Source organism: Hylobates moloch, unplaced genomic scaffold (assembly GCF_009828535.3).
Source record: "Hylobates moloch isolate HMO894 unplaced genomic scaffold, HMol_V3 SCAFFOLD_4, whole genome shotgun sequence".
Lineage (NCBI taxonomy): Eukaryota > Metazoa > Chordata > Mammalia > Primates > Hylobatidae > Hylobates > Hylobates moloch.
The window spans coordinates 100,147,562-100,219,650 of NW_026652279.1; the positions used below are offsets into that span (position 1 = coordinate 100,147,562).

The 72,089-nt window shown below is 44.0% G+C and overlaps 1 protein-coding gene across 2 annotated transcripts; it reads right to left on the minus strand.

Moving 5' to 3' along the window:
• Positions 1 to 24,325: 24,325 nt before the first annotated feature.
• GJB6 (gap junction protein beta 6) lies at positions 24,326 to 34,620 on the minus strand. 2 transcript variants are annotated; one of them, XM_032150696.2, is made up of 3 exons: positions 34,495 to 34,620; positions 31,887 to 32,056; positions 24,326 to 25,852 (listed from the first exon to the last, which is right to left on the minus strand). In XM_032150696.2, exon 3 carries the CDS (start codon positions 25,835 to 25,837, stop codon positions 25,052 to 25,054), a length of 786 nt encoding a protein of 261 aa, XP_032006587.1. In that variant the 5' UTR covers positions 25,838 to 25,852; positions 31,887 to 32,056; positions 34,495 to 34,620; the 3' UTR covers positions 24,326 to 25,051. The 2 variants fall into 2 exon arrangements, with proteins under 2 accessions (XP_032006587.1, XP_032006586.1); XM_032150695.2 differs by lacking the exon at positions 34,495 to 34,620 and adding an exon at positions 33,169 to 33,279.
• Positions 34,621 to 72,089: the final 37,469 nt, after the last annotated feature.

Genomic DNA, 72,089 nt, shown 5'->3' on the forward strand with positions numbered 1-72,089 from the left:
TGATTTCCTGCACCCATTAACTCGTCATTTAGCATTAGGTGTATCTCCTAATGCTGTCCCTCCCCCCTCCCCCCACCCCACAACAGTCCCCGGAGTGTGATGTTCCCCTTCCTGTGTCCATGAGTTCTCATTGTTCAATTCCCACCTATGAGTGAGAACATGCGGTGTTTGGTTTTTTGTCCTTGCGATAGTTTACTGAGAATGATGTTTTCCAGTTTCATCCATGTCCCTACAAAGGACACGAACTCATCATTTTTTATGGCTGCATAGTATTCCATGGTGTATATGTGCCACATTTTCTTAATCCAGTCTATCGTTGTTGGACATTTGGGTTGGTTCCAACTCTTTGCTATTGTGAATAGTGCCGCAATAAACATACGTGTGCATGTGTCTTTATAGCAGCATGATTTATAGTCCTTTGGGTATATACCCAGTAATGGGATGGCTGGGTCAAATGGTATTTCTAGTTCTAGATCCCTGAGGAATCGCCACACTGACTTCCACAATGGTTGAACTAGTTTACAGTCCCACCAACAGTGTAAAAGTGTTCCTATTTCTCCACATCCTCTCCAGCACCTGTTGTTTCCTGATTTTTTAATGATGGCCATTCTAACTGGTGTGAGATGGTATCTCACTGTGGTTTTGATTTGCATTTCTCTGATGGCCAGTGATGATGAGCATTTCTTCATGTGTTTTTTGGCTGCATAAATGTCTTCTTTTGAGAAGTGTCTGTTCATGTCCTCTGCCCACTTTTTGATGGGGTTGTTTGTTTTTTTCTTGTAAATTTGTTTGAGTTCATTGTAGATTCTGGATATTAGCCCTTTGTCAGATGAGTAGGTTGCAAAAATTTTCTCCCATTCTGTAGGTTGCCTGTTCACTCTGATGATAGTTTCTTTTGCTGTGCAGAAGCTCTTTAGTTTAATGAGATCCCATTTGTCAATTTTGGCTTTTGTTGCCATTGCTTTTGGTGTTTTAGACATGAAGTCCTTGCCCACGCCTATGTCCTGAATGGTATTGCCTAGGTTTTCTTGTAGGATTTTAATGGTTTTAGGTCTAACATTTAAGTCTTTAATCCATCTTGAATTAATTTTTGTATAAGGTGTAAGGAAGGGATCCAGTTGCAGCTTTCTACATATGGCTAGCCAGTTTTCCTAGCACCATTTATTAAATAGGGAATCCTTTCCCCATTTCTTGTTTTTGTCAGGTTTGTCAAAGATCAGATAGTTGTAGCTATGTGGCATCATTTCTGAGGGCTCTGTTCTGTTCCATTGATCTATGTCTCTGTTGTGGTACCAGTACCATGCTGTTTTGGTTACTGTAGCCTTGTAGTATAGTTTAAAGTCAGGTAGCGTGATGCCTCCAGCTTTGTTCTTTTGGCTTAGGATTGACTTGGCGATGCGGGCTCTTTTTTGGTTCCATATGAACTTTAAAGTAGTTTTTTCCAATTCTGTGAAGAAAGTCATTGGTAGCTTGACGGGGATGGCATTGAATCTATAAATTACCTTGGGCAGTATGGCCATTTTCACGATATTGATTCTTCCAACCCATGAGCATGGAATGTTCTTCCATTTGTTTGTATCCTCTTTTATTTCATTGAGCAGTGGTTTGTAGTTCTCCTTGAAGAGGTCCTTCACATCCCTTGTAAGTTGGATTCCTAGGTATTTTATTCTCTTTGAAGCAATTGTGAATGGGAGTTCACTCATGATTTGGCTCTCTGTTTGTCTGTTATTGGTGTACAAGAATGCTTGTGATTTTTGTACATTAATTTTGTATCCTGAGACTTTGCTGAAGTTGCTAATCAGCTTAAGGAGATTTTGGGCTGAGACAATGGGGTTTTCTAGATATACAATCATGTCATCTGCAAACAGGGACAATTTGACTTCCTCTTTTCCTAATTGAATACCCTTTATTTCCTTCTCCTGCCTGATTGCTCTGGCCAGAACTTCCAGCACTATGTTGAATAGGAGCAGTGAGAGAGGACATCCCTGTCTTGTGCCAGTTTTCAGAGGGAATGCTTCCAGTTTTTGCCCATTCAGTATGATATTGGCTGTGGGTTTGTCATAGATAGCTCTTATTATTTTGAGATACGTCCCATCAATACCTAATTTATTGAGAGTTTTTAGCATGAAGGGTTGTTGAATTTTGTCAAAGGCCTTTTCTGCATCTATTGAGATAATCATGTGGTTTTTATCTTTGGTTCTGTTTATATGCTGGATTACATTTATTGATTTGCGTATGTTGAACCAGCCTTGCATCCCAGGGATGAAGCCCACTTGATCATGGTGGATAAGCTTTTTGATGTGCTGCTGGATTCCGTTTGCCAGTATTTTATTGAGGATTTTTGCATCAATGTTCATCAAGGATATTGGTCTGAAATTCTCTTTTTTGGTTATGTCTCTGCCAGGTTTTGGTATCAGGACGATGCTGGCTTCATAAAATGTGTTAGGGAGGATTCCCTCTTTTTCTATTGATTGGAATAGTTTCAGAAGGAATGGTACCAGTTCCTCCTTGTACCTCTGGTAGAATTCAGCTGTGAATCCATCAGGTCCTGGACTCTTTTTGGTTGGTAAGCTATTGATTATTGCCACAATTTCAGAACCTGTTATTGGTCTATTCAGAGATTCAACTTCTTCCTGGTTTAGTCTTGGGAGGGTGTATTTGTCGAGGAATTTATCCATTTCTTCTAGATTTTCTAGTTTATTTGCATAGAGGTGTTTGTAGTATTCTCTGATGGTAGATTGTATTTCTGTGGGATCTGTGGTGATATCCCCTTTTTCGTTTTTTATTGCATCTATTTGATTCTTCTCTCTTTTCTTCTTTATTAGTCTTGCTAGCAGTCCATCAATTTTGTTGATCTTTTCAAAAAACCAGCTCCTGGATTCATTAATTTTTTGAAGGGTTTTTTGTGTCTCTATTTCCTTCAGTTCTGCTCTGATTTTAGTTATTTCTAGCCTTCTGCTAGCTTTTGAATGTGTTTGCTCTTGCTTTTCTAGTTCTTTTAATTGTGATGTTAGGGTGTCAATTTTGGATCTTTCCTGCTTTCTCTTGTGGGCATTTAGTGCTATAAATTTCCCTCTACACACTGCTTTGAATGTGTCCCAGAGATTCTGGTATGTTGTGTCTTTGTTCTCGTTGGTTTCAAAGAACATCTTTATTTCTGCCTTCATTTCATTATGCACCCAATAGTCATTCAGGAGCAGGTTGTTCAGTTTCCATGTAGTTGAGCGGTTTTGAGTGAGTTTCTGAATCCAGAGTTCTAGTTTGATTGCACTGTGGTCTGAGAGACAGTTTGTTATAATTTCTGTTCTTTTACATTTGCTGAGGAGAGCTTTACTTCCAACTATGTGGTCAATTTTGGAATAGGTGTGGTGTGGTGCTGAAAAAAGTGTATATTCTGTTGACTTGGGGTGGAGAGTTCTGTAGATGTCTATTAGGTCCACTTTATGTAGAGCTGAGTTCAATTCCTGGATATCCTTGTTAACTTTGTCTCGTTGATCTGTCTAATGCTGACAGTGGGGTGTTAAAATCTCCCATTATTATTGTGTGGGAGTTTAAGTCCCTTTGTAGGTCACTGAGGACTTGCTTTATGAATCTGGGTGCTCCTGTGTTGGGTGCATATATATTTAGGATAGTTAGCTCTTCTTGTTGAATTGATCCCTTTGCCATTATGTAATGGCCTTCTTTGTCTCTTTTGATCTTTGTTGGTTTAAAGTCTATTTTATCAGAGACTAGGATTGCAACCCCTGCCTTTTTTTGTTTTCCAGTTGCTTGATAGATCTTCCTCCATCCCTTTATTTTGAGTCTATGTGTGTCTCTGCACGTGAGATGGGTTTCCTGAATACAGCACACTGATGGGTCCTGACTCCTTATCCAGTTTGCCAGTCTGTGTCTTTTGATTGGAGCATTTAGCCCATTTACATTTAACGTTAATATTGTTATGTGTGAATCTGATCCTGTCATTATGATGTTAGTTGGTTATTTTGCTTGTTAGTTGCTATAGTTTCTTCCTAGCCTCGATGGTCTTTACAATTTGGCATGTTTTTGCAGTGGCTGGTACCGGTGGTTCCTTTCCATGTTTAGTGCTTCCTTCAGGAGCTCTTTTAGGGCAGGCCTGGTGGTGACAAAATCACTCAGCGTTTGCTTGTCTGTAAAGTATTTTATTTCTCCTTCACTTATGAAGCTTAGTTTGGCGGGATAGGAAATTCTGGGTTGAAAATTCTTTTCTTTAAGAATGTTGAATATCGGCCCCCACTCTCTTCTGGCTTATAGAGTTTCTGCTGAGAGATCAGCTGTTAGTCTGATGGGCTTCCCTTTGTGGGTAACCCGACCTTTCTCTCTGGCTGCCCTTAACATTTTTTCCTTCATTTCAACTTTGGTGAATCTGACAATTATGTGTCTTGGAGTTGCCCTTCTCGAGGAGTATCTTTGTGGCGTTCTCTGTATTTCCTGAATCTGAATGCTGGCCTGCCTTGCTAGATTGGGGAAGTTCTCCTGGATAATATCTTGCAGAGTGTTTTCCAACTTGGTTCCATTCTCCCCATCATTTTCAGGTACACCGATCAGATGTAGGTTTGGTCTTTTCACATAGTCCCAAATTTCTTGGAGGCTTTGTTCATTTCTTTTTATTCTTTTTTCTCTAAACTTCCCTTCTCTCTTCATTTCATTCATTTCATCTTCCATCAGCGATACCCTTTCTTCCAGTTGATCGCATCTGCTACTGAGGCTTCTGCAATCTTCGCATAGTTCTCGAAACTTGGCTTTCAGCTCCATCAGCTCCTTTAAGCCCTTCTCTCCATTGGTTATTCTAGTTATCCATTCTTCTAATTTTTTTTCAAAGTTTTTAACTTCTTTGCTATTGTTTTGAATTTCCTCTCATAGCTCAGAGTAGTTTGATCGTCTGAAGCCTTCTTCTCTCAACTCATCAAAGTCATCCTCCATCCAGCTTTGTTCCGTTGCTGGTGAGGAACTGCGTTCCTTTGGAGGAGGAGAGGTGCTCTGTTTTTTAGAGTTTCCAGTTTTTTTGCTCTGTTTTTTCCCCATCTTTGTGGTTTTATCTACTTTTTGTGTTTGATGATGGTGATGTACAGATGGGTTTTTGGTGTGGATGTCCTTTCTGTTTGTTAGTTTTCCTTCTACCAGACAGGACCCTCAGCTGCAGGTCTGTTGGAGTTTACTAGAGGTCCACTCCAGACCCTGTTTGGCTGGGTGTCAGCAGCGGTGGCTGCAGAACAGCGGATTTTCGTGAGACCACAAATTCAGCTGTTTGATAGTTCCTCTGAAAGTTTTGTCTCAGAGGAGTACCCGGTTGAATGAGGTGTCAGTCTGTCCCTACTGGGGGGGGTGCCTCCCAGTTAGGCTGCTCAGGGGTGAGGGACCCACTTTAGGAGGCAGTCTGTCCGTTCTCAGATCTCCAGCTGCGTGCTGGGAGAACCACTACTCTCTTCAAAGCTGTCAGTCAGACAGGGACATTTAAGTCTGTGGAGGTTCTTGCTGAGTTTTTGTTTGTCTGTGCCCTGCCCCCAGAGGTGGAGCCTACAGAGGCAGGCAGGCCTCCTTGAGCTGTGGTGGGCTCCACCCAGTTCGAGCTTCCTGGCTGCTTTGTTTACCTAAGCAAGCCTGGGCAATGGCGGGCGCCCCTCCCCCAGCCTCGCTGCCGCCTTGCAGCTTGATCTCAGACTGCTGTGCTAGCAATAGCGAGACTCCGTGGGCATAGGACCCTCCGAGCCAGGTGCGGGACACAATCTCCTAGTGTGCCGTTTTCCAGGCCCGTTGGAAAAGCGCAGTATTAGGATGGGACTGACCCGATATTCCAGGTGCCGTCTGTTTCCCCTTTCTTTGACTAGGAAAGGGAACTCCCTGACCCCTTGCACTTCCCGAGTGAGGCAATGCCTCGCCCTGCTTCGGCTCGCGCACAGTGCGCTTCACCGACTGTCCTGCACCCACTGTTAGGCACTCCCTAGTGAGATGAAACCGGTACCTCAAGCAGAAATGCAGAAATCACCCGTCTTCTGTGTCGCTGGGGCTGGGAGCTGGAGACCGGAGCTGTTCCTATTCGGCCATCTTGGCTCCACCCCCCAGAAGTGAAAAACTCTTAAAGACTATATGTATGTCTTTAATTTAAAGAGATTTGGAAACCAAGTTAGAAGATTCATTTAGGTGACTTCGACTTCCTGCAACATGTCAGTAGGACCTGTCCAAGAAGTTTCTCTTCCCACATTAAATATAATAATTCTCAATAAAATATCACATAAAAACCTTGACAAATAACTAAGTGAAAGAAATAATAGGTCTCGAAGTGCCAGAAATAAAGATAGAACTCAAGGTTGGCACTGTTGAGTAGAGAGTGGCTCTGTGATGACCAACAGGAGAATGAGTCTGAATGCAGCACATAGAGGCCCAGGCTGATGCTAACTTCTTCCCAGCAGGATTTATTTTTGCTTCTGGAAGGCAGTTGGGGTAGGGAAAGTACTATTAATCCATCCAAAGATTAAGCGAATTCAAAGCTTGGCTTTAGTCTTGGTGAGTGTCGGCCGATTTCCAGGTGAGTCCTTCTCCCAGCTATCCCTTTCAAGGTCTGAACTGAAAGCCTGGGGTATCTATTTAGGGTTTTTTTTTCTTGTTTATTCCTTGTTTCACAAATCGGCAACTGTCTCATCCCTCTGCTTTTTCTTTCTCTCTGGGATCTTCAAGCCCTTGCTACTTTGGCAGCCTTCTGATGCTTTCAAACAGATGCTTTGTCTGTATTGCTCAACTTCTCTTTTTCTCAGCAGTAGCATTTGTTTTGGATAAACTAACTCACCATTATTTCAAGCAGAAACAACCTGCTCGATTACTTAAAATTATATAGTAGATAATGTTAAAAATTCTTATTTTACTTACTAAATGTTTTAAAATTTCCCGTATAAATTATATTTTTATTATTTCAGATGACCTATTATGTGAAACTTATTTAGGAAACACTTTTAAGTTTTTATTCACTCATGGGTATAAGTTTTCATTTATTGAGTTGTGAGCTTTAATAGAATTACTATTTTGATAAAATGTATGTATGTTCAGCTTTTAATAATAGGACTTTTGAGCATCGTTTTTATCCAGTGGTTATGTTACTAGCAACAATAAGCCACTACTTTTTTTGAAACAATAAAACTGCTTTTTATTTCTGAAATACAAATTATTACTGATTCTCACACAATGTCAAAAATGTTGTAGGCTATTCTCCTTTCGTTTAGACTATCAAGAGATACTCTAGGCTATAATTCACTGTTTATTTTTTCTCCTACAGATTCTGAAGATTGCTGTTTTTGATATTCAAAAGGAACATTAAAAATTATCCAAAGTCTGTTTCCTATTTCTGAGGTTTTATTTTTAATATTTTATTATAGGTTTCTGAATTTATAACTATAAAATACTGCTCCCTTACTACTCACAGAAGAATGACAACTTATTAATCATTAGTCAAAAGTAGCAATTACATAATTTGAGGATAACGTTAGCCTGGTGATTCTCCAAAGTGTGCGGGGCTGCCCAACATTGCATGTAGCAGCCAAGCTGTCCTGTGAGATGGGGGCTGAGCTGGCAGGGACACCTGCGAGGGCGTCTCAGGTGTCTCGGGCTCTCCCTGGAGGCCCATTTGTCAATGGGCTCTATGATATCTTAGGACAATTAGCTGGATCTATGAGTTTATGATAGCATTCACCACACATGATTAATTCAGTTTACTTCTTTCTTATTGTAGTCTCTATCATACTATTTCCAACTAGGATGGAAGCAATTTGATAATTCCACAAGTAGCATGGCTATACCTGCAGCTAAAAAAACCTATTTACTGATGAAATACTTCAATACAAAGAAAGTTTCTTTTAAGGGTAAATTAATTCTCATTTATAATTTTTGAAATAAGTAATATATAATCAGCAAAAATTAAGAAACTACAGAATTAGGGCCGGGCGTGATGGCTCACGCCTGTAATCCCAGCACTTTGGGAGGCCGAGTCAGGCAGATCACCTGAGGTCAGGAGTTCAGGCCCAGCCTGGCCAACATGGCAAAACCCCATGTTTCTACTAAAAATACAAAAAACTAGCTGGGCATGGTGGCACACACCTGTATTCCCAGCTACTCAGGAGGCTGAGGCATGAGTATTGTTTGAACCTAGGAGGTGAAGGTTGCAGTGAGCAGATATGGCGCTGCAGCCTGGGCAACAGAGCGAGACTCCGTCTCAAAAAAGAAGAAGAAGGAAAAAAGAAACTACAGAATTAGGTAGAATAAAAACTAAAAGAATAAAAAGTAAAAGTCGTCCCTGTTCCCTCCCCATGAACAGTTTGGTGTATGATTGTTCATTCTTTCTTCTGTATACACACATACACACACGGAGGTTTGTGGCCACAGCCCATGTTGTTCAGCTCTGTCAGTGCACAGAGATCTACCTTGTTCTGTTCCACAGCTCCACTATAATTTATTTAATCTTTTCCCTACTAACTGTGAGAAAATTCTGATGATGGAAACAGGGCAGACAAGACTTCACTGAGGGGCATGAATGGAAGGACATTAGTGATGTTGCCTGGAGACAGCCTGACTAGTGCACCCCACAGTGAAACTCTCAAAGTTTTTGAACAATACAAAAAACCAAAACTCACTGTTCTCACAATGTTCATGTTTTCCCCTCTGCCTTCCCTTCCCTTCCTTTCATAAATTCTGTCTTTGCCCCCCTCCCCCATTTACAACAGTTTAACATCTATTCTTTACATAAATAAGTAAATGGTTTCCAGATACTAACTAATGCTTCTGGGTTATTCTTTAATAATGGATATATGTGTCATTTCCATTTTTATACTATTATACATAATTTTGCAAAATCATCCTTATATATTTTTTTGCACTTGAGTATTTCTGCAGGGTAAATTCCTAAAAGTGGGATTACTGCATCAAAAAGGATCTCTGTTTACAATTTTGGTAAGGCCTGTGGGAACGAATTTCTGGTGCTAGATGAGGAGACAGATGGCAGCCAGGTGGGGCAAACCCACCTACACTAGGCAGGAGGCCTTTGGGGTCCTCCCTGTCATACCCAGGTCACAGGTGGCTTCCCGCCTTGCCCTGTGCGCTCTCCTGAGTCTGTGTGTTTGAGGGAGAACCTAAGAGAGCACTTGGGAAGAGCCCCCGAGGGCAGCCGGGGCTTGCCGCCTCACCCTTTCCATTTCACATCCCAGAATCAGTAAGGCAGGAATTTGAGGCTGCTGCTTTCCTTAGCAACTCAGTGACCTTAGGCAGAACAGTTCAGCCTTCTGAGTGTCCTTCCTCTTCTGTAAGAAGAGTGTAAACTGTCCTCCATGCAGAAGGTGTACTGTGCCTGGCACAGCACTGGGGCATTAGGCTCTCCAAATTAAAGGCTCACTCTGCGGTATGGAGGCAGCCACAGCTGGAAGAAGGAACATTTGGGGCCAGAAGTCCCCCTACCTCCGTGCTCAGAGAGAAGATGGGAATAATGACCCTTGCTGCAATGATCGCTCTCTGGCCAGCTCGCCTCGCATCCACATCCAAACCTGGGCGGTACAGAGCGCATCAGGACATCGGGTTCTGTCAGTGTAATGGGCTTGGCTCCTGACCTTCTGTCTGTATCAGAGAAGATAAGGGAGAACATTTGAAAGAAAGGAGAAAGAAGATAGCCACTGGAGAACAGAGCAAAGGAGCCAGCAGAAAAAGACGAGAGGGCTGTAGCCCCGCAGGAAGCAGAAACCGATAGGCTAAGTAGGATATAGACGAAACAAAGTAGATCCCGAGAGGCATTTCCCGAAGGCTTTCATGTGGTTCTCGTGAGGAGAAGCCGACTGCAGGGTGTTTGAAAGAAGGACCTATCGTTCTTTCGATCTCTAATGGCTGGATATCTAAGGGCCCATCCGATGCCTAGAGATGGAGGCTGGAGAAGTCCTCGCTGGGGAGATGCGCAGGACAGGCAGGGAGGGCAGCAGCTGGTGACACGGTGGCCCTCCCAGGGCGGGGACTGCCTGACCCCTCCACCCCCATCCCCGCGTGGAACAGGTTGCTGAAAAACAAACTCGTGTTTTGAGTCCACGGGCCCGAAAAGGGTCTATCTATAGTGATTACACACCAATGGCTGAATGCAGCACACATTTCACAGCCGCAGGTCCAGGGTGGAACTGTGTCAGAGAGGCACAGCTATTTCCATGGGCCACTCGAAATGGCATGCGTCTGGGAGCGTTTCCGAAGACCAGCATGAGATGAAGATGACCTGAGGGACTTATCAAAATGAAGATTCTGGAGCCCATCGCGGGCTGACTGAATTCGACCTTCTGAAGGTGGGTGCTGGGATGGACATTTTAAGCAACCCCACCGGGTAATTCTTAGGCACACTGAAATGGGACCATTTTGCTGCTCCGTGCAACCTGGAATAAGCCTGGCTGATTAAAAATCAACCCCTGGCTGGGCGTGGTGGCTCATGCCTGTAATCCCAGCATTTTGGGAGTCCAAGGCAGGTGGATCACCGGAGGTCAGGAGTTCGAGACCAGCCTGGCCAAGATGGTGAAACCCCGTCTCTACTAAAAATATAAAAAATAATTAGCCGGGCGTGGTGCTGGGCGCCTGCAATCCCAGCTACTCTGGAGGCTGAGGCTGGAGAATCACTTGAACCCAGGAGGTGGAAGTTGTGATGAGCCAAGGTTGCGCCATTGCACTCCAGCCTAGGGAACAAGAGTGAAATTCTGTCTCAAAAAATAAAATAAAATACAATAAATAAATAAAAATAAAATAAAAATAAAAAATAAATCAACTCCTAAGTTTGTTAAAAATACAGATTTCTGGCCGGGCGCGGTGGCTCACGCCTGTAATCCCAGCACTTTGGGAGGCCGAGGCGGGCGGATCACGAGGTCAGGAGATCGAGACCATCCTGGCTAACACAGTGAAACCCTGTCTCTACTAAAAATACAAAAAATTAGCCGGGCGAGGTGGCGGGCGCCTGTAGTCCCAGCTACTCAGGAGGCTGAGGCAGGAGAATGGCGTGAACCCGGGAGGCAGAGCTGGCAGTGAGCCGAGATTGTCCCACTGCACTCCAGCCTGGGTGACAGAGTGAGACTCCGTCTAAAAAAAATAAAATAAATAAAAAATAAAAATACAAATTTCTGGGTTGTGGGACCGGAAGTTCTGATGCAGTAAATTTGGGAAGCCATGGGCTATAGTCTGTAATTATTTGGTTCTTATGATCTTATAGCTGGACTTAGCACTTGTTATGGATTGAATGTTTGTATTCCCCCTGAAATTCCTGTGTTGAAATCCTAACCCCCAGTTAGGAGGTGGGGTCTTGCGGAGGTGATTAAGGGGAGTAGAATTAGTGCCCTTATGAAAGAGATCCCAGAGAGCCCCCTTGCCCCTTCAGCCACAGGAGGGCATGGTGAGAAGGCCGTGTCTGTGAACTAGGAGGCAGCCCTCACCAGACATCAAATCTGATGATGTCTGATTTTGGACTTTCAGCCACCAGAATGGTGAAAAATAAATTTCTGTGGTTTATAAGCCACCCAGTCTATGGTATTCTCTTATAGCGGCCTGAACTGGTTAGGACAGCACTACTTTGACGAACGTACTTCTGGGGAAACTTAAGATCTTGATCCCATTGACATTAGCTCTAACTGAAGGGTGTCTGTCTTCAGCACGTAGAAATGTGGTGTATGGGGAGGAAACACAAAGTGTTAAATCTCAAATCCCACACCTCTTTTAAGGAGGTTAGAGTCTGTGGCACACTTTCAGCCAAGAGCCTCTCTCTGATATTAATTCTGAACTTAAATAGTAATTTTTGACAAGTGTCAGGCATACCCCTTCATGAGCAGAGTCTAGAAGACCACTCACAGGTCTCTCTTTGGGCTGAAGTTCAGCCAGAAACAGTCAATTCCCCTCTGGATTTATGCCTTCTCTTTAGTGAACATTGAAGAGTTGAAAAGATACTGTCTACCATTCGGAAGAGACTGTTTCATGTTGTATTAATATATTTCAAATAGAAAACTAATGTCTAAGTTAATAAGAGATGAATAAAAGTAAATGGTATACAAAGAAATAATTATTTACAGCTTACTGCTAACCACAATTTAAAATACCACATTAATCCTGAATCTATAAACTTAAAAATTAAGTTAGGAAAAAGCTAGAAATCAATCATACCTAGAAATAATTTAGGTTGACAAGCACCTTCACATTTCTGAGGCTGATTAATGATAGAGTCTCTGCTGTCTGTAATATTATCTTTAAAGAGATTCTTGGCTGTAGTTTCACAGTTAATTTAATTCCTCATCTTGGTGAGATTTTCCCACTGCACTCTGCCATCTGAATGGTTTCAAGGCCTTCTGTTACTTCACCAACTTTTTCCCTATTAAAATGGCCTGAAAAGGCCTTGGCCAGCCTGCTCTGTTCTTCCATCAGCATTCACCTAAGTACTCCTCATGGGTGGGAGAAACCATGGCAACAGCAGTTCTGGCGCGTAGGGAGGTTATTCACAGGGCTTCAGAAAGCTACCGGCAGGTCCCTCACGGTAAGGAAGCCAATGAGCCTTCTTCCCTTCCCAACAGCCATGCCACAAAGTCAGGAGAAAAAGGACTGGTATTTCAGATGCCGATTAGTTCAACATCCACTTATTGGTGCTCAGTATGTGAAGGATCATGTTGAGGCAGGAGCAAAGGGAATGAGATCAGCTCTTCTCTGTTCAGGAGCCCCTGCCCTAGTAGAGAAGCAAAGAGAACTTAGCAAAGCAGAAACACCCTCAGAGCACCCTGGGGAGGAGGGTCAAGAGGGATGATGCTGCCTGGGGGGAGGCAGGAGAATCCTCAAGAAGAAGACTTTGAGCTGGTCTAGAAGGACAGGGTGGAGGAGGGGACAGGCAGGCAGGCCATTCCAGGTAGAAGAGAGCTTGTGCAATGCCCAGAGGTGGGGATAAGAAAATGACCCTTGAGAAACAGCAAGTGCCCTCGGGAAGGTTGAAAATAGAGAGCATGGAGACTCTCCATCACTCTCTCACAGACTGAGAGATTAACTGGAAAACTAAGGCTGGAGTGTGGTTGGAGGGGTTGGGAAGCCAGTGACCCAAAACACAGATGGGTGTCAACAAAAACAAAACAAACTCAAAGACAGGCCAGGAAAAGCCTTCTGTCTCCAGTCTAAGGGTCAGTAAAGGGGAAGCCTAGCAAGACGTAACAATTTTAGGCCAGGCGCACTGGCTCACGCCTGTAATCCCAGCACTTTGGGAGGCCAAGGCGGGCAGATCACTAGGTCAGGAGATCAAGACCATCCTGGCCAACATGGTGAAACCCCATCTCTACTAAAATACAAAAAATTAGCCAGACGTGGTGGCGCGCACCTGTAATCCCAACTTTTCAGGAGGCTGAGGCAGGAGAATTGCTTGAACCCAGGAGGCAGAGGTTGCAGTGAGCCTCGATTGTGCCATTGCACTCCAGCCTGGCGACAGAGCAAGACTGAATCTCAAAAAAAAAAAAAAAAATTTTAGACAATAACCAGTCTACTTTAGCCAATATCGCAGAAAAAACTGTGTCTCTGCTACCACTCACCATGCCAGCAAAGGCCAAACAGGTTGCCCAGGCTTCTGCCCTAGCAAGGCCGTAATAGGGTGCCTCAACATCCCCACTGGGACAGTGTCAGAAAAAGCAAAGTAGGGAGCTTGGACTTTTGTTCCAGCAGGTAACAAGACCCTCCTGCCACATGATATTAGTGGCAGCCGTGTTGGGAATCTGGACCCCATCCCACCTAGCAGTAATGAGGCACCACTGCCCCTCCTGCAGGTGGAGTCAAAGAAGGTCTAGTGGAGAGTCAGGATTTTCATCATTGCCTGCTAGAAATGAGGCCACCCCCACCATGGTGTTGGTGGAGATTACACTGAGAGCTGGAACTGCCAACCCTGCCCCACAAGGAGCCTCTCCTCACCTTGGGTGTCAATGGAGGTCAAATGGAAAACCTGGACTTCTACCTCCACCTGACAGCGTGAGGTGGCACCCATTCCCTTCTGGAGGGGTGACAGAGAAAGCCAGTTAAAACAGAGATTTTAAAGGAGATCCAGAGTCTTATGACATAACACCCAGAGTGTCCAGGTTTTTGTTGTTGTTGTTGTTGTTTTGTTTTTTTTTTTGAGGCAGAGTTTCTCTGTTGTTGCCCAGGCTGGAGTGCAGTGGTACAATCTCGACTCACTGCAGCCTCCGCCTCCTGGGTTCAAGCAATTCTCCCACCTCAGCCTATCGAGTCGTTGGGATTACAGGTGCCCATGACCACAGCCCGCTGATTTTTTGTATTTTCTTAGTAGAGATGGGGTTTCACCACGTTGGCCAGGCTGGTCTCAAACTCCTGACTTCAGGCAATCCACCTGCCTCAGCCTCCCAAAGTTCTGGGATTATAGGTGTGAGACACCATGCCTGGCCAGACTGTCCAGGTTTCAACTGAAAATCCCTTGTCATACCAAGAACCAAGACCTCAACCTGAATAAACAAAACAATACCAAGATGGCAGGGATGTTAGAATAATCTGACAAAGATCTTAAGGCAGTCATGATAAAAAGGCTTCAACGAACAAATACAAACATGTTTGAAACAGAAATAGAAAATGTCAGTGAAGAAATAGATGATATAGAGAAGAACCAAATGGAAATTCTAGAACCATAAAATACAATAACTAAAATAAAAATACAAAAACTAAAAATAGAAAGAATTAGTGGACCAAAACAACAGAAACTACTCAATCTAAACAACGGAGAGAATAGAGACTGAAAAAAAAATGAGCAGAATTCTGGGGACCTGAGTTACTATAACAAAAGCCTTGACATTTGAGCCATCAGAATCCCAGAAGTTGAAGAGAAAGAGGGCAGGACTAAAAAAAGTACTTGAAAAAATAATGGCTGAAAACTTTCCAAATTTTGTAAGAGATCTATATCCACAAATTCAAGAAGTGAAACCTAAACAAAATAAACCCAAAGAAATCATGCCGAGACACACCATAATTAAATTTCGGAAAACTGAAGACAAAGGAACAATCTTAAAAGTAGCTAGAGAAAAACATTACCTATAGGGAAAAACCATTCGAATTTCTCGTTAGAAATTATGGAGGCCAGGCTGGGTGTGGTGGCTGATGCCTGTAATCCCAGCACTTTGGGAGACTGAGGCAGGCAGTTCACTTGAGGCCAGGAGTTTGAGATCAGCCTGGCCAACAGGCGAAATCAGGGCTTTACTAAAAATACAAAAAAAAAAAAAAAAAAAAAAATTAGCCAGTAGTGGTGTCGTGCGCCTGTAATCCAAGCTACTCAGAAAGCTGAGGTGGGAGGATCGCTTGAGCCCAAGAGGCGGGGGGTTGCAGTGAGCTGAGATTGCACCACTGCAAGAAATCATGGAGGCTGTGGCACAATATTTTTCAGGTCGACTCAAAATTCTATTCCAGGCAAAAATATCCTTCATGAGTGAGGAGGTAATAAAAATTTTCTCAAATAAAAGAAAGCAAAAAATATATCACCAAGAGACCAATCATAAAAGAATAGCCAACAGAAGTTCTATATTCAGAAAGGAAATGATAAAAGAAGAAATCTTAGAACATCAGAAAGAACATGGTAAGCAACAATATGGGTAAATACAATAGATTTTCCTTCTTCTCTTGTGTTTTCTAAATAATACTTAGCAGTTGAAAGAAACATTATAACACTGACTGATGTGGTTCTAAATATATGTAGAGGAATCATCTAAGACAATTATAAATGGAGAAGGGTTAAGGGACATAATGGGAAGTAAGGTTTCTCTATGTCACTCAAACTGGTAAAGTGACAACATTAGGAGGCTGTGATAAATTGTGTAAATACAATATAATACCTAGGGCAACCACTAAAAATGCTACAGAAAGATACACACAAAAATAATACATACATAAAAATAGAACTCTAAAAAACATTTAAGCAAACTACAGAAAGGGATGAGGGAAAGAAAACAGAAATCAAAAACAGACATAACAAACAGAAAACAAAAAATAAAATGGCAGATCTAAGCCTTTAAACATCAACAATTACATTAACTATAATTGGTCTAAATACATCCATTAAAAGACAGATTGACAAAATGGACTAAAACACATTACTGAACTATGTGCTGTCTATAAGAAACTCAATTCAAATTTAATGATATAGGCAGGTCAAAAGCAAAAGGATGGAAAAAGATATATCATGTAGACTTCAGAGCAAAGAAAATTATGAGCCAGAGAGAGACGTCATATAATGCTAAAAGTGTCAATTCACTAAGAAGACATAGCAATCCTGAATGTGTATGCACCAAATAACAAAGCTGAAAAATAAGTAATGCAAAAACTGATGAAACTGAAAGGAGAAATAGACATATCCACAAATATAGATGAATACTTGAACACCCCCTCTCAACAACTGATAGAAAAACTAGCAGAAAACCAGCAAGGACATAAAAGAATTCAACGACACCATCAACCAACAGGCTCTAGTTGGGATTAACCAAGCACTTCACCCAACGACACTGAAATATACATTCTTTTCTAGTCCAACAAATGTGTACCAAGATAGACCACATTTTATTTAAAAATATCACACCTGTTTTAATCAGGTGTGATAAGAAATGCAGGCATGGAAATGACTGTCATGAAGGAAGAGGTTTTTACTCACAGTGCTCTAGAAATAGGGGGCAAACACACCATGCAGAGCCATACGGAAAAGGACCAGAGTCAGTCAGGAGGCAGAGGGAGTCAGGGGGAAATGTGGGCAAGAGCCACTAATGTGGTTTCTCTGGGAAAGGCAAGACAGAGTAAGCAGGCTTAGCAGACTTGGGATTGGCTAGTGTGAAAATGTCAGGGGGCTCTGAGGCATAGGGGCTATCCCCATTGGTCTGATACCTGGCCCTGGACTGATCAGGGCCGGTAGACAGTGGCCTAGAATGTGAAATCTCTGTGAGTGACTGATGAAGGAGGTGGTTAGGGTCTAGGAATGGATTGGTTGCTTTGCATATGATTGGTGCTCTCACAGGGAGTTATTTGCCATCTCTAGGAATCAGCTGGCTCTGGGAGGGACAGTCTCCCCAAGGTTAGTAAGGCCACGAACATTATTCTGCTACCAAAACATAAGAATAAAAAGACATGCTTAATACATAAGCCATAAAACAAACCTTAATACATTTCAAAGAATAAAATAATAGTGTGTTCTCTGGCCATAATAAAATCAAACTAGAAATAAATAGCAGAAAGATAATAGGAAAATTTCCAAACACTTGGAAACTAAAACACACTTCTAAATACATTGTACCAAATGAAATTTAAAAATGAAACATATCAAAACTTATTAGCATAGCTAAAGGAGTGCTGTTAGGGAAATGTGTATCACTGAATGCATACTGTAGGAAAGAAGAAAAGACTGAGATCTAAGTTCCTACTCAAAGAACCTAGAAAAAGAAGAGCAAAATAAATCAAAAGCAAGACGGAAGAAAATAATAAAGATAAGAGCAGAAATCAATTATCCTGAAGACAGAAAAAGAAAAGAGGATACTAATGAAACAAAGAGTTTAAAATTTACAAACCTCTAGGAAGGCTGACAAAGGAAAAAAAAGAGAGAAGACATAAATTACCAATATCAGGAATGAAACAGGATATATCGCTACAGACCCTGTGGACATCAAAGCAATAATAAGGGAATCTTGTGAGCAACTCTACACATACACTTTGCAACTTAGATGAAAGAGACCATTTCCTCAAAACCCACAAACTACCATAGTTCAACCAATATAACATAGATGATGTGAGCTGCGTAACTATTAAGGAAGTTTAATTTATAATTAAAAATCTCGCAGAAAAGAATTGTTCAAGGCTCAGATAGTTTCGTTGGAGAATTCTACCAAATGTTTGAAGAAAGATTACCAACAATTCTACATTTTTTCCAGAAAATAAAAAAAGAGGGAACACTTCCCAGTACATTTTGTGACTCCAGTGTCATACTGACCCTAAAAGCAGATGAGTACAGCACACAAAAAACAAAACTACAGACTAATATCCTCCGTTAATATAGAGGCAAAAATTCTTAATAGAATAGTAACAAATGGAGTTTGGTACTATATAAAGAGAATTACACACCACAACAAAGTGAGTTTCATTCCAGGGATACAAGGCTGGTTTAATGCTAAAACAATAGTCAATATAATCTACCGTATTAACAGGCTAAAGAAGAAAAATCATATGATTAATCAATTAATGGAAAAACTTTTTTTTTGGCCAAAATTCAAAACACATTCATGATTTTAACAACTCTCAGAAGAATGAGAATAGAGATGAACTTCCTGAATGTGATAAAGAGCATCTACAGAAAAACCTGTAGTTAAGATTATACTTAATGGTGAAAGATTGAGTTCTTAATGATCCCCTTAAAATCAGGAACAAGGGAAGGATTTTTGCCTTTATCACTCCTATTCAGTGTAGTGCCGGAATGTCTAGCCAGTGCAATTTGACAAGAAAAGAAATTAAAAGACATATGGACAGAAAAGGAAGAAATAAAATCCTTCATATCTACAGATGATATGATTGTCTGCATATGATTGTCTACTTAGAATACTAAGAAATCCACAAAAATCTAGAACTAATAAATGAATTCAGTAAGATTGGAGGACTCAAACAAATAAGCAAACAAAACCCAAATGTATTTCCATAAACTAGCAATGAACATGGGAACACTGAAATTAAAATATAATACTATATTCAATCAATCAAAGAAAATGAAATATTTAAAATCTAAATCTAACAGAACATTTACATGACTTGTATGCTGAAAACCACACAACACCAATGAAAGAAATTAAAGAGGATATAAATAAATAGATAAACTGTGTTTGAGCATAGGATGATCAAACATAGTAAAGATGTAAATTCTCCCAAAATTGATATACAGGTTTAATGCCATTTCTGTCAAAATCCCAGCAAAAGTTTTTGTATACAGAGATGAGATTATTCTAAAATAATCCTTATAATGGATCCATTCATATAATAGAAAGGCAAAGGAACTAGAATATCTAAAACAATTTGACAAAAAAGAATAAAGTGAGAGGAATTACTCTTGCAGATTTCAAGATTTATTATGTATCTACAATAATTAAGACTGTTTGATATTCACAGAAGGATAGACCCAGTGGTCAAAGGATCAGAACAGAGAACCCAGAACTAGACCCATACAAACATGCCCAACTGGTTTTTGATGAAGATGCAAAAGAAACTTAAATGGAGAAGAGATTGCTTTCTTATCAAATGGTGCCAGAGCCACTGGACATCGATATGCAAAAAAATGAACCCCAACTTAAGTCTCAGATCCTATCTAAAATTTAACTCAAAATGGGTCACAGACTTAAATATACAGCGTAAAGCTATAAAACTTTTAGAAAAACATAGGAGAAAGTCTTCAGGATCAAGGGCTAGGCAAAGAGTTCTGAAAAACACTATCCATAAAAGAGAAAATTGATAAATTGTGCTTCATTAAAGTGAAAAACTTTTGTTCTTCAAAGACCTTGTTAAGAAGATGAAAATAAAAGCTACAGAGATGTGTTTAATTTGTTTTAAAGCCACGAAGTGAAAAAATATTTGCAAACCACTTATCTGTCCAAACCAGTGCCTAGAATACATAAAGAACTATCAAAGGTCAACAGTAGGAAGACAAACAATCCATTTAGAACATGGACTAAAGACAGGAAGAGGATACAGAGATGGCAAATAAGCACATGAAAAGACGTTCAACTTCAGCTAATGCAACTAGAGAAATGCGAGCTGAGCACACCAGTCAGAATGTATAAAATAAAAAATAGTGACAGTACCAAATGCTGGTGAGGATGACGAAAAACTAGATTGCTCTTCCATTGCCGGTGGGATTGTAAAATGGGGCATCTACTCTGGAGAACATTTTGGCAGTTTCCTTAAAAGCAAACAATGCAGCTACCATATGGCCTAGCAATTGGATGTCTGGGCATTTATCACAGAAAATGAAAACTTTCATTCACCGAATAATCTTTACAGGAACATTCATATTATTCATATAAGTAAAAAACCAGAAACAGTCAACATGTAACCAGTCTCAAAAGGTTACATACTGCTTGATTCCTTGTATATAACATTCTTTAAATGACACATTATAGAAATAATGAGCAGATGAGTGTTTGCCAGGACTTAAGAAGGAGATGGTAGGTGGGACGGGAAGGAGTTGGGTGTGGGTATAAAAGGCAGCATGAGGGGTCCTTATGGTGATGGAAATGTTTTGTATCTTGACAGTATCGATGTCAGTTTCCTGGTTGGGATCTTACACTACAGTTTTGCAAAAATTACCACCAGGGAAACTGCAAACAGCACATGGGATCTCTGCATTGTTTCTTATACCTGCATGTAAATCTACAGTTATCTCCAAATAATAATTTTAATTAAAAAAAAAAGAATGAAACACTTACAGGACAGTCAGCAAACACTGGCTGTAGTTTTTAGTGTGATGGTGACATTGAGCTTTTTTGAAAGATTAGTCTGTATTCTTAAAAGATCCATACTGAAATATTTCGGATGACGTTCTGTCTGGTATTTTCTTCAGAATAATCCAGAGCGAAGGAGAAGCAGGTGAGGTCCACCAGGAGAGTGAATAGCTGCAAGCAGGGCATTGTGGAGCTGGGTAGTGGGTATGTAGGTGTTTTTACATTAGACGCTACATGTGGTTCTAGTGCCTGGGGCAGGGCAACGTGGTGGGGGAGCCATTGGCTTTAGAGATGGTCAGAACGGCTGTGAATCTTGGCTCTGCTACTTATTAGCTGTGTGACCTTGCTCAAGCTACTCAGACTTTCTTCTTTCTTTCCTTTCTTTCTTTCTTTCTCTTTCTTTCTTTCTTTCTTTCTTTCTTTCTTTCTTTCTTTCTTTCTTTCTTCTTTCTTTCTTCTTTCTTTCTTTCTTTCTTTCCTTTCTTTCTTTCTTTCTTCTTTCTTTCTTTCTTTTTCTTTTCTTTTTTTCTTTTCCTTTCTTTTTCTTTCTTTTTTTTTTTTTGAGACTGAGTCTCACTCTGTCGCCCAGGCTGCAGTGCAATAGCGTGATCTCGGCTCACTGCAACCTCTGCCTCTCGGGTTCCAGCAATTCTTGTGCCTCAGCCTCCCGAGTAGCTGGGATTACAGGCGTCCGCTACCACACCCAGCTAATTTTTGTATTTTTAGTAGAGACGGGGTTTCACCATGTTGGCCAGGCTGGTCTCAAACACTTGACCTCAGTGATCTGCCCGCCTCGGCCTCCCAAAGTGCTGGGATTACAGGCATGAGACACCGCACCCGGCCTCTATTCAACCTTTCTGACCTCAGTGTCTTTGTCTGTAAAATGAGGCTAATATCTCATAGGGTAATTGTGCAGATAAACAAGATTGCTGAGGAAGAGTGCAGGGTGAGTAATAAAAGGTTCTTGGGGTAACTTCACCCGAGGATGGAGAGAGGAAGAGAAGCCAGTGCAGGAGATAGGTGGGCAGGTGGAGGTGGGGCAGGAGAACCATGGTTAGGTTGGGCAGTATGTGGGAATCCAGTAAAATATTAGTTTTATTTAATTTTTAATTTTTTTGTGATAAGGTCTCGCTGTATCATCCAGGCTGGAGTGCAGGGGCGTGATCATAGATTACTATAGCCTCAATCTCCCGGTCTCAAGCGATCCTCCCACCTCAGCTTCCTGAGTAGCTGGGATTGCAAGTTTTTTTTTTTTTGTAGAGACTGGGACTTGCTGTATGAAAGAATCCAAGCTGGTCTCAAACTCCTGGCCTTAAACGATCCTCCTGCCTTGGCCTCATGAAATGTTGGGATTAAGGCGCAAACTACCCTGCCCATCCAGTAAAAGATTTTTAAAAGAATTGTTGGAAGGAGACACCTGAGAAGAAGCCATCAGATGTGGCATTCAGAAAGTCATTGGTGCTGATAATGGCTTCAGTTCAGTGGTGAAGGTGGGCCCAGATTCATTGCTATGGAATAGGTGGGGAAAGAGGAAGTAAGTGCCTGCCATTCTCAGAATCTTGATGGCAGGGTATGGAGAGACCAGGCTGTAGCTCAAGAGGGAAGGAGCTTTTAGAGAGGTTAAAGAGTAGAAAGAAACTAAAGATGAAGAGATTGAAAGTGAAAGAGAGAGGAGGGTTGTTTCCATATCCTGTCCATTGTGAATCATGCTGCAATGAGCACAGGTGTGCAAGTATTTCTTTGAGATCCCGGTTTTAACTCTTTTGGGCATATACCCAAAAGTGCAATTCTGGATCATTTGGCCATTTTACTTTTAATATTTTAAGGAGCCTCTATCCTGCTTTCCATAATGCTACACCCTTCTACATTCCTAACAGTGCACGAGAGCTGCATTTTCCCCACATCTTCACCAACACTCATCCTTTGTTTCTGTTTTGTTTTGTTTTTCGATAATAGCCATGCTAACAGGTGTAAGGTGATATCTTATGGTAATTTTGACAGATAAATGAAGACAGAAAGTATGGTATATCCATACAATGGAATATTATTCAGCCTTAAAAAAGAAGAAAATCCTGCCATCTGCGGCAACATGGATGAACCCAGAGGACATTATGTTAAGTGAAATAAGCCAGGCACAGAAAGGTAAATATTCCTGATGGTACTGATGTGAGCATCTAAAACAGTCAAACTCTGAGTAGCAAAGAATCCAATGGCAGTTTCCAGGGATGGGGAGGGGTGTGGATTTAAGGAAATGGGGAATTATTATTCAATGGATATAAAGTTTCAGTTATGCTGGAAGAATATGTTCCAGAGATCTTCTGCACAGCATCCTGCCCATAGTGAACAATATGTATTGCACACTCCAAAATACGTTAAGAGGATAGTTCTCATGTTAAATGTTCTTACTGCAAAAAACAATGCAACACAGGGGCCTTTTGCAGGTGATGGGTATGTTTATTACCCCGATTGTGGTGCTGGGTATTCCGGGTGTTTCCATAGGTCCAAACCCATCAAATTGGGCACTTTAAATATGTGCAGTTCTGTGTATATCCATTTTACCTCAGTTTCTTGTTTAAAAAAGGAGAGAGAGAACGGAGGGGCCAACTGCAGCAGTCCTGGGGGAGAGGTGGGGAGAAGATGCCTCCTCCATTCATACTGGGATTATTGCCAAGGCTGTGTTATTTGCCCCTGATCTTCCCCACTTCCTGTGTGCTTCATGGGATACCTGTACAACCAGCGATTTAAAAAGAAAGGAACAGGGCTGGACACGGTGGCTCACGCTTTTAATCTCAGCACTTTGGGAGGCCGAGGAGGGCAGATCACTTGAGGCCAGGAATTGGAGGCCAGCCTGGCCAACACGGTGAAAGCTCATCTCTACTAAAAATATAAAAATTAGCTGGGCATGGTGGCACACGCCTGTAATCCCAGCTATGTGGGAGGCTGAGGCATGAGAATCGTTTGAACCCGGGAGGCAGAGGTTGCAGTGAGCCAAGATTGTGCCACTACACTCCAGCCTGGGCTACAGAGTGAGGCTCCGTCTCAAAAAATAAAAATAAAAATAAATAAATAAAATAAAAAGAAAGGAACATCCCAGGAAAAGCAGGGATTATGAATGCCAACTTGATTGGTTTAGTGTGATGATGAAATTGTGATTTTGCTTTAAAAGCTTAGTCCTTGGTGTTTATAGATTGGTACTAAAATATTTATGGCTGAAATATTTTGAGGTTTGCTTTAGACTAAAGAAAATGAGAAGAGTATTTTTGTTTCTCTGGAGCAAGTTTTTGAAGGAGGTCCTGGAGGAATCAGCGTGCCACACCAAGCCCACATCTGTGTTCACCATTCACTGGATGTCCCCATGGGTGGTGGATCATGCTATGTCCCTTTATGCCGGGAGTGAGTTCATGGGTGTGCCATTGCTCCCAGCAGTGATCAGTCTGCACCTGCCTCACCCACACCCATACTAATGGCATCTGTGTCCAATCTGGAAATCCTTGGGGGGAAAGAGGTTTCCCACCTCTGGGTGCTAAACTGTGGGTGCTTTTCTCAGTCACATGGGATGAAGGCTTAAGACTTCCCTAACCTCCTCTCTTTCTGGGATGAACCGACCCTGAGGACATCATCCTAGTGTTGTACAAGTGGCCCCCTCCAAGCTGAGTGCTCTGTAGGCTGCTAAACTTAGCCTCTGCCCATTTGCAGGGAGGATGCAAGTATCCCTGTTGAAGTTCCAGGCCCCTCCACCCACAGTAGTAACTGGTGGCCTTCCCAGCAAAAGCACCCAGCCCGCTCATCATACCACGAGGGTTGGGCGCAAGCTGCCCAGATGCAACAGAAACCACAAGGCATGTGAAGGCTTAAGCAATGGGGACGAGCTTTATTGAGGCAATCACATTCACATTTCAGTTGTTTGCAATGATTGGCAAACAGATGAGTTAAAAAAGCCTTCTGCTTCCATACTGTTCCATCTACATTCAGAAAGCAGTAAAAATATATTGTGCAATGAACACTTTCCACCTCTAGCGTATCATGACAGTTCAAAAATTTGCCAACAGACAATGCAAAACAATATTTACAAGATAGACCCTTTGTAAGTTCCAAATTTAGATACTTGTGGTGTAATTCTAAAACTAACATCGCATGTTTTTCCAGGTAAGGAAGACCAGTCATTATAAAAATACTTTATATAAATTCAAAGTCAGAGCTAAAAACATCCAAGCCTATAAAAATATCTTTTCCTAATAAAAGTATCAATTTTTAGATACATGTTCTTTATCAACAACAGTTATATAAATTTTCAGAAAGTACCCACTTTGTCAGAGAGTCCACTTAAAAGGAACCTGTCAAAGTGACTGCAATGCTCCCCTGTCAAGCAGTCTCTTGTTTTCAGAGATGGACCACATATTTGATTACGTTGTGTATGAATGGAGCAAGTATCCTACAAAAAGTTAACTCAAGTGCCTATTTATTATGAAAGTCATTTACAAACTCTTCAGGCTACAGAAGGAACTTTCAGGTTGGTATTGCCTTCTGGAGAAGACAGAAGTCTCCTTATGACGAAGCTACATTTTACCTTGAAATGTTTAGCTTGGGAAACCTGTGATTGCATTTTGACCACTATCTGAAATCAGCTCATTCATTTCATTCTGCTTACTCTCCTTTAGGGCGTGATTGGGGTGATTTCTTTGTGTCTGTGCTCTCTTTGATCTCCTAAAACACACTTTCAGCAGCAGGTAGCACAACTCTGCCACGTTAAGCAGCATGCAGATCACAGACGCAGAAATCATAAAAATGGTAAACACGGTCTTCTCTGTTGGCCTAGAAATAAAGCAGTCAACAAGGTTGGGGCAGGGGTCAATCCCACATTTCAACACCCAGGGCAGGTGGTACCCATTGTAAAGGAAGTAAAACACATACATAAAGGCTGCTTCAAAGATGATTCGGAAAAAGATGCTGCTGGTGTACGTCCACCACAGCGATCCCTCTATCCGAACCTTCTGCGTTTTAATGTCCTCTATGTCTTTGAATTCATTCCTCTTCTCTCCTCGCCTGAACTTGCGAGTGGTTTCATGCCTGTAGTAGGCCACATGCATGGCCACCAGCAGCGCTGGGGTGGAGACGAAGATCAGCTGGAGGGCCCACAGCCGGATGTGGGACACTGGGAAAAAGTGGTCGTAGCACACATTTTTGCATCCCGGTTGCAGTGTGTTGCAGACGAAGTCCTCCTGCTCGTCACCCCACACTTCCTGGGCAGCCACCACGAGGATCATGACTCGGAAAATAAAGATGACTGTGATCCACACCTTCCCGATGCTGGTGGAGTGTTTGTTGACACCCCCGATGAAAGTGTGCAGGGTCCCCCAATCCATTGTGCTGGTTTATCCCTAAACAGACAAAAGCGGGCAAAGGTTTATTAGTGGAAGAGGCCTTGGGAAAGTGACACAGTGATATTACAGACTGAAGCCAACTTTATTTTAAGGTAGGCTGTGATATTTTACAACTTCAACTCCCTGCCCTGCTAGCCCGAGGTTTTCTGAAAAGGAATGCTCACCCTGAAAGCATTCTCATGTTTGGCCGGGCTCGGTGGCCCACGCCTGGAATCCCAGCACTTTGGGAGGCCAAGGCAGGCAGATCATGAGGTCAGGAGATCGAGATCATCCTGGCTAACAAGGTGAAACCCCATCTCTACTAAAAATACGAAAGATAATTAGCCAGGCGTGGTGGTGGGCACCTGTAGTCCCAGCTACTTGGGAGGCTGAGGCAGGAGAATGGCATGAACCAGGGAGGTGGAGCTTGCAGTGAGCCGAGATGGCGCCACTGCACTCCGGCCTGGGCGACAGAGCGAGACTCTGTCTCAAAAAAAATAAATAAATAAAAATAAAATAAAATCATATTTTTGGTCAGAAACAACTTTTTGGAAGAGGGGTTAGGATCATCTTGATTCAACTAAATTCAGATCGTATATTAGATTGTTGTTTGCATTAATCCAGGAACACAGGTAAACTAATTCATTTCCAAGCTCCCTTTTAATCACTGTCTGATCTGTTATACCAGATTGGCTTTCTCCAAGGGCTCACCGAGCTTCCGCAGTAGATTTATTCATTAAATAGCTTATTCAGGGGAAAAAAACCTTTCATTGGAATGACATATTCTAGTTCACCCAAAAGACTAAGAAGGGAAAAAACAAAATACTTATTAGCTTACTTTATACAATATATTTATACTTAATTCTAGCTTGAATAACATCATCTGCCATACTCATGTGTTCTTAGGAAATCTAATATTGTCAACTACTGAGAAAGCCTCTTCTAAAAGAGACTCACAATCTTCTATAAAGATTGCTCCATTGTTCTCCAACATATCTTCAGTATAGCCAAGCCCACGTTGGCTTTGCCTCCCCAGTGGGTCCTGTTCACGCCAGGGGCAGCCGAGGAGGGGATCTGCTGCCCCTGCCACCCAGTGCCTCCTTCTCTGTTAATGCACTGATGCTATATCCCGAGAGAAAAAGGACTTCTTTACAGCTATGGACACTTCTGCTAGAATTCAAACAGCTGCCTTCTTAGCCTACACTGCCACAGAAGACTACAGAATTGGTCAGCATTCTCCTTTGAAAAATAAAAGGAGGTATCATGGACCCTTTGAAAATTTTCAGAAAGTAAAAGACCTCTCCCCAGAGTAATTCACTCAGGCATTTTTTCACAGGCTGTCAGGGCATGAGGGAGTCACCAAAGTCCTTCTGTTCACCTGTCTTAGACTTTCTTATCCCTGAATGGGCAAGGGACACCTGTCAGCCTCCCCCTCTCGGGCCAGCCCCCTGGAGCTCACGCTCTGGCCCACATACCTGCCCCTCTGCATTACGCTGGCTGCTCTTGGAAGCAGTTGGGTAAATGGAGGCAGCCTCTCCCCACCCAGGAGTGCCTTGGCCTCAGAGTGGGGTGCTACTGTGTGCCCCAAGGCAGCATCTTTTGTAGACTTCGAAAGTCAGCAGACCTGTTGGAAAAGTCTGACTCCTAGTTCAGTTGGCTTTCTGAGAAATTGGTTTTTTTGCCCTTGGTTGGGTATTAATATTAAGCAACAATTCTCCATTCCCCCCTCCCCAGCCCCCAGCAACCACCATTCTACTTTCTGTGTCTATGATTTTGACTGCTCTACAGACCTCATAGAAGTAGAAATCCACAGCACTTGTCTTTTTGGGACTGGCTTATTTCACTCAGCATAATGTCCTCGAGGTTCATCCATGTTGCAGCGTGTGACGGGATTTCCTTATTTTGGAGGCCGAATACTATTCCACCGTATGGATGCTCCCCATTTTGTTTACCCATTCATCCATCAATGGACACCGGGTTGCTTCCACCCTTTGGTTGTTGTAACACTACTATGAGTGAGGGTGCACTATTATTTTTTCAAGACCCTGCTTTCAAGTCTCTTAGGTATCTAGATGTGGGATTGCTGGATCTCATGGTTATTCTATTTTTAATTCTTTAAGCATTTCCACAGGAGAGCAGAATATTATTATTCAGAATGAAAAGAGGGGCCCAATTCCTGGAGAAAGGCAAATATCTTGATTTTTAAAATAAGAGAAAATGTATATGTGTGAACTGGGGGGCTTTCTGTTGAGCCCCCAGCAACATTCTAAAACAGCATCACTAAACTTCTTGTTAAGAGTGGTAGCAACTATGGCAATGGCAATGGCACCGAGTCTTGGAATCCCAGTGGTCTTTGTTGCCGCCTCTCCTATCTTTGGGAGGTTGTATTTTCATGGTTCCTTCAATAACTGCAGCCCAGCATTTTACTTCAGGAATATCAGTATTCCTTAGGAGGAATATCCTTATCAGCGGGACATCAGCGCCACAGCACAAGGTTGTGAGAAAGAGACTCAGGCTCAGGCTGTGTGAAGGCAACAGAGTGCTGGGCTCCCCGGGCAGCCCACATTGGAAGGGTGGGCTCTTTCCATGTTTCAGGAAAGACCTGGCCCTCGGGGGCGCATCAACAGGTGTGTGGACAGATGGAAGAGGCTGGAGGTTACCTCACAGCCGAGGGAACAGAACCAACACGAGCTTGAGGAAGATGCTGACGCACAGGGCGGCGACCCTGGAATGTGAAGCAGAGGATTCAATGCCTGCGCGGATCTAGGACTAAGAACTGGATCTGGCACACAGCATTAACAGAAAGCCAGGTTTTTGCTTTCAAGCCAGGTTTTTCTTAAAAAAAAAAAAAAAAAGAAAAGAAAATTGAAATGGGCTACGCTTCAAACCGTGTTTTCTCATCCCTTAAAGCATTTCATCAGAGGCTGTGTGAGTGTCTGCTGGGGTAATGCACAGGGGGCTCCTCTAGGAGCCCTGGTCCCAGCGTTGCATAATTAAAGTGTATGTACTAATGCCTCCCTTTCATATACAACATATTTCACAGCCTAAAGAGATGGCCAATGTCCACAGTAAATGCAGCTCCATTTAAAAAGCTCATGTTAAATGATATGATTTGTAAAATTAATTTTATTCTCAGATGAAAGGCATAATACATTTTCCTAATTGTTGATGTTCTATCTCAAAAGCATTTCAAAATGTGACCAGTGAGGAGCAAGAAATTTGTATGTCTTGATGTTTAAACATATTTTACAGCAGCTGTTCACCTATGGGGTCAGTCCTGTTTATTTATAAAATGAAGATATTCTCTTATTAACCAAGAAACACCTCCCATTGAAATTTGGTCAACAAAATGCCCAATCAGCAAGAGTTTGATTTATCAAAAAATGGTTCACATTTTCTTCAACACTTCAAAGTCCATAGAACTCAGCGGGTGAGACAGCTGAGTTCTCTTGGTTCTGTAGCCCGTAGGCTGCCTGAACAATGGCACCCCATGGTCCCCTGTGGTCCAACCTTCTAGGAAGCAAACAGATCAGGGAGCCAGAGGGCGACATGGCCTGGATGATTCTGAGAGGCTAAAGTCACAGAAAAGGTCAAGAGGTCACAATTCCCCCCCAAGAACAATGGTCCACGCTTTCTAGAAGCAGGGTCCCTGACTTCTGCAGCTTTGGGCTTCTCTTTTTTTTTTTTTTTTTTTTTTTTTTTTTCTAAAAACAGTGACAATTATAATGGCAGTAGCTTTTTACATTTCTTTGGATTTTTCTGGGTCCCCAAGCCACACGCTCTGAGGGTGTTCTATCAACATAGCAAAACTGAACAGAAAATAATCTCTTTCACAATGCGCACTTCACAATGCTGGTACTAAAAATCGGCAATCCAGCTACGCCTTTAAAGGAAGAAAAGTAAAGGAGATGCCGAGCTTGCTGAGAAAAATGAGGTTAAATCCAATACAAGTGTGTCTAACTCCCTGGTCACTCAGGACAGTCTCCTGGTTCAGAGCGTCCTCCTGCAAGAGCCACAAATGCCCTGTTATTCCTAACAGCAGAAGTGATCCAAGGGAGAGGCTGTGTCCTCTCTCCGAACCTGCCCGGTCCTGAGTGGGCTGCCCCTGGGTGCTCAGTGACCCTGAGCTGGTGTTTCCCAACTAAGACAGTGAGACAGTGGCTCTTCCCATTCTTTTCCAGGTTGTGTCACTCCTGAGGGGCTCACCAACCAGCCCTGGGGATCTGCCCTGCGTATCATTCTCTGCAGGCCAACAGCCAGGAAGAGGAGAGTTCCCCTTGCAAGTGTCAAGAGATAGGCCAGGGTGATGGGCCAGCTGCAGGTTACCAAGCCCCCAAATTTCCAGCACATTGCTGCCATTACTGGCCAGGCCTGGCTGCCCCAGGAGACGCTCCCACTCAAGGAGCTGTGGGAGGATGGCGGTAAACGCAGGAGACTCAGGAAGTTTTAAGGAGGACTCAACTCCACTGGCTGCTCCTGTCCTGACTTTGGTGGGTGGACAGACTGCAGAGGGGCCCAGAGGAAGGATGTTGGGGGTTGGGGGTGGCAAAGAAAGTGCCAGCCCCCAGGTTCTCCCTTGTAAAAACACATAACCACAGGGCATAATCTTTCACAAACCCTCCTGGTTGGAGAAGATTTGAAGGCTATTTCAATTTGTGAAGTCGTCACTAATTTCAAATTACTTTCCAAAACCATCGCATCCACTGGGACCCTTTGCAACTGTAGTAAACAAAGTACCTCTTTCCTCTCCTGCTTCTGGAGGGCTGGAGCCAATGGGAGGAGCTTTTTCAATACAAAGTGAAATATTAACTCTTTCTTCAGAAATCAGAGAGGTTCATTTTAACTGATGCCTCTCTGGCTGTCTTTTAAGGAAAGAATAGATAGGCTTAGCTTCTGCAGTCTTTAACTTCTAAGAATGTGATTACATTTAAATTTAAAAAGGTAAACTGTGTTCGGTTTTGTGGTAAATCTAATCATAGTGAAGAACTTGATGCTGTTTTTTTTTTTTTTTTTTTTTGAGATGGAGTCTAGCTCTGTTGCCCAAGCTGGAGTGCCGTGGCGTGATCTCGGCTCGCTGCAAGCTCCGCCTCCCAGGTGCAGGCCATTCTCCCACCTCAGCCTCTCCGAGTATCTGGGACTACAGGCACCTGCCACCAAGCCTGGCTAATTTTTTGTATTTTTAGTAGACATGGCGTTTCATAGTGGTCTCGATCTCCTGACCTCGTGATCCACCCGCCTTGGCCTCCCAAAGTACTGGGATTACAAGCGTGAGCCACCCTGCCCGGCCGATGCTATATTCTTGATACTAAAGCTCCAGTCTGAAATATCTAGCTCTAAAAATAAGTAAACCATGGACTTTCCTTCTGAGGATTCACACAGCATTATGAAGATAGGTTGCTCTTTCCTTTTACAATTCAAATAATTTAGATCTATTGGCATTTGACTGCACTAATGAAATTTCTTGATTGTTTTAAAACTTCTTAGGAAATTAATCACAACTAGCTTATTTAGCTATGCCATTATAATTTCACTAATGACAGAACCAAAACTAAAGCCCCCAAAGTTAGAGTGTAACCCCTCAGCATATTTTTCTAGATAGCTCTGTTCCCCTTTCAATGTCATTTAGAAAAAAAAAAAATTTTTTTTTTTTTTGAGACAGAGTCTTGCCCTGTTGCCCAGGGTGGAGTGCAATGGTGCAATCTCAGCTCACTGCAACATCTGCCTCCCGGGTTCAAGTGATTCTTGTGCTTCAGCCTCCTGAGTAGCTGGGACTACAGGCATATGCCACCACACCTGGTTAATTTTTTTTTTTTTTTTTTAGTAGAGACAGGGTTTTGCCATCTTGGTCAGGCTGGTCTTGAACTCCTGACCTCAGCCTTGGCCTCCCAAAGTGTTGGGATTACAGGCGTGAGCCATCGTGCCCGGCCGTCTAAGGAATAGTTGATAGATCTGAGAACAGGAACATGTGCCTCCCAATTTCGAAGTTAGCTTTGGATAGTCGGGGAGTCTGCATAGATAAAAGGAAAACAATGTCAAAGCAAAACAAGCAAACCTGAGTCCTGTTTCCAACGACTGCCAGTGTTTCAGACTCGAAGAATGAGGGCAAGTTCCCTCTGCGAGCGTGTCAGACCTCCTTCTCCTACCCCACTGGAGTGCCTAGAAGCCAATGGTGCGCAGTGATGATACGAATGTCAATCTTTGCTCGGTCAGTGAGGATGTCGCCTGTTGAGGGAAAAATAGTAGCCGTTGCCATATTCCTTTAACTCCCCCCCGCCCCCCGCAATATGTCCCCTGAATAAACTTTGTGGGTCCTTTTTCTTCATTCCCAGAACTGTTATGAGGTCGGTTCAGAAATTGCCAGCTTCCCGATGCTCTATACTTGGAACACACAAAATAATCAAAGGTGCTGTTTAGTGGGATCCTTTCCCTATCAAAATAACAGTGACGCCCAATCTGAGGCCTCAAGCCCACTCCTTGAGTGAAACAAAAAGGGACAGGGGAGAGTTTGAGACACTGGCTACACCCTGATCCCCAAATCAGTGGTTTAAAAAAAAATCTCAGGCTCTTTCTTTAATCAGGAAGAATAGATTTCTTTTGTCTCTAGAAATCTCGGGTCATCCAAAGGACAACCTGATAGTTGATTTTTAAATTTAGTGACAAAAAGCTTCAGCAACTGTCCTGATAGAGTAACAGCTAGTGATAACAATGGGTCAGGGATTCATTTATTTCAAAATTAACTCAATAAAAGTGAAACATTTCTGTCTGCGGAGTTTAGATGTAAAAATGGACAACTCATGAGATGACGTGTGTTTCTTACAACATTTAAGAATTCAAAGAGTTAAAAATTAATTTCCATTAAGTTAAACTTTCCTTCTCTGGGTCTTGTTAGCAATATATGTTTGTTCATTCAAGCAAACCTGTGTCCTTTCCAAACATTTAAGCTCAACTAGATTTAAATGACCCTGGGAATAAAAATGGAGCAGGCCCTCTGGGGTTCCAGGTCTATGCTCATGCACTAAGCAACCAAAACAGAAATCATAACCTATGGCAGGTGGTTATTAGAAGGTTATGCCCTCACAGACCAAGAAGCTTGGGTCAGAAATTACCTCCCCACAATTTTATCCCATTTAACATTTAAACTAATGTATGCAAACTGCTCACAGCACCTGGAATATTCAAATTGAATTAAAGATGCATGAAGAGGGCGTACAAGTTAGAATTTTTCTTTCGCCATACTGAAATTGTTTAGCCAAATCTTCTGTACTTCTTTTCCTTCCTAACACTCAGAATTCAGAAGAGAAGACATAAGAAAAAAAGCATAAAGTCATCATTACCTGTAGCAGAATTTGTTTAAAAAACAACCAGGGGGCAGGTGAACTGACCAGCGTCTTCCCAGCTTTAGTCACTGCAGTGGCAATGAGGCGCCCTCCACACCCCCAGTTATGCGACAGGCTAAAGCCCTGGTGTTCTCTCTTCAGAACCCCCCTCCCCTCCTTGGCAAGCTTCAAGCAACACCCCCAAAGACGCTGCTGGATCCAAACAACAGACAAAGCTCTCCACAGGAGCAGTTCTGAGCAGCACCCTGCAATTCTAAGGAGACTGCATGGGGGCAGGACATTTTCTTCTAGAACACTGGTTAGATTCTGCTAGAACTGGGACAAGAAAATAGCTGTATGGCATAAAGTCTACTTGAGGGAAAAGAACAACCCGGCACGGTTACAGTCAATCAGACACTAAACAGAGTGCACGCCCACCCAGGGGACACTGAGGTCGCTGGGCCAGTGTTCCCGCCTGGTTGCAGGTCCCTAACCCCTCCGGGAGTGCAGAGCTGCGGGCAGGCCACACTCACCCTGACCCCTCCTGCTCCCCAGGAAGGGAGGCCAGCCCCGTTTGCGAAACACAGGATGCCCGTGACACCGGGGACTGGTCTTCTTCACCGACAGGAAGTGCCTTCTGGTGCCTGCACGTTTTAACTAAGATGTGTCGCCAATTACTTTTAATTACTGTCGTCCACGCTATTGTCATCAGCATTTCACAAGTTTCTCGGAAGCCCATCACGCAGCCCATACCCTGCGGTTCTCCGGGGACTTATGCATCGGCCCAAGTCGAGGGTTTGGCTGAACTGAAACCTGCATCCTAGACCTGGCTTTCTTCTCCCCAAATCCAAGGGGACACGCCGGTGACCCACAAAAGCTTAGAAAATCCAACACGCAGCAAATGAAACGGGGGAAAGGGGCACCGGCCCTCACTCTGGCCTCTTAGACACACGATATGAAACCTTCTAAAACCTGTTGTACAAGTCAAAGGGGACCACGCTGGGGTAAAAGTCAAACCAGTCCATCCTCGTTCCTCTGCGTACAGAGAGAGGGTCCATCGCTGGCGGCGCCCACTGCCATCTGGCCGGGGCCGGGGCGCGCGGACAGGAGGGCGCGGATGGAGGCAGATGGGGGGCCCGGTCGCCCCACGTGCGGCCAGACACCCACCCCGGCGGCGCTCTGCCGGCTCTGATCCGGTGCCTGACAGGAGCGACAGGGGCGAGGTGGGGACCAGCCGCCGACCTCACCTGCTTTGGTTTCTTGGAGGAAATTCCTCCGCTGGGGGGCCGAGGTGGCGCCGCCCGCTCGCCCCCCGCACGACCCCGCCGGTCTGCGCCCGCTTACCTGCTCTGCGGCCGGCGGCCCTGGCGCGGGCTCTGCGCGGGGCGGCGCCCTTCGCTCCGGCTGGGCAGGCAGGTCTGGCTCGGGCGCCGCCGGCTGTCGGGCTCTCGTCGGGCTTCGGGTGAAGGCCCCGGCTCCCACCTGCTGCGCCTTTTAACCGCGCCCCACCCCGCCTCTGCCCTGACGCGGCTCGGGCGGGCTGCGGGAGGCGAGCGCTGTCACTCGACGAGCCCCCCGCCCCCACCTGCCCGGGGCGCACTAGCCGCTGGGCGCGGACCGTCCCCCGGAGGAGCAAGGAGTGCAGCACGGGGGCTGTCCCCCCGGGGGCCAGGGTGCGCAGAGCGGGGACCCTTTTCCAGTGGCGGAGGGCGCAGGGTGGGGGACCCCTAAGAAATGCACAGGGCGCGGGGCCCTCTTTCCGGCCCTTGGAGGGAACGGGGTACCGGGGATGCAGGGGGCAGGGCTCTCGCTCGGGGGCGCAGAGGGCGGGGCCAGCCCCCTCTGCGCGGGTGCGGGTGTGGGGTGCCTGCCCAGGCCCTCGAGGGAACCCTTCTTCCCTAGTGCACCCGTGGCTAGCAGTGTGAGGGGCAGGCTGTGTTTTTGCCAGGACACACCCTCTGTCTTTCTGGGTACCCTAGCCTTCTCCTAGCCCGCGGGGTGCACAGCCCTCTCCTATAGCAGCCTGGAGGTTCTTTGTTAGTTAATGACCACTTAGAGGAGGTACAGGGGTTTTTTTTTATTAATTACCTCCATCCTTTGAAGCCTCCTCCGGGGAAGCGGAGCAGGCCTTCCTCGGGACAGTGCACCAGGAGAGACCACATTGCCTCCTCGCTTTTCAGTCAAGACTAGAAATATCAGGGCCAGTACAGGGAGTGGTGCAAGGGCTGGTGGGGTGGAAACCTTGGAAGCTATTTAGGGACCTGGCTTTACAGGTTCAAACCTGTCATGCATCGGACAAAAAATGTGTGACTTGCTTATTCTACAAAATTGTTTGGTAATTAAACGTCCCCACCTAAACCATATGCCACTTGCTGGGTCATATTCTCCCATGAAACAATTAAGATGTCTGTTAAAGGTCATGGAAGTTGAGCCAAGACTTCATAAAAATCCGCTTTCCAAAGTATTTTATTTGAGGAGAACAAGGTTCTTAAAGAAGTTGCCCAAGTCACGTTTTAAAAACTTTGGGGAGGCCCCTGAAACGGCCTTGAACCTGGAGAGTGGAGAGACGCAGAAATCTCTAGGCCTTTTTAATTTTTTTAATTTAATTTAATTTAACTTAAATTTTTTTTTTTTTTTTAACGAAGTCTGGCTCTGTTGCCCAGGCTGGAGTGCGGTGGTGTGATCTCAGCTCATTGCAACCTCTGCCTCCCGGGTTCAAGTGATTCTCCTGCCTCAGCTTCCTGAGTAGCTGGGATTACAGGCCTGCACCACCACGCCTGGCTAGGTTTTGTATTTTTAGTAGAGCTGCGTTTCACCATGTTGGCCAGGCTGTTCTCGAACTCCTGACCTCAGGTGATCCGCCTGCCTCAGCCTCCCAAAGTGCTGGGATTACAGGCATGAGCCACCACGCCGAGCATCTCTAGGCTTTTTTGTTAGACATCCTCACATTGCCCAGATGTGCCCTGTGTAGTGAATCTTGGGTGCTGTGTCCTGCCCCACACAATTTAACCACTGTGGGACTTCCCAGTCTCCTCTCCATTCCTCTCCCAAACAGATGCTTCAGCCAGGCTCAGCTGTTTGCATAGTAAAATAATTTTTCTAAGCAGATTATAAACTTCTTTGGGGATTATAAACAGTTTAAGCTTTTCTTCTTCTTCTTCTTTTGCATTTCTGCAATACTAAGTACTTTGCTCATAGTATGTGCTGCTCTATGAGTATTTGAATATTGCTTGGCAAAGCTGAACTAGCATAGCAGATAGTCCTGGAAATAGCTTTTGCTTTTTCTAAAGCATGCCCTGTTCTCAATCCTGCACCTGATTCCATGCAGGACTGTGTCTTGAGCATTGACATTCTGGACCAGTGGAAATTGTTCTAGGACTGGTGCAGGATAGAACTTTTAAACCAAAGTTGTCACAGAGAATGTGTTGCATTTGCTCAGGTGTCCAAAAATGAAACCATCTCATCACTGTGTAAAATATCTCTTTTTCTGTTCAGGTTATCTATATTAGTCTGCATGGCCTTAACATTGAACACCGTCCTTCAGTTTTTGCTACTCATCAGATAGTCTTGTTGCAGCAGAAATTAACTGTGGACTGTATAAAACTTGACTTGATGGGATGCTCATTTGAAAACTGAAAATTAGTTGTCTTAGTCCATTTGTGTTGCTATAACAGAATACCATAGATTAGGTAATTGATAAAGAAAAGAAATTTATTTTTCACAGTTCTAGAGGCTGGGAAGTCTGATATCAAGATGCTGGCATCTGGCAAGGGTTTTCTTGCTGTGTCTTCCCATGGCGGAGGTGGAGGGGCAAAAGAATGCGAAGGATAGGGAAAGAAAAGAGAGGTGGGGGTGGAGAGAGAGGAAGGGGAGTCAAACTCATTATTTTTTCAGGAACCCACTCTTAAGATAACTAACCCACTCTAGAGATCACTGCATTAATCCATTCATGAGGGCAAAGCCATCATACCTCATCACCTCTTAAAAGTCCCTCCCATCTTTCAACACTGTTGCATTGGGGATTAAGTTTCCAACACATGGACTTTAGGGGACACATTCAAACCATAGCATTCTGTCTTAGCTCCCTAAATTCATGCCTTTCTCACATGTGAAATGCATTCATTCCATCCCAATAGTCCCCAAAGGCTTAACTCTTCCAGCACCAACAGAAAAGTTCAAATCCAGAGTCCCATCTAAATCAGATGAAGCTGAGACTCCAAGGCAGGCGTGACTCGCCTGAGGCAGACTCCTTTCCAGCTGTGAACCTGTGAAATCAAAACAGGCTATCTACTCCCAAAAGACAATGGTGGGGCAGGCATAGGAGAGACATTTTCATTCCAAAAGGGAGAGAGAGGCAGGAAGAAAGGGGTAACTGGTTCCAGCTACATCTAGAACCCAACATGCGTGTGTTAGGCTGTTTTTGCATTGCCACAAATAAATACCTGAGGCTGGGTAATTTATAAAGAGAAAACAGGCCGGTATGGTGGCTCACGCCTGTAATCCCAGCACTTTGGGAGGTTGAGGCAGGAGGATTGCTTGAGCTCAGGAGTTCAAGACCAGCCTGGGCAACATAGTGAGACCTCATCTCTACTGAAAAAAAAAAAAAAACAAAAAACAAATTAGCTGGGTGTGGTGCTGTGTGCCTGTAGTCCCTGTTACTCAGGAGGCTGAGGCAGGAGGATCACTTGAGCCTGGGTGATGGAGGCTGCAGTGAGCTATGATCTCGCCACTGTGCTCCAGCCTGAGCAATACAGTGAGACCAGTCTCAAAAAAAGAAAAGAAAAGAAATTTAATTCACTCATGGTTCTGCAGACAGTGCAAGAAGCATGGTGCTAGCATCTGCTTCTGGTGAGGGCCTCAGCAAGTTTCCAACCATGGTGGAAGGCCAAGGGAGAGCAAATGTCTCACATGGTGAGAGTGTGAGCAAGAGAAAACGCAAGAAGGTGCCCTATACTTTTAAACAACCAGATCTCGAGGGGACTCATTAGTCACCAAGGGGATGGCACTAAGCCATTCATTAGGGATCCACCCCCATGATTCAAACACCTCCCACTAGGCCTCACCTCTAACATTGGAGATTATATTTCAACATGAGATTTGGAGGGGACGAATATCCAAACTATATCAATGGAATAAAAACATTAAGTCTTAAAGCTGGAGAATAATCTCCTCTGACTCCCTGTCCCGCAATCTGGGCACATTGGCGTGGGGCTTGGACCCCTCAAGACCTCAGGCAGCCCCTCCCCTCTGGCTTTGCTGGGATCAGTCCACCCAGCAGCTCTCAGAGGTTGGAGTCTCATGCCTGCAGCTTTCCCAGGTTGGAGTTGCACACTGGTGACCCTACAGTTCTGGGGGATCAGGGGCTCCCTGGCTCCCATGCCCAACCTCTGTGACAAGTCTCTGCCTGAGCCCCTAGGCTGTCCAAGTCATCCTTTGAAATCTAGGTGGAGGCCACCATGGCCCCACAGCTTGTACATTCTGCATGTCTGCAGAGTCAGCACTACAGGCATGCCACCAAGGTTTGCAGCTTATACCTTCCGGAATGGTGGGTCAAACTGTGGGGTGCTGTGCCAGAATTTGGGGAGCAGAGTCTCAGGGCAATGTAGGGCAGTGTATGCTGAAGTCCCACAGGCACCTTTCTGGGAACCTTGCCCTCAAAGTCTTAGCTTACCTTGAAGATCTCTGGAATGCCTTCAGGGTCATTGTCTAATTGTCTTGGTGAATAGAACCTGGTTTCCTTCTATCCATAATCTCTTTAGCAGTGTCTTGGCCACCCTCAGTAGTCTGTCCTAAACACGTTTTTTATTCTTACATGGCCAGGCTGAGAGTTTTCCAAATCTTTCTGTTCCATTTCCCCTTTATTTATAAGTTCTGTCTTTATTTTACTTTTTGAGATGGAGTCTCTCTCTGTTGCCCAGGCTGGAGTGTGGTGGTGTGATCTCGACTCACTGCAAGCTCCATCTCCTGGGTTCATGCCATTCTCCTGCCTCAGCTTCCTGAGTAGCTGGGACTACAGGCGCCCGCCACCACACCCAGCTCATTTTTTGTATTTTTAGTAGAGACAGGGTTTCACCCTGTTAGCCAGGATGGTCTTGATCTCCTGACCTCGTGATCTGCCCGCCTCGGCCTCCCAAAGTGCTGGGATTACAGGCGTGAGCCACCGACCACACCAGGCGTAAATTCTCTCTTCAAATTGTTTCTCTCTTCTCTCATTATACTGTAAGCAGCCCAAAGAAGCCACACAGCACCTTCAACACTTTGTTGCTTAGCTGCTTCTTCTGCCAGATATCCTAGTTTGTTGCTCTTAAATTCTGCCTTCCATAAAGCCCTTGGGCATAGACACAGTTCAGCTAAGTTATTTGCCACTTTATAACAAGTATGACCTTTACTCCAGTTTCCAAAACTTTGTTTCTCATTTCCATCTGAGACCTCATCAGAATGGGCTTCACTGCCGGTATCTCTATAACATTTCTGGTCACAACCACTTAAGCAATCTCTGAGAAGATCCAGACTTTTCTTACAGCTCTCTTCTTCTTCTGAGTCCTCACCAGAATTGCCCTGAATGCTCCATTCACAGCAACCTAGGCTTTTTCTAGCCTGCCCTCCAGATTCTTCCAGCCTCTAAGCATTACCCAGTTCCAAGGCTGCTTCCACATTTTCAGGTGTTTGTCAGAGCAACAGCCTCACTACTCGGTACCAAGTTCTTGTCTTCATCCATGTCCCTCACACCGGGTTCGTCTGATGTTTTTCTCATGATCAGATGGGCTTGTGTGTTTTGGGAGGAGGACCACAGAGGTAAAGAGCCATTTCTATCACATTACGCTGAAGGCACAGATGACAGTCAACAGGATTTGTCACTGCTGGTGCTCAGCTTGGACCCCTTGCTGAGGTGATGTGGATTGGGTCTCTCCACTGTCAGGTGCCTCTTTCCCCTTTCCACGCTGTGTTCCTTGGGAGAAGTCACCCCTGCTCGGGGGTGGGGATAGATACTGCACCTTCCTGAGGAGTGCCCACATCGTCATCTGCTATTCTTCTGCACGGGAGATTTGTCCCTTCCCCCAATTTATTCATGTGTCCAATCATTCATTGATATCAGTATGGACTCATGGATATTTATTTTAGACTTTGGATTATTATTCTTTATTTTGTTCTTTCATTTGGCTCCTATTTCCCTTTTGATGCACACCCATCTTTGTGTGTGTGTGTGTGTGTGTGTGTGTGTAGCATTTTCTTTCTTGCACTCTAAGATGCTCTAGACCACTTGGTACACTCCGCCCCCAGCCCTAGCATCAGCCATTTCTCTGAGGCATTGCAGTGCACTGTTTGTGATGTGCGCTGGCTCATTCGCTGTCTGCCCTCCCACTCGACCAAGGACTCCTGGTGGCAGGAACCATGGCTGGCTGCATGGTCCAGCTCTTTGTGCTCCTGTGCAAGCACTAGTGACATGCTTGATGCGTTCTGGGGGCTCAGAAAGTGTTTGTTGAATGAATGAATACATTTGAGAAGTAGCTGTTGAATGGACTAATTGCAAATATTCAGAGAAGGGTCTGGTAGGTGAAAATACGAAGAAAAGAGTAGTTCTCAGGTAACTTATAATCAGTCAGATGCCTTGTACTTCAGACAGAGGAAGCTATAGGGTAAGGATGGGACATTGTGCTGACTCCCCAGATAGTTGGGCTCTAACTGGGAGGTGTGACACCTGCTGTTATAGGGACGGGGGCTGTTAAATATGAAGGTGTCCCCTATCCAGCCAGTGGTCACAGGCATTCTCAGTGAGGTACAGAGTGCAGCATTCTTGTCCTTATCTCCACATCCCAGAAGCAATATTGTGGTCATCAAAGCCACAACAGTCTGGATCCACAGCCACAGTGCCAATGTGACTATTTTCTCTGGGAGATGCCTCTGGCCTGGGATGCGCTTGGTGGGAAGGCCCGGAGCCCAGTCTCCTCTCACATGGCTTCTGCCAAGCCTAAAATTAGATCAGAAAAAGTGTGTGCTTTACAGGGTTATTTCTCTGTGCAGTGTCTGGTCTACTATCCAGAGCCAGGCTCTTCCCGAAAAAGCGCTGGACCCCTGGCCCTTGACTTCTTGCGCTCTGACTCCACACAGAGCGCAGCCCTTGTTTGCGCACCTTCACTTCCCACACCCGGCTCGGTGTACACCTACTTAGGTTGTAACTTTTTCCTGTTGATACAAATATCTGGCCTGTTTTTCTTCTTTTGCTTTGTTTTTAAATGAACTTTAGTATTTCCAGGGTTTCTTTAGTAACATATCAGTAATTTCTGAGATTAAGATATTTCTGCAGCACTAATTTTTTGGGTGGCATTTCCATGACCTTAAATCCACATCCAGGGGTGACTTACTATAATCCTGTTTGTTCTGGCCACAGAAGAGTGTATTATATAATAATGTCACACAGAATCTTGTTTCACAACATGAGACATATGAAAGCCGAATGCTGTTCTGCAGGGAATCAGGAGAGAGCTCAGTGAGAATGAGGATCTGGGAGAAGCTTCAGAGCCCGGGCAGACAGGACATAATGGCTGGAGGGTCGGGGGGCCGGCATGTGGCCGCTGGCAGGAGTGTGGCAAGGAGATGAGCTGGCCTGGCTGCATGGGAGGCTTGTGCAGGGGAACAGGGGGACATGACAAGGCCAAAGTCGGGGGAGGATTGTCACCCCGAGGACCATCTCCTCACGCTCAAACCTGCCCGTGCTCCTGAGTTCCAGAAGAATCAAGTCAGTCCACAGTGGCTGGGTGGAAGGGTGAGTTGTCTAAGAAGGACTTGGGTGGGAGAGAAGGTAGAGCTCCAAAGCTGAGCCTTGCAGGAAGGCAACTGGGGAGCCAGCCATGGTGGGAGGCAGGAGGAATTAAGAGGGAGGAGGCCAGGCCAGAGAGGGGCCAGCGTGGCTGTGTGCTGACTGCTGACAGGTGGGGACAATTTCCAGAAGGATGGTGTGTTACTCGGGGCACTCTAGAGAAGAAGAACCCAGAGGATGTGTGTGTGTGTGTGTGTATGTATGTGAAAATGCACACACACGCCACACACACACACACACTGATTTTAAGGAATTGGATCTCGTCATGTGGGGCTGGTGAGTACAAAGTCTGCAGGGCTGGCTGGAGGCCCAGGTGAGAGCTGAGGATTCCTCCTGGAGTCGGAAGGCAGCGTGAGGAGGACTTCTTCCTCAGGGGTCCTCAGTCTTCTCGCTTATGACTGTCCCCTGATTGGATGAGGACCCCCCCAAGGTGGAGGGGCATCTGCTTTGCTCAAGTCTACCGATTTATGTTAATCTCACCTAAAAGTACCTTCACGGCCACGTCTAGACTGTTGCTTGGCCAAACATCTGGGCTCCACAGACTAGCCCAGCTGACAACCACAGGTGGGTTCATTCTTCCTCCCAGTAGAGGCTTTGGAGTCCTGCCACGCTGAAAGTTCTAGGGCCACCACGGCCCACAGGGCTCCTCCTTCCAGGGGCCGACGGTTGAGAGGGGCAGCCAGTAAGCCAGAAGGTGTAGGCCCATAGGGAGGGCTGCTGAGAGGGCGCCAGGGCAGCAGGTGCCAAGACAGGTCGAGAACAGGAGAGCAAAGAAGCACATCGAATAAAAAGGCTTGTTCAGACACTATGTGTATGTGTGAGGCCAACAAAAAGGAACTACCACAGATGGTAACAGTTATGATACCTGCTATAGGTGATCTCACAAGTCATGGTAGCAATTATGATACCTGCTATAGGTGATTTCACAAGTCATCTTAATTTGTTATGTTTTTCCCACAGTGACTGTGTAATACATTTATTGTAAGAAAAAAGATTAAAAAATAAACTAGAAGAGACAAGGGATATTTAAGGGTATCATTCTCTTATCCTTTCTTTAAAAATAATGAAGTCTGTATTGGAAATGTAATGGAAATTGCTCTTTGGAAATGAAATGATCACCTGCTGATAAGCATCCCGTTCACTAACTACAAATGCAGCCTCTACAGCCATGAGCTTCTGAGATGGTTTTTTGTTGTTGTTGTTGTTGTTGTTTACTTTTTTTCCTGGACCAGTTTCCAAAATACAAGTGTTATGGTACGGGAGTCTTAGCCCAAGCATGTTACCAAAGACAGTTATCTGGCTAGGGCTTGAGCTGAACAGAGCCACTGAGATTTTGTTGAGGGCCTGAGATAAGAATTAAGGCATTTAGTGTGGAATATTGGGATGCCTCATGAGTCCATTGGCATTCCTTTCGTCAGTAAATGAAAAAGGTGATTAAAGTCTACGCCTGACTTTCCCGTTAGTTTCCAGGTGACCTTTGGGGTAACTTTTTTCCTACTGTCTCTTGACAATAATGAAGCATGTTCAGTTGTCCAGGTCCCAGTCCTTCCCAGCGAACGTTGCTTTACCACAGCCTTTCCACAGTCCACAGAGGCTCAGCTCATTTGGGGGAAGCGGTCCTTGGCTTTGGGGTCCCTAACTCGACTTGCAGCAAGTCTGAAACCACATTTTCAGCTGATTCTGGGTGTTGTTTCCATGTGCTGGGTGAGATTAAAGGAAATCTAAGGGGCTAGAAAAGAAGGCCCTGCCCTGGGAGAGAGCAGCGAGGAGCTAATGACTGCAGAGCGCCCCCTCCCCACCTTAAATGCCACCTTAAAATCTCCCGCAACAGGAATGCCTTCCCTCTCCCGGCTTCCTAGCGGAACTCAACCATCCTCCAAGGATGGGATTCTAATTGTGTTTACCGCTTATTAATAAACGGTATGGGTTAGGCATTAGCTGTACCTTCCAGCAGTCCTACAACAGGGGTCTTATTGTCCCTGTTTTACAAGGGGGCCATTGTGACTTCAAGAGGCCTCCCAGCTAGTAGGTGCCAGAGCCTAATCAGGCTCTGTTTAGTGCAATTCCTAACTCTATGACCTTTCTCTGCCTGGCACCAGCTTTGACTCCTGTCTCCTGGAAGCTGATTCACTCAGCCTGCACACCTCTGCTCTCCTCCCATGTCATGGGACATTTCACTCAATGCTGCCTCGGCTCTTGCTCAGTGCATGGCTGTGGCACACCTGTCAGCTGCTTAGCCGAGATTCTGAGTGCTTTCTGGACGGCGCCAGGTTTGGAGGACTTACCTCCAGCCATGACCCAGCTCTTGTTCATGGCAGACCCCAGACAAGTCAGCTTGCTGCCTTAAATGCTTGCCAAGGAAAGTTCCTGGAAGTACCTGCACCCCAGCAGGGGCTCCCTGAAGCTTGCCTCTCACTTTCCTTCTCTTTCTTCTTTGCTGTTCTGTCCTCTTATTCCTTTCTCCCCAGTGTCCTCCTTGGTCCAGTGGGGATGTTTAAGCACCTCACAGAATTATTGGAGTCTTATACCAGACCTTGTGTCCGAAAGACCAGCTACAGTGTCTGGAATACAGTAGTCTCCACCTTTACCCCTCTCTATTCCTATATGACATTTCCCACTCAGTGAAAAGCCTTCAGCTGCTGACAGTCTCATTGATGTCACATTTCCTATCCATGGCCCTTCCTCTCTTGTCTTGCCAGGTTATAATTTGATGGTGTCACTGCAGTGCGAGTTCGGGTCTAATCTCAGCGTGGATGGTGTCGTGCAGAGGCCGGGTGGCTCCTTTGTTCCTGGGATCCCCATTGTGTCGCTCAGCGCCCAGGCTCCTTGGTGACATCTTGCTGGACGGCTTCAGCCTCCTGCACATCTCAGGTGTGCCCAGGTTGTCTGTGCTTGAAGACTTCCCAGGGAGATGTCACAATGTCCCCAGCTGAACCCAGCATCATAGAGTGTTCAGCCAAGGAGATCAGTCCAAGCCTTGGGGCCCAAAGCTGCCCCCTGGGTCTCTTTTGCCTTCACCTATTGAAACATATGTTCAGAATAGCTCTTTACTCCTTTCGGTTCTTTAGAGTTGGCTGACTTTAAGCAGCATATCTCTCAGTCTAAAGATTTAGATTTTGGGAGCAAAGGTGACTCAATGGAGACAGGAGAGTCTTTTCAATAAATGGTGCTGGAACAACTGAATATCCAAATACACACATACATAAAAGAATCTAGATACAGAATTTACACCTTTTACAAAAATTAACTTGAAATGGATCACAGACCTAAATGTAAAATGTAAAACTTTAAACCTTCTAGAAGATAACAGATGAGATAATCTAGGTGACATTGGGTTTGGGGGTGACTTTTTAGATACAACACTGAAAGCATGATCCATGAAAGAAGAAATCAGGAAGTTGGACTTCATTCATAGTAAAACCTTCTGCTCTGTGAAAGTCACGAGCACTAAGGAAATCGGATGACAAGTCACAGACTGGGAGAAAATCATTGTAAAGCACAATTGTAATAAAGGACTTTTATTGTAATAAAGGACTTTTGGGGGAAGCCCTTTATTATTACACAATAATTACACTTATTACACAATTGTGTAAAGCACAATTGTAATAAAGGACTTTTATTGTAATAAAGGACTTTTGGGGGAAGCCCTTTATTATTACACAATAATTACACTTAATTATTACACAATTGTGTAAAGCACAATTGTAATAAAGGACTTTTATTGTAATAAAGGACTGGTATTCAAAATACATGAAGGACTCTTAAAGCTTAACAATAAGAAAACCAACAACCCAATTAAAAAACAAGCCCAGTGGAGCCAAGATGGTCGAATAGGAACAGCTCCAGTCTACAGCTTCCAGTGTGAGCGACGCAGAAGATGGGTGATTTCTGCATTTCCAACTGAGGTACCGGGTTCTTCTCACTGGGGAGTGTTGGAAAGTGGGTGCAGGACAGTGGGTGCAGCACACCGAGCATGAGCCAAAGCACGGCAAGGCATTGCCTCACCCAGGAAGCACAAGGGGTCAGGGAATTCCCTTTCCTAGTCACAGAAAGGGGTGACAGATGGCACCTGGAAAATAGGGTCACTCCCACCCTAATACTGTGCTTTTCCAGCGGTCTTAGCAAATGGCACACCAGGAGATCATATCCCGCGCCTGGCTCAGAGGGTCCTATGCCCATGGAGCCTTGCTCATTGCTAGCACAGCAGTCTGAGATCAAACTGCAAGGCGGCAGCCAGGCTGGGGGAGGGGCACCCACTATTGCAGAGGCTTGAGTAGGTAAACAAAGCAGCCAGGAAGCTCGAACTGGGTGGAGCCCACCGCAGCTCAAGGAGGCCTGCCTGCCTCTGTAGACTCCACCTCTGGGGGCAGGGCATAGCCAAACAAAAGGCAGCAGAATCCTCTGCAGACTTAAATGTCCCTGTCTGACAGCTTCAAAGAGAATAGTGGTTCTCCCAGCATGTAGCTGGAGATCTGAGAACAGACAGACTGCCTCCTCAAGTGGGTCCCTGACCCCCGAGTAGCCTAACTGGAAGGCACACCCCATTAGGGACAGACTGACACCACACACGGCCAGGTACTCCTCTGAGACACAACTTCCAGAGGAACGATCATGCAGCAACATTTGCTGTTCACCAATATCCCCTGTTCTGCAGCCTCCGCTACTGATACCCAGGCAAACAGGGTCTGGAGTGGACCTCCAGCAAACTCCAACAGACCTGCAGCTGAGGGTCCTGACTGTTAGAAGGAAAACTAACAAACAGAAAGGACATCCACACCAAAACCCCATCTGTACGTCACCATCATCAAAGACCAAAGGTAGATAAAACCACAAAGATGGGGAAAAAACAGAGCAGAAAAACTGGAAACTCTAAAAATCAGAGCACCTCTCCTCCTCCAAAGGAACGCGGCTCCTCACCAGCAATGGAACAAAGCTGGACGGAGAATGGCTTTGACGAGTTGAAAGAAGAAGACTTCAGACGATCAAACTACTCTGAGCTAAAGGAGGAAGTTTGAACCCATGGCAAAGAAGTTAAAAACCTTGAAAAAAAATTAGACGAATGGCTAACTAGAATAACCAATGCGGGGAAGTCCTTAAAGGACCTGATGGAGCTGAAAACCAAGGCAGGAGAACTACGTGACGAATGCACAAGCCTCAGTAGCCGATTCAATCAACTGGAAGAAAGGGTATCAGTGATGGAAGATCCAAAGAATGAAATGAAGTGAGAAGAGAAGTTTAGAGAAAAAGGAATAAAAAGAAATGAACAAAGCCTCCAAGAAATATGGGATTCTGTGAAAAGACCAAATCTACGTCTGACTGGTGTACCTGAAGGTGATGGGGAGAATGGAACCAAGTTGGAAAATACTCTGCAGGATATTATCTGGGAGAACTTCCCCAATCTAGCAAGGCAGGCCAACGTTAAAATTCAGGAAATACAGAGAATGCCACAAAGATACTCCTTGAGAAGAGCAACTCCAAGACACATAATTGTCAGATTCACCAAAGTTGAAATGAAGGAGAAAATGTTAAGGGCAGCCAGAGAGAAAGGTTGGGTTACCCACAAACGGAAGCCCATCAGACTAACAGCGGATCTCTCGGCAGAAACTCTACAAGCCAGAAGAGAGTGGGGGCCAATATTCAACATTCTTAAAGAAAAGAATTTTCAACCCAGAATTTCCTATCCAGCAAAACTAAACTTCATAAGTGAAGGAGAAATAAAATACTTTACAGATAAGCAAATGCTGAGAGATTTTGTCCCCACCAGGCCTGCCCTAAAAGAGCTCCTGAAGGAAGCACTCAACATGGAAAGGAACAACTGGTACCAGCCACTGCAAAAACATGCCAAAACGTAAAGACCATCAAGGCTAGGAAGAAACTGCATCAACTAACAAGCAAAATAACCAGCTAACATCATAATGACAGGATCAAATTCATACGTAACAATATTAACCTTAAATGTAAATGGGCTAAATGCTCCAATTAAAAGACACAGACTGGCAAATTGGATAAAGAGTCAAGACCCATCAGTGTGCTGTATTCAGGAAACCCATCTCATGTGCAGAGACACACATAGGCTCAAAATAAAGGGATGGAGGAAGATCTACCAAGCAAATGGAAAACAAAAAAAGGCAGGGGTTGCAATCCTAGTCTCTGATAAAGCAGATTTTAAACCAACAAAGATCAAAAGAGACAAAGAAGGCCATTACATAATGGTAAAGGGATCAATTCAACAAGAAGAGCTAACTATCCTAAATATATATGCACCCAATACAGGAGCACCCAGATTCATAAAGCAAGTCCTTAGAGACCTACAAAGAGACTTAGACTCCCACACAATAATAATGGGAAACTTTAACACCCCACTGTCAACATTAGACAGATCAACGAGACAGAAAGTTAACAAGGATGTCCGGGAATTGAACTCAGCTCTGCACCAAGTGGACCTAATAGACATCTACAGAACTCTCCATCCCAAATCAACAGAATATACATTCTTTTCAGCACCACACCACACCTATTCCAAAATTGACCACATAGTTGGAAGTAAAGCACTCCTCAGCAAATGTAAAACAACAGAAATTATAACAAACTGCCTCTCAGACCACAGTGCAATCAAACTAGATCTCAGGATTAAGAAACTCACTCAAAACCACTCAACTACATGGAAACTGAACAACCTGCTCCTGAGTGATTACTGGGTAAATAATGAAATGAAGGCAGAAACAAAGATGTTCTTTGAAACCAACGAGAACAAAGACACAACATACCAGAATCTCTGGGACACATTCAAATCAGTGTCTAGTGGGAAATTTATAGCACTAAATGCCCACAAGAGAAAGCAGGAAAGATCTAAAATTGACACCCTAACATCACAATTAAAAGAACTAGAGAAGCAAGAGCAAACACATTCAAAAGCTAGCAGAAGGCTAGAAATAACTAAAATCAGAGCAGAACTGAAGGAAATAGAGACACAAAAAACCCTTCAAAAAATCAATGAACCCAGGAGCTGGTTTTTTGAAAAGATCAACAAAATTGATAGACCGCTAGCAAGACTAATAAAGAAGAAAAGAGAGAAGAATCAAATAAACGCAATAAAAAATGATAAAGGGGATATCACCACCGATCCCACAGAAATACAAACTACCATCAGAGAATACTACAAACACCTCTATGCAAATAAACCAGAAAATCTAGAAGAAATGGATACATTCCTTGACACATACACCCTCCCAAGACTAAACCAGGAAGAAGTTGAATCTCTGAATAGACCAGTAACAGGCCCTGAAATTGAGGCAATAATTAATAGCTTACTAACCAAAAAAAGTCCAGGACCAGATGGATTCACAGCCGAATTCTACCAGAGGTACAAGGAGGAGCTGGTACCATTCCTTCTGAAACTATTCCAATGAATAGAAAAAGAGGGAATCCTCCCTAACTCATTTTATGAGGCCAGCATCATCCTGATACCAAAGCCTGGCAGAGACACAACAAAAAAAAAGAATTTTAGAGCAATATCTCTGATGAACATCGATGCAAAAATCCTCAATAAAATACTGGCAAACCGAATCCAGCAGCACATCAAAAAGCTTATCCACCATGATCAAGGGGGCTTCATCCCTGGGGTGCAAGGCTGGTTCAACATATGCAAATCAATAAACGTAATCCAGCGTATAAACAGAACCAATGACAAAAACCATATGATAATCTCAACAGATGCAGAAAAGGCCTTTGACAAAATTCAACAACGCTTCATGCTAAAAACTCTCAATAAATTAGGTATTGATGGGATGTATCTCAAAATAATAAGAGCTATCTATGACAGACCCACAGCCAATATCATACTGAATGGGCAAAAACTGGAAGCATTCCCTCTGAAAACTGGCACAAGACAGGGATGCCCTCTCTCACCACTCCTATTCAACATAGTGTTGGAAGTTCTGGCCAGGGCAATCAGGCAGGAGAAGGAAATAAAGGGTATTCAATTAGGAAAAGAGGAAGTCAAATTGTCCCTGTTTGCAGATGACATGGTTTTATATCTAGAAAACCCCATTGTCTCAGCCCAAAATCTCCTTAAGTTGATAGGCAACTTCAGCAAAGTCTCAGGATACAATATCAATGTGCAAAAATCACAAGCATTCTTGTACACCAATAACAGACAGAGAGTCAAATCATGAGTGAACTCCCATTCACAATTGCTTCAAAGAGAATAAAATACCTAGGAATCCAACTTACAAGAGACATGAAGGACCTCTTCAAGGAGAACTACAAACCACTGCTCAATGAAATAAAAGAGGATACAAACAAATGGAAGAACATTCCATGCTCATGGGTAGGAAGAACTGATATCGTGAAAATGGCCATACTGCCCAAGGTAATTTATAGATTCAATGTCATCCCCATCAAGCTACCAATGACGTTCTTCACAGAATTGGAAAAAACTACTTTAAAGTTCATATGGAACCAAAAAAGAGCCCACATTGCCAAGTCAATCCTAAGCCAAGAGAACAAAGCTGGAGGCATCACGCTACCTGACTTCAAACTATACTGCAAGGCTACAGTAACCAAAACAGCATGGTACTGGTACCAAAACAGCATGCTACTGGTACCAAAGCAGAGATATAGACCAGTGGAACAGAATAGAGCCCTCAGAAATAATGCTGCATATCTACAACCATCTGATCTTTGACAAACCTGACAAAAACAAGAAATGGGGAAAGGATTCCCTATTTAATAAATGGTGCTGGGAATACTGGCTAGCCATACGTAGAAAGCTGAAACTGGATCCCTTCCTTACACCTTATACAAAAATTAATTCAAGATGGATTAAAGACTTAAATATTAGACCTAAAACCTTAAAAACCCTAGAAGAAAACCTAGGCAATACTATTCAGGACATAGGCATGGGCAAGGACTTCATGTGTAAAACACCAAAAGCAGGCTGGGCGCGGTGGCTCACGCTTGTAATCCCAGCACTTTGGGAGGCTGAGGTGGGCGGATCATGAGGTCAGGAGATCGAGACCACGGTGAAACCCCGTCTCTACTAAAAATACAAAAAAATTAGCCAGGCGTGGTGGCGGGCGCCTGCAGTCCCAGCTACTCGGAGAGGCTGAGGCAGGAGAATGGCGTGAACCCGGGAGGCGGAGCTTGCAGTGAGCCGAGATTGCGCCACTGCACTCTAGCCTGGGCGACAGAACGAGACTCTGTCTAAAAAAAAAAAAAAAAAAAAAAAAACAACACCAAAAGCAATGACAACAAAAGCCAAAATTGACAAATGGGATCTAATTAAACTAAAGAGCTTCTGCACGGCAAAAGAAACTACCATCAGAGTGAATAGGCAACCTACAGAATGGGAGAAAAATTTGCGATCTACTCATCTGACCAAGGGCTAATATCCACAATCTACAATGAACTCAAACAAATTTACAAGAAAAAAACAAACAACCCCATCAAAAAGTGGGCAAAGGATATGAACAGACACTTCTCGAAAGAAGACATTTATGCAGCCAAAAGACACATGAAAGAATGCTCATCATCACTGGCCATCAGAGAAATGCAAATCAAAACCACAATGAGATACCATCTCACACCAGTTAGAATGGCCATCATTAAAAAGTCAGGAAACAACAGGTGCTGGAGAGGATGTGGAGAAATAGGAACACTTTTACGCTGTTGGTGGGACTGTAAACTAGTTCAACCATTGTGGAAGTCAGTATGGCAATTCCTCAGGGATCTAGAACTAGAAATACCATTTGACCCAGCCATCCCATTACTGGGTATATACCCAAAGGATTATAAATCATGCTGCTATAAAGACACATGCACACGTATGTTTACTGCGGCACTATTCACAATAGCAAAGACTTGGAACCAACCCAAATGTCCAACAATGATAGACTGGATTAAGAAAACGTGGCACATATACACCATGGAATACTATGCAGCCATAAAAAATGATGAGTTCATGTCCTTTGTAGGGACATGGATGAAACTGGAAATCATCATTCCCAGCAAACTGTCACAAGGACAAAAAACCAAACCCCACATGTTCTCACTCATAGGTGGGAATTGAACAATGAGAACACATGGACACAGGAAGGGGAACATCATACACCAGGGCCTGTTGTGGGGTGGGGGGAGGGGGGAGGGATAGCATTAGGAGATATACCTAATGTTAAATGAAGAGTTAATGGGTACAGCACACCAACATGGCACATGGATACATAGGTAACAAACCTGCACATTGTGCACATGTACCCTAAAATTTAAAGTATAATAAAAAAAAATGCCCAAGCCTTAATAGACACCTCATGCAGAAGATATACAGATGGCAAATAAACATATGAAAAGATGCTTCACATCATATGTCATCAGAGAAATGCAAATTAAAACATACATGAGATACCACCTCTATTAGAATGGCCAAAACACTGAAAATATCAAATGGTAAGGATGTGGATCAGTGGAAACTCTCATTCATTGCTGGTAGGAACGCAAAATTGTACAGCTACTGTGGAAGACCATTTAGCAGTTTCTTGCAAAGTTAAATGTAGTTACCATAAGATCCATCAATCAAATTTCTTGGTATTTACCCAAATGAGTTGAAAATGCTTTCACACAAAAACACAATGTTTATAGCAGCTTTATTCAAGTAAAACTTGGAAGCAACCAACATGTCCTTCAGAAGGTGGCAGATATACCAACTATGGTACACCCAGACAATGGAATATTACTCAGCAACAAAAAGAAGTTAACTATCAAATCATAAGAAGACATAGAGGAGCCTTAAATGCACATTGATACATAAAAGAGGCCAATCTGAAAAGGCTACTTACTGTATGATTCCAACTAGAAGACATTCTGGAAAAGGCAAAAGTATGTTGGCAGTAAGATAATCAGTGGATTCCAGGGCTAGGAGCGGAGGGAGGGATGCATAGGTGGAGTGCAGAGGACGTTTAGGGCAGGGAAAGTCTTCTGCATGATATTAAATTGTGCACACATGCCTTTATACATTTGTCCAGACTCAGAATGTACAGCACCAAGAATGAATCTTAGTGTGGGCAATGGGCTTTAGTGAATAATTTAGTCAATATTGGTTCATCAATTTTATCAAGAGCCCTTCACACTAATGCAAGATGTCAACAAGATGGGAAACTGTGTATAGAGGGAAGGTATATGGAAACCCTTTTCTGCGCAATTTTTCTGTAAACCTAAAACTGCTCTAAAAAATAAAGTCTATTAATTTTTAAAAAGCGCTTTGGTTCTTTAGCTTAATGACTTGCATTAATTAATATAAGAGTATTGTATACCTAATAGCCTTTACATACAATAAAATGTTACAAAACAATAAATGCTTAAACATTTTGTTTTCTTAATAAGTTCTCTATTATTTCCTGTATTACTTTTCTTTTTAATTCATTCAACAAATACTTGAGCAATCACCATGATCCAGGCCTAACACAGTGCCTTGCACATACGAATGAATGAAAGAAAGAAAGGAAAGAAAGAAAGAAAGAAAGAAAGGAAGGAAGGAAGGAAGGAAGGAAGGAAGGAAGGAAGGAAGGAAGGAAGGAAGGAAGGAAGGAAGGGAGAGAGAGAAAGAAGAAAGAAAGAAAGAAAGAAAGAAAGAAAGAAAGAAAGAAAGAAAGAAGAAAGAAAGAAAGAAAGAAAGAAAGAAAGAAAGAAAGAAAGAAAGAAAGAAAGAAAGAAAGAAAGAAAGAGAAAGAATTGAATGAATGAACAGGTGGGTGAGTGAGTGAGTGAGGCTGGCCCTCCAAGGAAACATTAAACTATAGCCCATTTCCTTTCAGCACACGATGGTTTCACTTCCCTCCTTCTCCTCTGCTCTCCCTCCTCTCACCCCTATCTTTATGCCAAAGGCTGCTCCAGCCTCCACAAACAGGGTTACTTATTTACAGTTTCCACGTCGCAGCTTATTAAAAGGTTTAGGGGCTTCACATTTTAATAAGTCAACCAAGAACAGGAAGCAAGCAGATCCGGAGGTGGCTCATTTAGAAAACTCTGTCAGCTTTCGTGCCTCACATTTGCAGGATGGGTTTTTCAAAGCATTTATTTTTACAAGGGGCCAAGTAGAGTTGGACACAGTTATTCGTCTACTCAACAGCTAGACCCTCATTCAAGAAAAGAGCTGACAGCCAAGCCAGGTTATTTGCAGAATCTGACCTAACTTCAGCCTCTGATTCAGTAGGCTGGACCTGTCTGGGCCCAATTGTGAGACTCTGACCCAATGCGCAAGCCACATTTTATCTTCTGAGGCTCCTGTATCTGAGCTCTACAGCTAGAATAATCCAGGGAGATGGAGTCCACTACCTTAACTGTTGAAACAAGGTTGTGTCCCACCGCTTCTCTTTTGAATATTTAATGAGACTTGGTTCAGCTTTCCGTGGTAATAAGAGACTTGCATAATCTCTTATTGCAGAACCTAGAATGATCATCTGTCTTTAAGTTGACAACGTGCTGTCCTGGCTAGTGTCAGAAAAGCAGCTGAGCCTCCATCCTTCCACATTTAACCCTTTTGCATTTCAGTGGCACCAAACTGTGCTAGCCTTTCCAACAGGTCCTTGCTAACTCAGAAGCCATGATTTGCACACTTGAACAGGGCAAATAAAATCCCATGACAGATGAATAGTGAAGAGTTTGATTTGCTTTGTCTCTTGTGTGCTAGTTTTCCACTAGAGCTAGGAAATAGAAAGGCAGAAACATTTATTATTATTTATAATGCTCAATTTTGTTACACAGTGAGGGAAGGGTGGGGGGGAGAGGAAAAGCATGGTGCTGAGTTCAGGTGTAAGAAGAGTTGTTGAGAGCTGTCTGCAGTGCTGGTTCCTTCTGAGTCCCTTGTCTCAGGCAAGGGCATAGACAGCCTCCCCGTCTCTGGCTGAACCTCATCATCCTCAGCAGTCCATCCTCCCCCATCCTCCATCAGCCACCATGTCCATTCTTTCTTCTAGTTTCTCCTGTGTGTCTCTTCTTTACCTTTTCAGTGACTTAATTCAGGCCCTTGTCACCTTTTTTGTTCATTTAATTCACTCAACAGTCATTTGTTGAGTGTCTACAAGTGCATGAAGCCCTGGAGATCCGTGGGCCTGTCAGGCCTCACCCTGCTGGCAGGGCCCTGGGAGCCAGAGGAATGTTAAACCAGTGACCTCAAGTAGGAGGAGGATTTCAAAGGGAGGGTCAGGGCGCCCTGAACGTGGATGAAAGGCGAGTGCACCAGCCTGGGGGCACATGGAAAGCTTACCGGAGGCTGTGACATTTAAGTTGAAACCAAACAGAAGGGCCACGGGTAGCAAAGGGGTCCTTAGTCCGAGGGATTTGCAGACCTGGCTCTGGCTCTTGTCTCCCTGCTCCCCCTCGCTGCTCAGCTGTGCGTCTGAAAGAGCCGGAAGCACCTCTCTGCACTCCTTACTTTCCAGGGTGCTGGTTTGTTGTCCACAGAACAACCTGTTCTCTGAGCGGCTCCTCCTGTGGCTCCTGCACAGGAACCTCCTGCACTGCTCCAGGAGCACCCCCTGCAGCTCAGCATCCCATGCCTCTGTGTCCTTCCTTGCATTTGGTTTTTGCTTTCTCTATCTTGAAAAGTCATTCTTGTTCTTCAGAGCTCAGCTTACAGGTTGTTTTACTTGGTTCCCATTAATAATAGTAATTTTTCCCTTGGCTATTCTGAAGTTTGTCACACACATCAATAGTTTAGCACCCAGACCATTCTGCCATATGTTATATTGGAGGTTATTTGTATGTCTTTAGCGTAAATGACGCTTGAGGATGGAAACATCATTGCATCTTCCAGCATCAGCACCAACACTGACACTAGCACCAGCACCAGTACCAGCACTAACACTAGCACCAGTACCAGCACCTAGCATCAGCACCAGCACTAGCACTTTGCATCAGCGCCCAAACTAGCATCAGCACTTAGCACTCAGTACTAACACCAGCACCTAGCATCCAGCATCAGCACCACTACCCAGCACCCAGCATTAGCACCAGCACCCAGCATTCAGCACCCAGTATTGGCACCAGTACCTAGGACCCAACATTAGTACTGACACCCTGCACTGGCACCGAACACTAGCGCAAGCATCCAGCCTCCAGTAAAATATCTTGTATGATGCAGCGTTTCAGTGAATGTTTGTTAAATTGTATTAACACTCACTTTTGTAATCCAATTAATGACTCTGAAGAAGATTTTTCCCATACTAAGAAACCATCATTGCAAAGTTACAACTCTGTGGGTATGAGATTGCTTTTTTTGTTTTTGCATGTCATGTTTTTGCACGTCATTAAAAATTAATACCCTATAATTGCTAACACCTAAGTGTGTGCAATTTAATATGATGTAAGGAGTGACAGTGAGATCCTTCCTAAACTTGTGCTGAGTAAACAGGGGTAAGTCCTACAGAGCTACTGCAGGTGGAATTAAGAAGATGGAGTTGAAAAGCGAACCCACAAAGCTCCATTCTGTAAGCAAAAATAACACTAAGGCAAAGAATCATTTGCACTGAGCCCAGTTCTCCACTGCGGCTGGGATGGACTGGCCCTCGCCCCAGCCCCACTGCAGAAGGATGTGGGTAGCTAGTCTCCAGGCCTAGTCTCGGGAGGTACATTTCCCATGGTACTCACTAATGAAAGGAGGAGGTATTATTAATGTTGGCTTACTGTTAATTGTTCAGTGCCCTACAGTTTATGAAGAGCTTTTACATGATTTCACTTGAAAACAATTTTCAGTGGATGAGGTAGGTATTGTTTTCATTTTACAGAGCAAGAAGACACAGGTTCAGGATGGTTCATTTATTTCTTCATTTAACAACTATTTATTGGCCGTGGCTGTTCCAGACGCACACAGTGAGGAACTCGCCCCGGTGGGCAAGCAGGCAGGGACGGTGCCTAAGTCCCCACCTGACTGCGACCGAGTGCAGTGGATGCTAATCGTGGGAGCTGGCAGGAGTGCCTGCCTCCGTGCCTCGGAGCTGTTGGAGTGAGCGTCTGGGATGCGTGTTATACCTTGCCTCTTCACTCAGATGGAAAGTTGAGCTTCAAATAAAGAGGCCAACTCTATGCCTCTTAAGATTCTTGGGAACTCATAGCGCCTATTGGATCTTCAGCACGATCCCATGGGGGTATTTCCGAGTTAACTTTTTACTTTCTGTCCATTCGGGCTCAGCTGCCTGGTGAAGCTACTTGAGATCTTTGTTAGCTGTGTTTGGTCTGTGTTTTCTGGACAATTACTTTTTAGTTTTTAAATAGGTAGACTACTTAGAAACCACCAAGAGCTGTTACTTGTGTGTTCCTTCAGATACAAGCTGGATAATTTACTGCTGTGATATCAGATGTTTTCCCCTACAGTACTCACCAGAGTGTCCTCAGAGCCAAGTAAGCCCTCAGGTTACCACTGGCAGTCTCGGCCTCGCCGCTTTGCAGAGCGCAGGGCAGCAGCCAGGCCAATGCCATGCCTTCCTGCAGGTGTCTGCAGGTCTGCCAACCCCATTAGGGGCTGGACTCTGTGCGTGAGGTGAGTGGCTCAGGTACAAAGAGACTACGTCATTGGCAGGTATGGGGGCTGCCCAGAAGCCCTGCTCCTCACAGGAGCCGTTGATGCAGCTTCCAGGGTCCCCAGTCCCCATGTGGGGCGTGCCTGGCATGCCCATAGAAATGACTTCCCAGCAGTGTTCATTCCAGGGGCAGGTTATCAATCAGGCTGTTTCTACTATTGGGACGTTGCTTGGTGACATAATTACACATTCCATCTTTGTCTGTTTCCAGGAGAACAGAGTCCAGAAGTTAACTGCAAGGCAACTTATCAGGCAGAAGGGGAAATATTTTGTTCATGCTTTGCCCATATCCCCATCAAGACCTGGATAATAATATCAGCTTTTCTTCACGGGGGCATACAAAGGTCATTGAAATGTTTGACAGGAAAATCATTTCCTTTAGGATAATGTTCTGATTTTACCACCCAGCACTGGCTTAAGTTAGAGCCAGGGGATATCGTCTGCATCCCCAGCATTGAGTTGGCCTTGTTTTCTTCAGGATGATGTAGGCTTGGTGACACAGAGATGATGTGTCATGATGCAGAGTGATCTGCTGTGATTTCACCCAGAGAGGTGTCAGTCATTCCCGAGCAGCCTGCCATTCCTGCAAGCCTGGGTGGCAAGAGTGCACAGGGAGCTCTGCAGAGTCAGCAGGGAATACAGATTGGCTGACCGGTGCAGGATGGCATGGCTGGGTCAGAGGGGCACACCCAGCACATGGCCCCTCGTTCTGAGCTGCCTGGCAAAGGGTGCTGCTCGCCTGTTCCCACTTAAGATGAGCACCCAGGTAGGGGCCGCAATGTCTGAATATAACCCAAGTCTCTGTAAGGAGCAGTGGGATGGAAACCTGTGGTTTTTAGGCAGTTCCCTTAGGCATCATGCACACTGACAATCGCAAATCACACATGGCAGTTCTAGTGTGTTCTTCCCAGTAGGACAGAGGTAAGTGGTCGATAGACTGGATCAGTGGATCTGGCCATGATGTCAGGCACCTAAGGTCCTGCCCGAGGCCCCACGGAGCTGCCTTCTCCACTTCTGCATCCCTTGCAAGCCTACATTCACCTGTTTGTTTCTTGAGAGGATGCGTTGCCCATCTCCTGACTGTGGCTCCTTGTGTCCCACGACCAACCATCACCTTCACTTCAGGTAAGTGACAGAGAAGAGGAGGCCTTGACTGTGGGGCAGTCCGGGGCCTGTGGAGCCAATACAGCAACAGCTGTTAGTTCCGTATGGCAGCCTTTTCTGGGACTTCAGGAGTTTCCAGACGGCTGCAGCGGGGCGTGCAGAGCTTGGTTTGCAGTTACCACATTCCTCCTAAGCAGAGTCCAGAAATGGTTGCACCATTCCCTCGGAGGTGTCTCATCAGAAGGGAGAATCATGGAGAGGCAGTGACACCTGGGCACCCTAGCTTTGTGCGGCAGACAACAGCCACGCTGCGTTTTCACGTGTAGTCTCTCCTTCAGTCCCCTTCCACGGGTTCCGAGCAATGCGGACACCATAGCGTTGCGCTTGTCTTTCTGGCAACATTCCGACATCCTCTCCTGTTTATCCACTATATTCTGGTCCTCAGGAACAGACACTTTTTTAGATTTATCATTTAACATTAGTTAGTAGTAGTATTAGAATCAAGGTCATTCACAATATTTTTGTTTACTAATTGTGTTGAGTTTACTTCCAAGGCTTTTGTCACTACTCAGAATTTTTTTTTTTTTTTTTTTTTTTAAAGACAGGGTCTTGCTCTATCATCCAGGCTGGAGTGCAGTGGTGTGATCTCGGCTCACTGCAGCCTCGACCTCCAGGCTCAGGTGATACTCCCACCTCAGCCTCCTGAGTAGCTGGAACTACAGGCACGTACCACCACGCCTGGCTAATTTTAAAATTTTTTCGTAGAGGCAGGGTCTTGCTACGTTGCCAGACTAGTCTCACACTCCTGGCCTCAAGTGGTCCTCCTTCCTTGCCCTCCCAAAGTGCTGGGATTACAGGCGTGAGCCACCCCTCCCGGCCTCCATCTTTGACAGCCATCCTTCCGCCTTTGTAGCTTTGCTCTATTCAGAGACCCTTAACCTGTGCTCCATTACAACTGGATCTCACTCAGGCTGCAACTCACCCCTTTGTTTTAAGAAGTGATGACATAAAAGCTCAAGGTGCTGCTTCTTTGAGCTGTTTAAGTTGAAAGGATTCTCTCGTAATATTTTCAGGTGTTCTGAAAGCTGCTGAAGGAGATATCTTGAAGCAGAGAACTCTGTTGTCTATTTCCGGTTCCTAAGACTGATGCAGGTGGCTGTGGTGGTGTGGGCGCGTGGGTGGATGGGCTGTGGTGTGTGTCATTTTGTAAGCATCTTCCTTTCTTGTATGCACACTTACAACTATAAATTTTGAACTCTAAGGATTGTTATAGTTGCATCCCACAACTTTGATCTTGTATTTTCACTATTATTAGGTGAAAAATATTAAAAGTATTTAAATAAAAATATTAATTAATTAATATTAATTAAAAATATTTAATATTTTAAATTTAAAAAGTTAAAAATAGGTTAAATAGTTTATCTGGCAATGTCTTCTTTGACTCGTGATTTAAGTGTTTACTTAATTTACATATATTTGGCGCTTTTCTACAAATCTTATTGATAATTGATTTCTAATTTAATCCCATTTTTGTCAGAGAAGATACTCTGTAAGACTTTAATCTTTCAAAATTTATTGAGATGTGTTTTAAGGCCCAACATACAGTCGATCTTGGTGAATAGTTCAGGAGCTCTTGAAAATAATGCATATTTCACAGTTGTTGGATGGATGTTGTGTTCTGTGAATGTCAACTAGGTCCAGTTGGTGAATGGTGCCATTCAGATTTTCTACTTCCTCATTGATTTTTTTTGTCTAGTTACTCTGTCAATTAATCAGAGGGGGGTCTGACTATAACTTGTTAGATATGGCTATGTCTATTTTTCTCTTTAGTTCTTTTTTTTTTTTGATGGAGTTTCTCTCTGTTGCCCAGGCTGGAGTGCAGTGGCAAGATCTCAGCTCATTTCAACCTCCACCTCCCAAGTTCAAGCGATTCTTGTGCCTCAGCCTCCTGAGTAACTGGGATTACAGGTGTGTGCCACCATGCCTGGCAATTTTTTTTTTTTTAATTTTTGATAGAAACAGAGTTTCATCATGTTTGGTCGTGAACTCCTGATCTCAAGTGATCCACCTGCCTCAGCCTCCCAAAGTGATGGGATTACAGGTGTAAGGCACCACACCTTGCCTATTTTTCTCTTTAGTTCTGTTAGTTTTTGCTTCATGCATTTTCAAGCTTTATTATTAGGTACACACACATATAATTGTTATGTATTTGTGATGCATTGGCCTTTTGATCATTATAAACTATATCTCTTTATCTCTGATGGACTCCTTTTCTTGACATCTATTTGATTGTAGAGTAAGATAGTCACTCCAGCTTTTATATAATTAGCATTTGCATGAAATATCTTTCTCCATCCTTTTACTTTCAATCTGTTTATATCTTTTTTCTTAAACTAAATCTTTTGTAAATAGAATATACTTTGGTCTGGCTTCTTTTTTTTCCTCCAGGCTGCTAATTTTTGCCTTTAGTTACAGCTTTTAGTCCACTTGCATTTAGTGAAATTATTGGTATGATTAGATTTAATTTTGCCATTTTGCGATTTGTTTTCTACTTCTTTTCCCTCTCTCTTTTTTCCCTCTCTGTTCCTCCTTTCTTGATTTCTTCGGAGTCCGTTGAATATTTTCTAGTATTCCAATGTAACTATTCATTCTATTGGTTTTTTTGTTATATATTTTTCCATCATATTTTAACAGCTTGCTCTGGGGAAGTGGCTCTCACACTTTATGTGCATCACAATCATCTGGAGGGCTTATTAAAACACAGACTGTTAGGCCCCACCCCCAGAGCTTCTGATTCAGGAGGTCTCATTCCCAACAAGTTCTCAGATGCTGCTGCTGCTGCTGCTGGTCAGGAGAACACCCTCTGAGAATCACCACTTGGGAATCAACTCTGCATCTTTAACTGTTTTCTTTCTTTCTTTTTTTTCTTTTTTGAGACGGAGTCTTGCACTGTCTCCCAGGCTGGAGTACAGTGGTGTGATCTCAGCTCACTGCAACCTCTGCCTCCCGGGTTCAAGCAATTCTCCTGCCTCAGCCTCCCAAGTAGCTGGAATTACGGGCACCTGCCACCACATCCAGGTAATTTTTTATATTTTTAGTAGACACGGGGTTTTGCCATGTTGGCCAGGCTGATCTCCAACTCCTGGCCTCAGGTGATCCACCTGACTTGGCCTCCCAAAGTGCTGGGATTACAGGCGTGAGCCACCACGCCCGGCCTTCACCTCTAACTTTTTACAGTTAATTTGTCCTACCTTATATAAAATACAACATATAGTTTCATTTACCTCCCACTTGATCATTGGTGCTGTTGTTGTCATATATATCACATCTGTATATTTTAGAAACCCACAACATATTGTTTTACTTTTTGTACTAAATTGTCATATGCCTTTTAGTGAAATTAAGAGAAAAAAGAAAAAATATAGTTTTGTTTTGTTTTTTAAATTTAACCACACTTTCCCATGTCCTGTGATGTTCATCCTCCCTGGAGATTGAATCTATGATCTGGTGTTGTTTCCCTTTAGCCTGAAGAAGTCCCCTTAGCATTTCTATTTTTTTAAATATGCATTTATTTATTTAATATCTATTTTTTGAGACCGAGTCTCGCTCTATGGCTCAGGCTGGAGTGCAGTGGCCCGATCTTGGCTCATTTGCAACCTCTGCCTCCCAGGTTCAAGCGATTCTCCTGCCTCAGACTCCTAAGTAGCTGGGATTACAGGCACCTGCCACCACGCCCAGCTAATTTTTGTATTTTTGGTAGAGACGGGGTTTCACCATGTTGGCCAGGCTGGTCTCGAACCCCTGACCCCAAGTGATTCACCTGCCTTGGCCTCCCAAAGTGCTGGGATTACAGGCGTGAGCCACTGCGCCCGGCCTCCCCTTAGCATTTGAGGAGATTGCCTGTTCACAATAAGTCCCTTCAGTTTTTGTTTGCCTCAAAATGCTTTTACTCTGCCTTCAGTTTTAAAGGATATTTTTCTAGATGTGGAATCCTGGATTGATGGAGTTTTTCATTTTTCTGGTATTAAGACTCAAAAGTCTTCATTTTTAGCAAGCATGCCTGGTCATTCTCATGTCGAATGGCTGTGGAAAGCTGTGGGAAGCACACTGTTCATGTTCTCCATGTAATGAGGAAACCACTGAAGGCCTTGAGGATAAGAGTTTCAGTATGAAGTGGGGGCGAAGGGGTTTGAAGAGCAGGTGAGGTGATAGAGATAGAGGCAGAGAGTGTAGACAGTGCTCCATCTCGATCAAGCTACTTATTTCTGATTGACTTTCTTTCCTCTTAAAACACATTAGATTACATTGGCGTTACAGTCTGTTGACCTACCTTCTTCACATAAATGTGCTGGAGCCTCGATTAGACCTATCCAAACTGTACATTTCTTCTTTCTGTACTTCACCTAATCTATGAGATCCCCCCATCACATTAGGCCATTCTTGTGTTTTTATAAAGAAATACTTGAGACTGGGTAACTTATAAAGTAAAGAGGTTTAATTGGCTCGTGGTTCTGCAGGCTGTACAGGAAGGCTGGTGCCAGTATTTGCTGAGCTTCTAGGGAGGTCTCAGGAAGCTTACAATCGTGGCGGAAGGTGACGGGGGAGCAGGCATCTCACATAGTGAGAGTAGAAGCAAGAGCGAGAGGAAGCGGGGAGGTGCCGCACACTTTTAAACAGCCAGATCTTGACAGAACTCACTCACTAGCATAAGAACAGCACCAAGCCATGAGGGATTTGCCCTCATGACCCAAACCTCTCCCATCAGGCCCCACCTCCAACATTGGGGATTACCATTCAACACGCGATTTAGAAGGGACAACATCCAAATGATATCGCCCATCATTCTGTTCTCCACACGCTGGCTTGAAATGGGTCTGCAGGTCTGGACATCATGGTCTCACTGCTGGTGCCAGTGAGAGTCAGTAAGAGTCAGCACTGGCTTGATGGACGTGTGCAGGGGACAGATGTAGATGTGACAGCCACAAGTTGCATGGTTGACGCTTAGATGGAGACGCAGTGAGCCCCCAGGACTCAGAACTTTAAGCAGGTGGAGGTGTCTGTGGACGATCTTTCTCTGTGTTTTCAGACATCTGGGGAAACATGCTGTGCATTGGCCCTCTGGAGGGAAGAATCCTGTTGAGGAGGAAGGGGTGGGACAGAAGAGGGGGGTGACAGACCCGTGATAACAATACATCGCAGAGAATGAAAAATGTCAACAGGGAGATGCAAAAGAAAAAACACTGCAGGGCTTCAAGAGAAGAGTATATGATGAACACACTATGACAAGCAGGCTTAGCCACAGAATAGAACAGGCAGAAGCGAGAAGTGAAGACTGCTTTGAAAATAACCAACTACAGGGCTATTCTGTGGACACAGAGGATAGTCTGATGGGCCCCCCACAGAGTTAAGAGGTTGACCAGGTTCTTTCCTCATGCCACCTTGGTTTTCTCAATTTAGTTTCTTCTTCAGTCCTTAGTGATGTAAACACACAAACGACTATGTTGTGGTTTGGACCTCTTTATGGCCAATTGAGCTTGTTTATTCTGGGGCTGGTCTCTGATGACTTCAGTGTGATTCAGATCGTCAAGCTTTTTGAGGTGAGAGCAGCTAGTTGCACTGGAGTAGCTTCTTATGTAACTATAAATTATAACAGTTGGAGATAAGATCCCATGGGCCCCAGTCGGTATGGAGATGGTCTGCCCCCGCCACTGGACACAACGCTTGGAGGTATGTGTTAAAGCTTAAACACAGGTTCCACCTTCAAGAACATTACATTTTAATTTGGGACACCAGGAATATTAAAATATTCAATGCACACATCAGCAAAAGTCATTAGATGGAATGCAATGGCATGATGCTATCTGAGGACATGTGGTAAACAGTAGTTATGGCTTTCTGAAGGAGAAGAAATGTAAAATAAAACAAAAATGTGATGCAACAAATTGAAGGTAAGAGAGGGATTTTTACGTGGGATGAAGGGAAGGACACAGTGATGGCCACAAGTCTGGCTGCCATTGTGCAAAAGCCCCTATGAGATATCCGAGCCCTATGAGCTTAGCCCCTTTTCTCCAGTTTTTCACAAAATCAGGTTATCTTTCTTGTTGGTCAAGCTCTTAACAATATTATTTCATTTCACCATCACAGCCAAGAGTACCCCAAAGGGGGCAAGGGCCACCTACTCCCTTCTATTTCTGCTCTTTGCAACCATCCCAGCAGAATTGAAGCGAGCTGCTGAGGTGGTCCCCAAGACCCAGTTCTTCTATGTATGATGTTAGTCTCCATTTGATTGATCTGTAGATGTTATGTCCTGTGTTTAATAGTGACTGTTAGAAATATGGTCTAGACTCCATTAGCTGCAATCAATGCCTACTTACAACTCATAGACACATTTCAGCTGTATATTCAGCCATGACTTTTATATTCATTTGTGTGCAGATAATGTTCCGTCTGATGTATCTTCTCCATTTGATTTTCAGCTTCACAACAATCCTTGAAATACGAGTGTTGTGATTCCTGTTCTACAGTTGAGGTGACCAAAGTACATTCGTTAGGTGACATGCCCAAGATGCATAACTAGCACATGCGGAGCTGGGTAGGACTGGAGCCCCATCTTCCCCTTACTTGAGTCATCATGCAAGGAATTCTTGATCTGGAATCCATGGTCTGGCAGTGAAGGCTCAAGGATGGACTTCTTACTCATGAGCTCCATGAAATTGTTTACAAAAGTCTATGTCAGGTGGGGCATGGTGGCTCATGCCTGTAATCCCATCACTTTGGGAGGCCAAGGTGGGTGGATCACCTGAGGTCAGGAGTTCGAGACCAGCCTGGTCAACATGGTGAAACCCCATCTCTACTAAAAATACAAAAATTAGCCAGGCATGATGGCGCACGCCTGTAGTCCCAGCTACTTGTGAGGCTGAGGCAGAAGAATTGCTTGAACCTGGGAGGCAGAGATTGCAGTGAGCCAAGATCATGCCACCGTACTCCAGCCTGGGTGACAGAGCAAGAAAAAGTCTGTGTCTCTATTCTCATATGCATTTTTCTTTTCTGTTTTTGTTTTTGTTTTTTTTTTCTCAAGATGGATTCTCACTCTGTTGCCCAGGTTGGAGTGCAGTGGCACAATCTCGGCTCACTGAAACCTCCGTCTCCTGGGTTCAAGTGATTCTCCTGCCTCAACCTCCTGAGTAGGTGGGATTACAGGTGCCTGTCACCATGCCCGGCTAATTTTTGTATTTTTTAAAATTATTATTATTTTTGACATGGGATCTCATTCTGTCACCCAGGCTGGAGTACAGTGGCCCGATCTCAGCTCACTGCAACCTCCACCTCTTGGGTTCAAGTGATTCTCTTGCCTCAGCCTCTGGAATAGCTGGGACTACAGGGGCCCACCACCACACCAGGCTAATTTTTATATTTTTGGTAGAGATAGGGTTTCACCATGTTGGCCAGGCTGTTTTCAAACTCCTGACCTCAGGGGATCCGCCCATCTAGGCCTCTCAAAGTGCTGGGATTACAGGTGTGAGCCACTGCGCCCAGACTTCATATACATTTTTTAAGTAATCATGTCTGTAGCATTAATTAGATTCACCAAGGGATCCACAGCTCTGGAGAGATGAAGCAGTGTATGGTAACACTCACCAAATCTCACTTCTACTTGAGGCTGCAAGTTCTCAAGTTAAGAATTTGAGAGTTCTTAATGAACTCTCCAGAGAAGATCAACTCTTTCTGATATAAATGTCTGGCCTTTTTACCACATCTGAAATGCAGTGTCAGGTTCCACTTATCATGTGTGACTAATTCTGTCCCCAAAATTCACATCTATGATGCTGATTACAAAGTGTTTCTAATCATGGATCTTTTTGGTCTCTTATCTGTGATGTAGTGTGGACGCAGGTATGGATGGAGAGAGCAAAAATTTAAGAATAAGGATCGTCATCAAAAAAGACTATCTCCTGGGGAATTTCTATACCTGGAAATAGTAGCTCCTCTGTTTAGACAGCTGGCACTTTTTTATACATCCTAAAATGTACAAAGCAGTGAGAGGGCAGCCTGCCTCCAAACTCAGTCTCCGTAGGGCGTTTCTCATTAGCAGCCATCCTTCCCTCTTGTTACTCACGTTGTTCTGCTCACTGTGAACCAGCTCCATCTTGCTCCTGTCTGGGCAACTAGAGTTTGACCAACATCCTGACATTCCATCACACACATATAATTTCCTTAGCATCTCATCAGCAGGACTGTGCATGGCAGATGGTGTCAGGAGCTGACCGCTCAAGATGGGTGGAGAACACAAGGTGGGTGGCCAAGTGCAGAAGAGCAGCAGGTACTTGAGAAGTCTGAGGATGACAGAGCCAAGCAGCAGACCCATTCTAAGCCAGGTTGTAATACAGGCGGGGTGTGATGGTGGCTCCAGGGAGAGCAAGGATAAATGGCATCTGGCACGAGAAGTCTTTGGCTTCTTTGGAGTTAACAGGCTTACTTCAAATCTCCAGGACTGTTCTCCATTCTCTTCTGTAGTAAGCTGAGTAACTATTTCAGTGAATGCCCATATGAGCAAGGCATAATATGAATAAAAAATGGACGATAGTAAAAATCTTAGTTTGCATTTGTAAGGAGTCAAATGTTTGTGGAGCTTGGGATGAGGATTGGGAAAAGTGACTTAAGTTGGTAGATCTGAGCAATCCCAGTGCCCAGTGGGTACTTTCCTTCCTTCTTTTCTTTCCTTCCTTCTTCCCACCAGTAAAACAACAAGACTGATTGGTTCATCCGCATACACCAAAGGAGTCGTTATATAATAGAATGATGACTGTCCTATTCAGAGCCTCCCATGAAAAAGGTACAGAGTTTGTCTGCAATGGAAATTGTTTTAGAACTTTTCTTTTAGAGTCATTGTTTAAGTTATCTGCTGCTGTATAACAAGTATTTCAAAACTTATTGGTTTAAAAAGCCATAATTTATTATTTCTTGTGATTCTGTGGGTTTGTGGGGCTCAGCTGGATGGTTTCTGCTGCTCTTACATGAGGTGTCTTGTTCAACTCAGCTGGAAGCTGGGCTGGGCTGGACTTCATGGTGCCTTCTCTTCATTCTGGGTCAACTTTTCACGGCCTCCCAGCACTTGGTGGTTTAACCTGAGTTTCTTACATGGCAGCTGGATCCCAAGGCAGAGGTTCAGAGCTGCCTCTGTGGTGGCTTTGCTGCAGTCCATTGACACAAGCAGGTAATGAGGATAGTGGGCATTCAGGCAGAGGGACCATGCCTCTATTTTTAGTTGCCCTCTTTAGGCGTGCATAACATCACAGCTATCCATTTTCAGAACACATGCTAATGTGTGTTTAGAGTGTTTAGAGCATGTTCACACAATTATTTAATGTGATCTGCAGAGCACTTATAACCCTTACACCTAAGAAAGCCACATCTCAGAGCAGGAAAGTGATTCACCCTAGGTCCTATCCATAGTAAGAAATGGAGCCAGAACTTACAGGGTCTCCTGACTCCTGGCTCCATGTGCTACAGAAGCTGCTCTTGAAGGAAGCTTCTCCCAGTGGGAGTGGATTTGATCCTTGGAAACACCTGAACATCATTCTGCATTAGGTTTGGTTAACAAGATAAAGTGATTGGCTGAGCTGGGTAAACGGTGGTTTTGGTCAAACATGGAATGAGACCGTGCCACGTATTTCCGGCGTGGCTCCTCAATGACTCCTGAGCGTGTGTGGAATATGAGTGTGGTCTCCCAGGATACTTCAAAGGTGTGCAAGTCCCTTGGTCAGTACTACGCGTCCCTGCTCACGGGTATAACATGCCTGGAGATTTGCACAGGCAGCTTTCAGGGTTGTCAAGGAGCCAGGTGACCCAGAACAGGAGGCTGGGCTGGCAGATCTCTGAACGTCATTCCTAGCTCTGCGTCAGTGAACTCGTGCCGCTGTTTTGGTTTGCAGTTATTTTGCTTTCTTTTCAAACTCTACTTCAGAAAAATGCTGGGAAAGAGGGAAGCTTGGAAACAAACACCTTTTATCTGTTTTCGTTTTTCTTGCTAAACAAATCCCTTCAGTTTTTGTTTCATTTCCCTCTTGCCCCCGGTGCCTGGCTCTCCTAAATTGCTCTCTGTAATCTCTACAATAGAACCACAGCGTTCCCTTATATGTGGTCCATTTATTTAATGATTTCCATTTCTCTTGCTTCCATGGGGTTGCAATGTTATTTTAACCTTATGTTGCTCATTATTTTCCTTCTTTTTATTTCATGCAAATAGTTTTGCAGTTTTTCTTATAATAACGATTTTTTTTTTTTTGAGAGAGAGAGAGAGACAGAGTCTGACTCTGTTGCCCAGGCTGGAGTGCAGTGGCTTGAGTGATCATGGTTCGCTGTAACCTTGACCTCCTAGACTCAAGCCATCCTCCCACCTCTGCATCCCGAGTAGCTGGGACTACAGGTACACGCTACCGTGTAGAGGTAGGGGTCTCACTACATTACCCAGGCTGCTCTCAAATTCCTGGGCTCAAGTGATTCTCCCGCCTTGGCATCCCAAAGTGCTGAGATTACAAGTGTGAGCCACCATGCCTGGCCTATAATGATTCTTTCATGTGGCTGATATCAGCCTCTCACTTTCATAAGATCAGTTATTATTTTACTTTATTTTATTTTTATTTTTGATTCTTCAACTCCACATCCAGGGTTAGCACCACTCCACAGTTTATAATCTGCCTTTATTGTCTCATCCAAGGTCCCTTAGATCTTATTTATTTATGAATTATGTACTTCCTTGAATTCTCATATTAGTTCCACTGTTCAATGTCTGACAGCGTTGCTGATTCCAGAAGTGGTTGATATTAAATTGTCACGGATTGTGTGCAAGTGTGTATATTTATGCAAATGATTCTTCTTTTATTAATATATAATAGATGTAAATATTTGGGGGTACATGTTAATACACTCATTTAATTTGTAAAGATCAAATTGGGGTAATTAGGATATCCATCACCTTAAATATTCATCTTCTCTTTATGCTAGAAACATTAGAATTATTCTCTTTTATTTTTGAAATATACAATAAATGATTGTAAACTATAGTCACCCTACTGATTTACCAAACACTAGGTCTTATTTCTTCTAGCAAACTGTATATTTGTACTCATTAATCAACCTGTCTTCGTGCTCCCCACTCCTGCTCTTCCTAGCCTCTGGTGATCACCAATTTACTCTCTGTTTTCATGGGATCCCACATCTGAGTAAGAACATACAATATTTGTCTTTCTGTGCCTGGCTTATTTCATTTAACATGATGGCTTCCAGTTCCATCCGTGTTGCTGCAAATGACAGGACTTTCTTCTTTTTTATGGCTGAATAATATGCCATTATGTATATACCACATTTTCCTTAACCATTTATTAATGGGCACTTAGGTTGATTCCATATTTTGGCTGTTGTGAATAGTGCTGCAGTAAACATGAAAATGGAGACATCTCTTCAATATATTGATTTCCTTTCTTTTGGATACATGTCCAGTAGTGGGATTTCTGGATCATATTGCAGTTCTATTTTTAGTTTTGTTAGGAACCACCATACTGTTCACCATAGTGGTTGTACTAATTTACATTCCCACCAACAGTATATGAGGGTTCTGCTTTCTCCAAATACTTGCCAACCTTTGTTATTGCCAGTCTTTTTTTTTTTTTTTTTTTGAGATGGAGTCTCGCTCTGTCATCAGGCTGGAGTGCAGTGGCACGATCTCGGCTCACTGCAAGCTCCGCCTCCTGGGTTCACGCCATTCTCCTGCCTCAGCCTCCTGAGTAGCTGGGACTACAGGTGCCCACCACCGCGCCCGGCTAATTTTTTGTACTTTTAGTAGAGACGGGGTTTCACCATGTTAGCCAGGATGGTCTTGATCTCCTGACCTCGTGATCTGCCCGCCTAGGACTTCCAAGGTGCTAGGATTACAGGTGTGAGCCACTGCACCCGGCCTATTCCCTGTGTTTTTTATAAAAGCCATTATAACTGGGGTGAGATGACATCTCACTGCAGTTTTGATTCGCATTTCTCTGATGATTAGTGACACTGAGCACTTTTTCATATACCTGTAGGCCATTTGTATGTCTTCTTTTGAAAAATGTCTATTCAGATCTTTTGCTCATTTTTTAATCTGATTAAGATCAGCTTTTTAAAAATGTTTTCTTGAAGCCCCAAATTGTTCTATGCATTTTTCAAGGCATAGAATTTATTACATGACTAGACAGTTTGTTGTTTGTTACTTCTTGTGGAAAAATTTTTAATAAGTGTGCTGACAACCATTCATTTACCCACTCAATACAGGTTTGTCAGGTTTCTACCATGTCCAGTGACTGTCCTAAGCACAGAGGTTATGGTGGAGAATAAGGCAGATGCAGCCCCATGGAATTTGGTATTTTGTGTTGTGAAATGGCAAATAGCCATAGCCTGAAATCTCACGGTTTCTCAGAGTTTCATGACATTAGTGAAGGCATGGGCAGCAGCTACTGTTCATGTTGCATTAAGCTGGTGTTAGGAGCCACTGCCAGAAGCAAAACAATTGTAAGCAACCAAATGCAGTGATGTGCAGTCTATGGGAAGGCCAGGGCGGGCTTGTTGAAGGACCAGCAGGGTTGAGACTCAGCCGTGCAGTTAAGTGACACTGTGTTAAGTGAACACGAAATGCACATTTTATTATGACCCCTACTTAGATCTGGATGTTCTCTTTTGTAGTTGTACAACAGATTGATGACATGGTGATGTCAGGCCAGGAAACAGAGAGGGGACAATCTATCCCAGTAAGGGCACTGGAGTCCTAGCTCTGTCTTGGAACCAGCGCCCAGTGGGAGCAGATGGCCAGTCTACTCGCTCCAGCAGACCATCTTCTCGACCCTCCAGCTCCTACAGTGCTTTATGTTATTCATAAGGCACTGGTCTCAAACTGCCTGCTCTGTAGTGAGTCTGATACTTTTATGTATCCTTAATTGGATGCTAAGTTCCTTAGGGACAAGAATTCTTCCTTCTACCGCTCTTTCCTCTCAATGCCTATAACCACGTCCAACTGGGTTTCATTTGATCCAGCATTTTATCAGACCCTGGGAAATGTATTATTGAAGTTTCTTTCTTTTATTTTTTTTTTTTTTTTTTCTTTTTTTTTTTTTTTTTTTTGAGATGGAGTTCACTCTTGTCGCCGAGACTGGAGTGCAGTGGTACAATCTTGGATCACTGCAACCTCTGTCTCCCGGGTTCAAGTGATTCTCCTGCCTCAGCCTCCCGAGCAACTGGGACTACAGGTGCGTGCCGCCACGCCCAGCTAATTTTTGTATTTTTAGTAGAGACAGGGTTTCACCATGTTGGCCAGGCTGGTCTCGAACTCCTGACCTCAGGTAATCCGCCTGTCTCAGCCTCCCAAATGGCTGGGATTACAGGTGTGAGCCACCATGCCCAGCCTACTATAGAATTTTCTTATA

Coding starts and splice junctions, on each gene's coding strand:
- GJB6 (XM_032150696.2), bottom strand. CDS start 25,837: ATGGATTGGGGGACCCTGCACACTTTCATCGGGGGTGTCAACAAACAC.